Raw genomic sequence first — 72089 nt, forward strand, 5'->3', positions numbered from 1 at the left:
GAGCAATGTAATTCTGCGAGGGCCTGGAGTGTGTGCATGTGTGTTCGTGTATTTGAGAGAGAAAGAGACAGAGACAGAGACTCTTGGATAAATTGGAACTGCAGGAATTAGAAAAATCACAGATCAAGTTTTCTACAGGAATGAATGCATTATTTTTATTAACCAACAAAATAGAAGGAGTAAAAATATATTAATACAAGCCCAATCTTATGATAAGCACTTAGTCTAACCTTTGAGGGAATACATTATCCTGCAAACCAAATAGCCTCCCCCTTCTACTGGTGAATCAAAACTCTTCATTCTATTTGAAAATATATATATATATATATTTTAATATAATTGATAGTATAAAATTAAAATGTTGTATAGTGCCATATCAACTAAAATTCACAGTATATTGCAAAATTTTGCAATATTCAGTGGGAGATTTGAGGGGGAAATAGTGAGGTCTTGGATGATTTTGGGCAATAGGGACAGTAATCCTCACAAGGAATAATAGTGGCAGAAAGTGATGAGTTTTGATGATATTCTCTTACAGCCTCCAATACAATTGAGTTTTTTATTTTTAATTATCCCCCCTTACCAATATGATTTTATTCTTAAGATTTTCCAGGTGTAGTACAATTAATAGAAGACAAAGCAAAGTGAAAGATGCAAGAAAAGATAATCTTAATGTTCGTATTTCTTCCCTAAAATATTAAAAATCATTTTAAATGCAAATTGGACAGTCACATATTCTCAAAACAAAACCTGTGTGTGTGTTTGAAGGCCTGAGTCTGTTCTCATATGCCCTGAAACTTCACTTCCTTTTGCTTATAAGTGAAGTAATGGTGAGCCACCAGACTCATCTCTAATGGGTTGTTCTGTAGATTGTCAGACCCTTTGCCTGTGGGGGTTCTAACCTTTACCGCCTTGAAAAGGGAAAAAATGGATGATCCTCCCTCACAGCCTTTTCAACCTGTGAATTCCTCCTTTTCACGTAAATCCTCATTTCTGCAAAGCTTTACTTGGTCCCATTAGCCAGAAAATTGCCTCATTCATTTTTGCACTCTTAACCTTTTGTATATCTATTAGCACTTAGCATATTGTGAATGCTTGTTTATGTATATCTGTGTCTGTCCCTAGACAATAAACTGCTAGAGATTAGAATCTTATTGGAATTATTTACAGTCTCAGTTTATTTCATAAGTCCTGGATCACAGTTATTGTTCAGTAAGTGTCTTCAGAATATATTGCACAAATTCTTGTTTTGATGAAGATAATCATTTAGCATTTTTAAGCATCTATTACCCACCACTTATTGTGTTAGGAGCTGCTGTGACAATCACAAGTTAGACTCACTGCCCTCAGGTAGTGTAAACTCTAATAGAAAGGAATTTTTAAAAAAGATAAAAGACCTAAATTTCATATATACATAATTAATGGATTGATTTTATTATAGTATCATATACAAATAGCATACATACAAAAGAAAATTATTTCTCAATATTTGAAATTTTATTTGGTAAATAAATTATTCTTTGAGAACAAGTTCTAATTTTGTTAATAGAGTACCAACCTCTTTTTCATGCCTATGCAATGAAATATTAACCTTGTTGAAATGAAATAATTTTACAATAATATAGATTGAATATTATAAAAATAAAGCATTTTTTGAAATTAATTTTCTATTATTGCATGATATTGTCTAAAACTATTTTTAAAATACATTTTATAATGTATTATAATAATGACAGGTATTTATTGGGCATATAATGTTTGTTTTGAATTGGACAAAAGTTTATATATCCTTACAACACTCTCTATTGGTTTCTTTTCCTTTAGAATACATCACAATGAACCACAACACAAAACAAGCTGCATTTATTATCTCAAGGTATGTGGTTCTGGTGTCTGGGTACTACTTAGTAGATGATCTGTTTGGGATCAAGGCTGAGAGCAAGTGTTAGCTGTGCTATCACCTGGAGGCTTAAGTACAGGAAAGTTTGCTCACTGACATTTTCAAGCAGTTGAAGGACTGAAGATCTTGTCTTTGTGCTAGCTTTTAGGTAGAGGCTGCACTTAGCTCCTAGAGTCTGCCTTATGGGCCTCTTTTCTCAGCAAGGAAGAAAGTCCCTGGAGAGTTTCTACTAGCAAGATTGTGTCTATATATAATACACAATCATAAAGTGGCATTCCAAAACCTTCGCTATATTCTGTTGGTTAGAATTAAGTCACATATACTTTCCACACTCAAAGAGAGGTACTTACACAAAGCTGTAAACACTAGGAGGTAAGAACTAAAGAGAATCACTATGGATTCCTTTGATCCCATATAAAATAAACTGTCATGTTACGGTAATGATACTAAAATCGTGAGAGGTACATAACTTGCCCAATTGTCTTGTAATATACAGCTCCAGCATCTGCTGTGGAATGTACTTATTATTTGTAGAATGACTAGCACTCTTTGAGGACACAAGAATATGAATGCCTCATGTTACAGAGTCTTAAATTGAGGTAATAGAGTATGATATATTAAAAATACTATATTTGGACCTTAGAAGAATTTAGGTCCCCTGCTTGAAATCAAACTTTAAATTTATTGCCCTTAGTAGGGTTAGGAGCTAACATGACAAACTTATGCTAAGTATTCCTGTTTTGACTGCTTCAAATGAAATCAGATCAGCAAGAGGCAGGTGATCTGCTTATGTGCTCCTAAGCACAAAAAATCAAAAACAAAAAAATCATTCCTTGAATTGAATATTACTTGATAGTTATTTGAGAGTAAATCTATTGCTTTCCTTTTTATAAGTTTAGGAAAGTCCACCCTATGTGTGTCAGTAATACATTTTCTCAGAAGAAAAAAAACCAGAAAAATGGTGAATTTGGAATGAAGGTGACACCAGTTGATCATGAATGGATTATAATGATAAGAAAATAACAAAGGTTTATTAAACACATGGAGGTTTTCCTATTATATCTTATAATTTTAAAAACAAAACCCAAAACAAATGAGGAACAAGACAGAAATCTAAACTCCAATCTAGCAATTATTCTTAGTCAACTTAAAGAAAACCACTTTAATTCTCTTTGAATTATATTTTCTCATGAATAAAAATGTTATGATAATACTCAGGTGTTTTTTTTTTTTTTTTTTTTTTGAGTGGGTACTGGGGATTGCACTCAGGGGCACTAGACCACTGAGCCACATCCACAGCCCTTTTTTGTATGTTTTTATTTAGAGACAGGGTCTCACTGAGTTGCTTAGCGCCTCACTGTTACTGAGGCTGACTTTGAACTTGCGATTCTCAGTTTTTAACATCCATTTTTTCCCAGGGTTTGCTGTGGGTGTAAAAAATATATAATTAAAATGGAAAAACTTTTGTATACAGCACTTTAAAATAATTATTGATAGCAGATGATGCATATTTTTAACCAGTATTTTAGTCAATCATATATCAAATGCCAACAGTTTGCAGAATAAATTTATATTTTAAAATTGACCTTAATGTATATATTTAATATAGTCTAGATTTTTAATTATATACAGTGCATCAACCATGAATAAATGATTTTTTACATAGCAGGCTATTTTAAAAAGAAAATGTGGATCATATGGCTGAAGGCACCACAAGTCATTCTTAAAATGCACTTTTCCTCATTTAACTTAATGGGAAAGATTACAACTTTTTACTTTCCAGGTGTGATTTGATGGCTTCAGACATTGTCTCTCTGTTCACATTTCAATTAAATTAAATTACATTGTTCCTATGGATGCAATTAACTCATTTGGTTTGTAGCAAGGAAGATGTCATTATATAGACAGGCTCAGAATCCAGGTTCTTTACCCTTTTGTCTCCTTTCTTTCTACTTGCCAAATGTTAATCCCAGTGAGCATGCAAAGTAAGAGTTTGTTCAGCAAGGCTATCAAATGCACCTTGCAGAGCTTGAAGCAGAACATGAAAAATAAAATGGTTAAGGGTGTTAAGATCTACTTTTCCTTGTAATCAAGAGAAAATACAAAATGGGTGAGGAGAGGGAATAGAGGAATGACTGGGTAACCTTTTTATCAAGATAGGGACCTGTGGAAATACTTAAATGGAGGACTTAAGTGCTTTGCTCGGGGTCACACAACAAATCAGTAACAAGCAAGGGGAGGCCCAGGAGCTCTTAACCTTGGTCCCTGATCTCAGAATGAGACAATCTTCTTTTCTCCGTCTTATACATGCCATCACTCACACTAGTGTACAAAGCAAAGCTGGAAATTTTGTTGGCAAAGAATGAAGGCTAACTTGCCTTCTTGTTTTCACCCCATGAATTTACATATCACTATGTTTGTTGTTCATGGCTGCGCAGTGACTCACATCTCACAGGCACACAGAAGCTTTAGTGGAGTAGAGTTGCTATTCAGAATGGTAAACTTTTGTTTGCTGAAGGACTAATTTTATACAATGCTTCTGAGTGGACCTTAGAAGAAAAACTTTCACTACTCTGTTATTTATCTTTTTTTCCCCCTTAATTATTTACAAAAACCAGTATGATGAATTGAAATAAGGAAAATAGAATCAAAATGTTTTTTTGTGAATCTCATAGGTGAATAATATAATTGTTTTAGTTTGGTTAAGTTAAAGATTCTATGTCCAGCATCTTCTAATGTCAACTTAAAATACATGCTTTACTTACATTGCAAGGTTTGTGGTTGCTTTTCCTCCACTGTGACAGCGCATTTAATAGGTAAGAGCTGCTAACATTCTAAAGAAGGGGATGACATGATTTCTGATCAAGATGACTTGATTTAAAATTTCATATTTGAACTATTCTCCTGCTCCAGGAATACAACAATGGATAAGCCAGTTTTATAATACAAAAGCAACACCTTCAGTGATCACAAACAAACAATACTAACAATACTAAAGTGAATGAAATTCCTCACTTGCTTAGCACTGGTCTGAAGGCTTGCAGAAATGGCAGGTGTCCCATGTCCTAAGAACAAATAATAGAAGTATTCCAAGATCGGGCGACTGCAGGAGGAATGACTACTGGAAATAAAGATCTAAGACAGGGAGTAGAGGGGACACTCCCAGATTGCATGAGGAAAACATAACACTCCTATCACTACTCCTGTGACTAGAGTTTCTATGAGCAGAAAGTCTTCAAAGATGAGAGGACATGGGCATGATTTTGAGACCAGAAACTGAACTGCAAAAATCTTCTCATTAATTCTCAATACTACCTTTATTCTTAATGTTCTTTATGGAGAATGTTGATTTTTCCCTTAATTTTTACTATTCTTTAAATATTCATAATGCCAAACTTTATTTCTAGATCCTGTGATTTTTAAAAACCACTCGGATTTCTAGGTTTCTAGGAGGTTATCTATCTGGAGGCATCCAAGCTACTTCTAAGTTGATGTCTACAAAGTAGAACTTGAGAACAGATGATGACAAAATTCAAACTCTTGGACTCAGAGATCTTCTACATGAGGGATGAAGAGGCAGTGAAGCTGATGGTTGAGAAACACCTAGTGAAGACTCATAATACCATCCTGAAATATTATTTTTATACAAGAATTATAGATTTAGAGCTTAAATGTACACTTAGTTTAATTTTTAAAACTTCTAATTATAATTTTTGCTAGGTTTTGCTATGGAATTTCAGATGGTTTGCTATTTAATAACTAGCAATGGAGGTGGGTAGATTTGTATACTAATGGAAATAATACTTATTTGGCACTACAAGCAACTAATTTGGATGGGCTTAATTTAATTACTTTTATGTCGCATGAAAACATAATACCCAGGAAAAGCCACTAATTATTTAGAATTGTTTTTTTTTTTCTTCATGCTGCTATCCTCATGTCATGTTTCACAACTGACATCTGCTTAAATTTGATTGACTTCATAAAGTAACATACTTTTCAGATATGAAAATGTTGCTGCCATCGAGAAAATCCTTGAATATAAACGTTCCACCTTGAACTATTTGCTCTGTTTCTTTCATCATACATTACATAAGTCTTTTTCTTATTATTCTTTTCTTCTCTTCTGTATTTATGTCTGGTTTTCCTTTCTCAGTTCCAACCTTGTGTATTTGTACTCCCACTCCATTTTTATTTGTTTGTTTGTTTGTTTATCTACAAACAAGTTTAAGCACATTTTTATCAAGTCTAGCTTTGATGACTTTCAAGTCTTCTCAAATAATCTATCATTTGTCCAATTTCTCTTTTGCCTCCTCTAGGCACATAGCTTTACTAGAAGCTATTCCTAGCATTTCTCTGGTTCCCTCAATTTCTGGCTAATGATCCTTGTTAGCACATTTTGGCTGCTTAGGGGCTAATAGTTGCACTAACTTACAGGAATCTCTTGTGGGTTTTCAATATACAGATAAGTTTTCAGTTGTCTTTTTGGACACTAGGAAGAAGCAATAAAGAAGTAAGAGAGTTCTACCCACCTGATTTTCTTTTCCTCTGCATCTTGATTCCAAGGGAGACCCAACAAGTACAATCAAACTGTATTTGTCCTTCTTTCTAGAGAAAAGGAATCTCTGACATGCAAAGCTTCTAATCCCTACCCTAGGTCACTCCAATATGGTCCCTTAGACTCTTGTTCATCTAAAAGGAAGAAAAACCTTGCATCAAGTCAGAAGTTCAAGTTTCTACAAAGCTATGTTGTGACTCAGAACCTTCTCTGTCAGTCAGAAGCCACAGCAGTTACTTGATCTTGGAAGGGTTAATGAATAGGAGTATAAACTACCAAAAGAGGGAGAAGAGGAATTAAAAGTTCCAAGTTCAAGCATCCTCGCTAGTAAGTTAGAAAGTAATGTCTTTCCATTATGTAAGAGAACTCATCTGTAGGTCAAGAGAGAAAAAGAAAGAAGGAAAGGAAGAGAAAGAGAGAGAGAAAGAGAGAGAGAAAAGGAAGGAAGGAGAGAAGGAAAGAGAGAAAAGGAGAAAAAAAAGAGTAAGAGTTGGGAAGGGAAAGGATGAGAAAGAACATTCAATCACAGTCAATAATATTCTACTTTATGTATATCTCCCTAATTTAAAGTCAAATCTGTAAATAACCCAAATATTCATATTGACATAATTATACTATATTATTTTCTACAACGTTTTGACTTCTAACATAATACTTTGAAGTCAATTTTGAAACACAATGTTACCTTTCCTATGCAACTGTAGTCACATCAGATATATTGATAACCCTTTCTAGAAAGAATAATTATATCTGCAAAATGTTGACACCATTAAAAACAATCAACATCCATATCATCTAAAGTTAGTCCACATGTATTCATTTGCATAGGTTTTGAATCTGAAGAGGGAAAAGGATTCCTGAAGAGTTTCACTTGGATCATGAAAGAATAAACATGTATGTATACTTATCAATATATGTGTAAACTGATATGAAAGTGTTTTGATTCATTTGAATCATTCTTCACTTGATGAAATTTCTCCTATATTATATCTCATTCATCAGTACTTATCCATTTTCTATGGTTTTATTGGGTACCCTATACTTTATCAATTGGGAAGTTAAACATCAAATTGATATGTTAATGGTTTTTGGAAGTGGAATCTTCAAGGCATATTGGGTAATGAATATACCCAATATATATACTCTACTCTACTCTGAAGAAAAGTTCATTGTAAGGGGTTAATGGATTAATGGGTTATTGAAAGAATGGTTTCTTTATGAACGTGAGCTCTCTGGCATGCCTACTTTGTCTTGTGATATTGTCTTCCATGGTATGATGCAGCAAGAACACCCTCATTAGGTACCAGTGCCATGGTCTTGTACTTTCTAGCCTCTAAAGTGATGGGTAAAATCAACTTCTTTCTTCTGTAAGTTATCCACCCACTCTTGAGTATTACTACAGCAACAGAAAACAGATGATGGCACCACTAAAGCAATGAGAGTAGACAAGACAACCTTCGTTTGCCAGTTTTATTAGTAAGTCACTTTACCTCATTGTCATTAATACACATTCAGTGGGAAAATCCTGAGCATGCATAAGGGTCATAACCACAACATTAAACATACTAGAAGGAATTGAGAGTCAATATGTTAAGTTACAACACTGGAGAGTATACAGTGTAGAACTGAAAAATATTTTAATAATCATATCAATGCTTTTACTTGGTTTCAACTCAAAATTAATTCAACTATAAAATACTGGTATTGCCATAAAAGTTATTCAGGGATGACATCTAATCTCATGGTTCTGCATTACAATAGGCTTGAGAGTCATAAAGGTTGTGAGGGAAGTTGGGAGTGTAACTCAGTTGTAGAGCATAAGCTTAGTACACTCTAAGGACCTAGATTCAATCCCAAGCACCAATTAAATAAAAGAAAATAAAGTTGTTAGATACCTTTATTTTCATTTTTATAAATAAGCATAGAAGACATAGCAGTGGGTAAAAATGAAATATAAATATTAAAATGGATTTACTGTTAAGAAACTAAAGTGTAGTTAAGGAAAGATGGGATGTGGGGGAAATGTGGAAATACATACAGCTGTTTTCTACTTCGTAAGGCATTGGAGAGACTGAAAGTATTATTATCTGTAGTTGAAGTAGCAAAAAGAAAAAAATAGAGAACTATATATATATATATATATATTATTCGAAGGTACAGAAGCATAATTAACTAAGTTACTAACATAAGAATCATCACCTGTAGAAATTCAGAGGAAGAAAATGTTGCAGAGGTAAACCATGTTTTCATTGCTTATAAATATGAAAACTCTATGGGATAAGTTCAAAGTTGGAGTATGATCATATTTTCTATAATTTTGAAGGTGCCAGTAGGGAAAGCCAAACTATGAAGTGAGACGCTAAGGTAAGTACACATAGTTTTATACTATGACTTTCCTCACAAGTCCTTTATACTGTTTAATTAATTACCAAATACATATGCATATAGATAAAAAATACACAAGAAAATAAGGCTATAATGACATTGCAAAGCTACAGTAATCAAAACAGCATGGTACTGATTATGCAATATACATAGAGCAATGAAACAAAATATGGTACCCAGAAATTGTCTGAAGTATACAAAATCAACTGATTTTCATCAGGGGCACAACAAGAACCCACAATGGGGAAGAATAGTCTCTTCAATAAGCAGTGCTGATAAAACTGCATATCCACATGTTTACAGTATACCATAAGCATAAAAAAATCAAAATAAGTTAAAGAAGCAAATATAAGAGCTGAACCTATATTTCCAATAGAAATCAGAAAGAAAGCTTCAGAATATTGCGCTTGACAATTTTTTAGATATCACCTGAAGTTCAGACAACAAAACCAAAAGTGATCTAGTGGAGTTCATCAGACATTATTACCCCATGTACATAAATGACTGCATGACTGATGTGATCCTACAATATGTACAAATAGAAAAATGAGACATTACACTCCATTTATGTATGATCTATCAAAATGTATAAATGCATTCCACTCTCATGTACAAATTAGAACAAATAAAAAAATTTTTAAAGTGATCTAGTGGAACTATGTCAATTGAAATCTGCACAATAAAGGAAATATTCAACAAAAAGGGGAAGCTTGTGTATTAGAAGAAAATTCATCTGATAAGGGTTCAATATCCACAATATATGAAGAATTCACTTGACTCAATAACAAAAAATAAATCAATCTTGAAAAGTGGTCAAATGATCTGAATAGACATTTTTCCAAAGAAGACATAAGAATCTCCAACAGATAAACGAAAAGTTGCTTAACATTACTAATCAACAGGGAAATGCAAATTAAAGCCACGAGGACATATTACTTCACACCTGTTGAGATAACTGAAATCAAAATGATAGGAAACAACAAGCACTAGCCAAAGTACAGAGAAAAGGGAACACTAAACTCTCTTGGTGGGAATGTAAATCAGTATAATTACTATGGGAAATAGCATGGAGCTTCCTCCTCAAAAAAATTAAAAATAGAACTACCATAAGATCCAGTGATTCTTCTAGGAAACAATTCTTCATCTACTAGAGATAGCTGCACCAAAGAATTAATTGCAGCATTTTTCAAAATAGCCAAGATATGGAAGCACCCTAACTATTTGTGATATCTGAAAAAAGTAGAATACATAGAAAAAGACAGTAGAACAGTGGTTGCCAGGGGTTTGGGTGGGGGAAATTGTGGAAATATTGATCAAAGGGTAGAAGATAAAATTGATTAGGATGAATAAATCTAGAGATCTACTGAACAGCATAAGGAGTACAGATTATAATACTCACTTTCCTACTGGAAATCTGCTGGGATTGCATATGCACAAAAGTTACCATTTCGATATATGTGGTGATGGATCTCTTCATATTCTTGTCCGTATTAATTATTTTATTGGATTTCAAAGCATCATGTTATATACCTTTAATACAGACAACAATAAAAATAAATCTATTCATACCTACATGCATATATACATAATATGAAATTCTATTCCTCCTGAGTTAAATTTGAATACTTTTCCCTATTGACATGCTATAGATGAGCACAAACTTTAGAGCTACACTGCTTTTTTTCCTCTATAAAATTTATCATCATCATTAAAAACGTAAGACTGCCGAACAACTATAGTGTCTATTTTATTTACCTTTTAAACATTTCTGTTCAATAATGAGGAAAAGAATGTGAAATAGGTTTAATAAGAAGGTGGTCCATGAAAGGCTTTCTTTTTCTTTCTTATTTTCCTTTTTATAATTCGTTTGTCTTTTTCACATCTTTGAATAAAATTTTTGATCCTTTTGATACCAAGCTCTCTCTTAAGCATTATTGCTCTAATTCCTTTATGGAATTCATTGTGGTACTTAATGCTTTCTGTTCCTACAGTGCACATCACATGCTCTTCATGACTTCTTTGTTTATTCTGATTAAAGGAGAGAGGTGCAGGAACATCATGACTCATATCATGGATGTTACACAAATTGACATCCTCTCTACAGTTGGGATAATCCTGACCAGACAGCACTTGTTTATATTCTCTAGCTTTCTAGTTCATTTGGTTTCCAGTCTATAATGATTTTTCAAGTATTTAAAAATAAAACCACTATGAAGTATCACAAATTGCATTAATTCTATATTGAATTAGAAATGAATAGAGGAAATTACAATTAATCTTTAGTTAATTGGTTAAAATAATTATAAGTTGGTCCCCTATTTTCCTCCAGGAAAACTTTCATGTGAAAATAGAGGTGATGATTCATATCTGTTGATGAATATTCCACCTATTCATGGCTCCAAGAAAAATAAATTCATAAGGCTATGTCTACCTTTATCTGTTCTAGAATAGACTGATTTGAATTCACACAAATGTTAAAATAGTGGGCTGGTAGCTTTTAGATAAATATCTTGCAAAACTTTAATCAGAAACTATTTTTCTCTATGAATATATTTTTGTAACATTAGCAATTAGTAGTGTCTATTTCTTTTGTACAGTTATTTGAAATGTGTACAGATTATGTTCCATATTTCAGAGCTGATATTTACTTCCTGATACAAGGATTCATATTTATGTTCAGTAATGCATAAGCCTACTCATTTGTATATTGTGGCAGAAAATAGTGCCACAAGGACTTAACACATTTTCTGGAATGTTCCTATTTAAATGCATGTTGTAAATTCTAGAAAATAGGAATATATCCCAAAGTGCTATGACAGTAGGGAGACAGGAAGTAACCATTATTCATACAAGTATTTTATCAAGAAAAATGGGTTGTAAGACATGAGATGAATGTGATTTTATGTATTTCTCATGCACCTATAAATGCAACCCATACCAATAACTGTTATTGTATAAATATTTGTCAAAGACATGACTAAATTTATGCACAGAAAAATATAAGATACTAGCATATCAAACTCTAAGGATTTATCTGATACTAATACAATTGTCTTCAAAGCTGTTACAATCATTTTCTAAAGCTACTGTAGGAATCAGTACAAGCCTCCCCTATTTGGAACATACATTTACAGCAATGCATTTTGAGAAATAAGAGGTCTCTGTGTTCTAATTCTTTTTATGCAGAAAAGAGGTCAGTTGATCCAGGTTCAGTGATATGAACACCTTGATGTTCATATCACTATAGCAGAGATACAGACCATGTAAGACCATGTAAGAAGATAACACCCTCCATTTATATCTCTGAGTAGGCTAATGGTTGAGGAGAGAGGAACAGATTCCCAAGGACAATGGTGCTAGCTCAAGCATGGTTCCCTAGGAAAATTAGTGTGACCCAAGAAACAGGCTTAATTTTTTCTATTGTACCATTTAAAGATTTTGTACTCTAACAATAACTGGAACTTCTTGGTATTTTTCTTGTTTTATTTTTTACCCATCAATAGTGTAGATAAATGGAGAAAAATATTGATATCTGAAAGGATCACATGGGCAAGAATATATTCATCATTGCTAGATTTAAGGTAAATTGTAGTTGTTTTTCTTATTTTTATTCTCACTCTAATTTCACACAGTCATTTTCAAAAATATATTATTTTTTCATTATTTTTTTTCTTTGTCAAAGCTAAATTGAGTGGGTTTTTAATGGGTTAGGAAGGCCTGTTGTCCTGACTGCAGAGCCGCATCAGAATATCTGAGTAGGGATAAAGTATGTGTAATGTTACACCTGACCCAGTCCATTTCAGTAGTTTCTCCTTTTATACATTGTTGAAGGCCATGTTCCTCTCTGAGATTAGTTTTCATATAATCCTTTTTCAAGATGACTTCATGTCTAATGTCATTGGCCCCTCTTATGGGATCCATATCCCTCTTCATTCTCTAAATCACAGCATGAGATATGTACTAGATTGGAAATTCCTGAGAAGCAGTCCTTGTCTCATCTGGCCCAATACAGAGCGGTCACTCAGTAAACCTTTCAAAATCCCATAGTCAAACTGGACTGGACTGGAGTGTCCCTGGTTACACTGCTTCCCATAATAATGCATATTGTAATCCAAGAACGATTGTTCTTCAATCATTTGATTTAAGTTACTCTTTTGGTAAGATTAGATTTAAATGCCCTCAGAGTCTGTTCTAACAAATTAGTTTTTATCAGTTTCAGATTAATCAATACAAGAAGCTAAGGCAGTGCTAAAAGTCATATCCATTCGTAAGAGTTTTAAGCTGGTAAGTTTCAAAATGAAGAGTATTTTTATGTATCACTGGAAAGGCATGGAATGCAATTATGTAAAATAAAACTCTTGATCAAAAGCATTTACAACTGTCATAAATTTTACACATGTATTCATGACATTTAGTCTCCTTTACAATTTAGTCTCCTCCCATTGTCTGCTGTGTGAAATATCCGTTGTAGCTACAATGATTCAAATGAGCTAGGATGTTCTACTTCTGTGTCTTTGCTTCCTCTGTGTATGTTTTTCCTGATCCCACTTTCTTTCTAAATGCTATTCAGTTTTGCCTTCCTATCTTCAGCAATCTGAAGTCTTCTTGGTCAGTCTATACCACAGGAATCTCTTTTTCTAGTGTCATCAAAACAATATTATTATGAGGATGACTCGTTTGACATTTATACAATTGTTTCTTTTGAAAATTCTTTAAAAGAGTGACAAAGTTATTTTTTCAATATAAATTGTTTCCTCTCCAATAATACCTAAATTACTTTACAACAAAGATAACATGTCTTTCCATCCCCAAATGGTTAACAATTATGTACAGAGTAAGCATTCAATAAATGATTGTTGACTAACCTGGTGGTATATTTGATAGCACCTTAAGTAATTGAAAACTGCACACATGTGTTGTATAATGAACGTTCAACCATCATGGTCAATAGTCTTTTCTTTTCTCTGTAAATTCCAGTGTGTATATTATATTTATTTAAGTGGTAAATATCTTTATCATCATTATATTATGTAGATGTGACCTATTCATGGTAAAATCTGCATCTATGTATTGAAGATGACAATTTATGAGAATAACACATTTCAGTTTTTAAACAACATCTTACTGACATTTCTTATTAAGTTTCAATCTTTGTATTTTGCACATGGGAATGCAACCTTCCTACTATGATTCTGCCTAATTAGAACTAAGCATACCAATTAAAAAGAGAATTGATCACTTTGAAATATATGATAGACTGTCACTGGTGTGATAAAGGACAGGAACAGAAGGAGAGAAAATCTATACACAAAGAATTGCATATAATTTCACATAAAAATGAAAATCAGTGTAACTTTCTATAAATAAAGCCATTACCTCTATAAAATTGATCCTAGAGTCACCATATATTAAAGTTTTTATGAAGTTGGAACTCTCTGGCTGCATTAAAATTTTTGAAAAAGATCTTCTTGAATCTAAGGATTATTTGTTTGAGATGCTCATATTGGTACAATTTTTTATTGGTGCACAAGGAATCCAATTTCCAGGTTCATTACCCAAAACAACATAGAAATTTGAAACAAGAAAATATCTTAGTGCTTGAACTATAGATCAAACTATAATTCATACACCCCATTCCCTCATGGATTATTACGATAAGAAGAAAGAAGAAGAAAAAAGGCAATTTTTCTGCCCACTTGATCGATGTTCCATTTGACCTCTGTAATGCCCTCTTGCCATAACCTTTTAAATACCATCTGCTCTTTTTGTGAAGAGTGTGATGGGAAGGAGTCACTTCCAGACAGCAATTGATTATAAGAACATTAATCAAGGGCATGGATTATCTGTAGCATGACACTATGTGCTGTAGTTAAGCAATCTGGCCTTCAATATGATTGGAAAGGCTAATCCTTATGTGGAAGCCTAAAACGGACTTACTACCACATGTTTAAGGAGAGTAGAGCAAATAATGCCTGCACATTTATTGGAATCTATGATAAATTTCAGCAATTTTAGGGCTAATTTGTTTACCCAGTCTAATGGGATTGAATTCATTATAATATGTGCTCCTAAAATGCTATACATAGCTCATGTTTGTTCTAATCACAGAGCACAGACAGAGCTGTGGAGTCTTTGCTTAGGACTTGAAAAATCATGACAGTTTCTAGTACAGTATAATTTGAATAATATAGATGAATTTTCCACTTATATTTTTCAGTAATTAACATATTCTAAAATAGATTTTAGCTCCTACGAAAAATAATTCTACAAATATGTATAAGAAGAAGAAAGTCTTTTTAGTTTAGTTATAAATATTAGGAAATTAGAATTTTTAATTTTTATATACCTTTCTAGGTGTATAATTTTTTTTTTGCTAATATTCTAAACTACTGTTCAATATTATACAAAATGTCTATATCAAATAACAGAGAAATGGATTGTAAATAAATGCTTCACGTGAATGTGTGTGCATGTATATGCATGTGTGTGTATGTGTGTGTGTGTGTGTGTGTGTGTGTGTGTGTAGCAGGAGAAAGGAAGGAAAGAATAAAAATGAAAGGAGGGGAGAGGGAGAAATTGGTTATTTAAGCCTAAGTTTTCTAAGCATTATTTAATGCCTTACCAATTCTGTCCAGAGTAGAGAAGGTTATTATTTATACAAAGATCTTCTAGAAAAATATCACCTTACCATTGAAAAGTGGGAGGCAATTTATCTGAAGAGATGAAACAAACAAACAAAAGATAGAAAAGAGTGTTTTCTTTTAAAGAAAGAATTTAAATCCTGAGCAAAAATAAAAACAAAAATAAACTAAAGAATATTTTATAGAATCATGAAAATATTTTTATTTATTAAGCAATTAGAAAAAGATGCAGTTTTTTCAATAATTATACAATTTTAAACCTTAGCCTAAATGCATACATACTTGAAAATAACTATCCCTGATTAACCTATACCTTCTCAGTAAACTTAACAGTAGACAAATTGTTTTCTATTTTTACAAAAAAGAAGCCTCACAGAATTAACTAAAAAAGTAATTTTTCTTCTGGATTATTTTCGTTAATGTTTTCCTTTAACATTATATGTACATAGTTAAAAGGCAAATAGTATTAAAAGGATAGTAAATTGTTTGATTGATTGATCTCAGTGGCAAGAAAGAAAAACCAATATGGCTAACATAAGCAGAACACAATTTATGTGAAGGTCCTAGGAACATCAGGGCATGGTTGCAAAGGTTGGTGAGCCAGATTAGAGGATATGTGGCCGTCAAGAGAGGACAAAAGCAGGAACTACAAATGAGCTCAAGAGCACAAAACGTCATTTTAAATTATCATTCTCTTCTACCACCCAAGGCATTGTCCCTGGTCACGAGACTGCTGCTACTGATGGCAGCTGCTTCCAGGTGTGAACATGAACCCACCTTCAGTTTAACTCCATTGAGTACACTCTAGAAGTAAACAGGCAGGAAAAGGAGTATCTACTCCCTCCATCCCAGTTTTCCACCTACCTTGGGCTGTATTTGGAATTTTGGGATGATATCAATATTTTTTATGTGTTTTTTTTTTTTAATTAACCTTGTTTTTATTTGCCGTATTTTGGGGAAATTTTCTTTGCCCTTCTTTTTGTTAACTTTTTGGTCTCTGTGACCAGAATATTTAGAGAAGGGAAAGTTTATCTGGGAATCATAATTTCAGAGATCCCAAACTTCATTGCACTGGGCCTAAGATGAGGCAGCACACTTTAGGCAAAGGACCCAGAGGAAACTTCTCAGATTATGGCAGGGTCAGGAAGCAGAATGAGAGAGAGGGAGTGGGGAAGGAGCCAGGGAAGAATTACTCTTCCAGGGCATGCCCGAAAAACCCACCTCCTTCCGGTCACACCCCATCTGACTAGTTACAACCCAATCAGTCCAAGTCAGTCCATTCAAACTGTGATGAACTGCTCACATGAGGGTTCTGATAAGCTAATAATTTTATGTCTGCATATTCCTGCATTAACAGGATTGTTGCCAGGGGGAGCACCTCATATACAAACCATAACAGCCTTTACTATGATGAGTTCAAAAATGTTTATATACTTTGGAATGTAATTTATTCTAAAGGAGTTAGTCTTTATTTTTCTGTAGCTTTCATGTCTACTCCAACCTCTAACGTGACCAATGGAAGTTCTGTACGCTAGGATGGCGCTTACCACCTAGTTGACTCTCCACAAGTGACTGCATCATGAGGATATCATGTTGTTAGAGACCCCTTGAAACGCCTGTAGATACAGGTTTTTTGCAAGAGTTTATTTCTTTTCCAATATGGATTCTCCAATCTCAGACACTGGGGATTACAGCCACATTCACTGGAGTCCTGGGAGCAGGTAAAGACTGTTATGGTGAGTAAACTTCTGTTTCCTGAGAGGACAGACTTTCAGTCCTCATTTGCTGCTCTTTACTTTCAAAGTCTTGCCAATTCATCTTCTCTAGAGAAAAACAAAACAAAACAAAACAAAACCTTCCATTGTACTTTCTGAAGTACAGTTAATACTTTTTGCCAAATTTCCTCAATTTCCCTGTTTTCAAACCCTTCTCTTCTGCAATTCCTGGTGCCTATTTCCCCTGAATTTTTGAGGAATTCTTCGAGAGTCCTTGGCATGTTTCACATGGTTGCCTCATTTTGCAAATCCTTTAGGTTTTGCTTACTACTAATCCAGTTAAGCAAATCTACATATGTTCACATTCTTCTAAAAAATTTTATAATCTCTTTTTCATTGAAATTCTATCTGTAATGTGATTTTTTTTGTGTGATTACCCTTACACATTTAAAATGTATTTTGGGGGTGTGGTGGGTGGTGAGGTAATTAGGGATTGAACCCAGGGGCACTTAACAACTGACTACATTCCTGGTCTTTTTTATTTATTTATTTATTTTGAGACAGGTCTTACTAGCTACTCAAGGTCTTTTTAAATTGCTGAGGCTGGCTTTCAACTTGCAATCCTCTTTCCTCAGCCTCCAGAGCCACTGGGATTAAAGGAATGTGCCAACACACCTTTCTGGATCAAATGGTTATTTATAAAAATTATATTCATACATTTGTAGGCAACATTAAAATATACATGAGTAGCAGCATCTCAGGGATTGCAATAGATGGGAGACAGTACAGCTTTAGAAGTGTTAGATAGAATGATGGGTTTTGAAATGGGTCCACATCCTAATCCCCAGAACACTTTACTTTAAATTGAAAATTGAACTTTGCAAATATGACTAATTGAAAGACCTTAAACTAGAGAAATTATCCTGTATTATCCAGGTGGCCCAAGCTAATCACATAGGTCCTTAACAAAGAAACTTTCCTGGGTACAGTCAGGGAAAGGTGACTATGGAAGAATGTTAATAGAAATGAAACACTGCATGTTTTGTAGGTGGAGGAAAGGGTCTCTGAACTTCTAGAAGCTGAAAAAGACAAAAAAAAAAAAAAAAAAAAAAAAAAAAAAAAAGAGAGAGAGAGAGAGAGAATGACTTTTCTCAGAGAACCTTCAGAAAAGAGTGCATCCCTGTCAACACCTGGATTTTAACCTAGTGAGGTGAGGTGAGTGTAAGACTTGGGATCTTGTTGTAAGTTTGTATCATTTAAAGATGAAAAAAGAGAAACTGTTAGAATCCAGACAAACTATCTGTGTCTCTAGTTGAGAACTTCCCATCTTAAGTTGTAGACTTCAGCGAACTTGCTAACTCAGAGTGATATACAAAGGAGGAAAGAGATTAGAGAAACAATATAACCAGCCTCAATCTTCCCAACTCCAATTTCTTTAAGTGCCTCCACTAGCCATCAAAAAAAATGGAGAAAAAATAACAATAGGCAAATTATAAAGTATAGAAAAAAATGAAGTGTAGAGATGAATGGGCAAATAGAAAAGCTGCCATATATTTTGCATTTTGACTCTTTTTGTAATGGGGTCTTATAAAGCAGAGCAGATAAATACCAGTACTGGTAATGCATTTAGTATCACAAAGAGTTCTTATATTTTTAAAATTGGCATTCAATTGCATTAATTTAAAGTATCTTGTATTACAATGTCTATTGCTTACTGAACACTTATGCTTGCCAGACATACATAGAAGGAAGCATTTTCCATCTATTAATTCACTTAATGGTCAACACAGACCTTAAAGGGACTTACTGTTCTTTTATTTCTTTTTGTTGTTGTTGTTTTTGTTTTGTTTTGTTTCAGAAAAATAAACTCAAATAAATTAAGGTCACTTTTTAAAAAGTGGCAAAATTAGGATTTAAATTCTGTTTAAAGAGTGATTACATGGTACAGAGTATCTTAGGCATCTGCACCAATATTCTGTACTCAACGAATAGAGAATATTAAACAAATACTACATCAATGAAAGCATTCAGTGTTTCAAAATTTAAAAATTAAACATATCGTCAAAGCATAAGAATTAGAGAAAAAATTTCTTAGCCTTTATTCTTTGCCTTGACTGTTTACGTTTTTTTTGTTCTTTGTCTTTTAGCTTTTCCTCTGTGTGGGTGTGTTTGTAATTACTGAAAGGTAATTATTTTACCTAAAGCTCTTAAGCAGAGAGAGTCAGTTGGGAATTCTTATTGACTTCCCCTGGGTGCAAAGCACTGTACCAGAAACCGTGAGATTATTGAAAGGGAAAAGTTCTCACAGAGGAGAAAACAAACAATTACAAAGTAAGATGATAAGTATAATGAGCACAGGGAGTTATAGAAAGGAAGCAAAAGGATGCTTTAGTCACATCAGATTATCAGTAAATCAAGGTAGACTTGCAAAAGATGGTGACCATAGGGTAAGGGTTTTAATGAACACCCAGGATAATTTGGTATAGGCAAAGGAAGAGAGAAACCATGCCCAAAGAAAACAGGATTAAGGAGACCACCATGTCAACAGAGACTTTTAGTAGTTCATTTCATTGAATCATAGGTTGGAACATTAATATGCCACTTACTGCTTTTTGTAATCAAAGTCTGAACAAACAGGCTGGTATTTCCAATAATTCCAAAAACACTTAGATCCAATCTGTGGACACATTATGGTGAACTTCTTATATATTCTGTCTCTACCTCTGTTCCATTGCCTTAACTAAGTCTTTGTAAATTGGTATTTCCTTTCCCCCTCATCACACTAACTAGTATTTGACGGTCTATCAAAGAGAAAGAGGTAGCAGGTAACAGTTGTTCTTTTCTGAAAGAACTTTTATTATTCTAGAATTAAGCTGTGTGAGTTTACATATACTATTTATTTCCATTTCTTCTCTTCTCTTAAGACTTGTGGCTATTAATCTTTCTCTCTGTGCAATTTTAACATTAATCAATACATCATGCAATTTAATAAATTATACATAATTCAGCATACCTTCAGTAATTTATTCTTGTTAATACTTTGAGATTCAGTTTCCAGATACTTATATAATCACATTTGCCTTGTTTTCAAGAATTTCAATAGCCAGTGCTGTCTTGAAGCCCTTGCTTGCATTACCTTAAAATCTTAGGGGCTTCCTTCATTACTAAGATGGTTACATTAATGCTTGACTTTCAGACAATTCAGTGTGATAATTCCTCTGTCACTGTTTTGCTGTCAAGTGGCTCACATTTTTTGATCTGACCATGAAGTCACTTGCCCAGAATAACAAGGACATACTTGTTAGTATTCATTATGCTAGCCAGCAGAGATTCCCAGAAGTAAATAAACTTTCCTACATCCCTTGGCTAATGTTGAGGTACATATCAATGGATTCCTTAAGCAAAATCACTGTGCCGGTGTGTCTGGGTCCAAAAGGTTTCCTCTCACATATTTCCTCAATTCTAGAGTTAGCATGGGTTACCAACACAGGAAATCTCAAGGAACAAAGTACAATACACTTTTTTTGTGTGTTGTTTGTTTTTGTACAGGAGATTGAAGTCAGAGGTACTTTATCACTGAGCTACGTTAGGTCCTTTTATTTTTTATTTTGAGAGTAAGATACTCTTGCTGAATTGCCCATGTTGACCTCAAATTTACTATCCTGCTGCCTCAGGCATAAGCCATCATGCCCAGTTTACAATCCACATTGAAAGTGGCTTGATTCTTCTACCACAGTTAGGAGTAAAGAACCAGCTCCCTTTGTCTACATCTGTGTTAGTCATCCTCATAACTTTCTAGGTTATTTTGTCAAACGGCTCTATCAGCATTGGGTGATAATTCTTTGCTGTGCCTGTGCCTTATACGTTGTAGGGTGCTTAGCACCATTCATGGCCTCTACACACAATGATGTCTTGTTACAAGATAAATCACTCTGATACTTCTTATTTTTAAAAAAATGTATTGGATACTTGTTACAAAAATACCAAGAGACTTTATTCAAGGATATTGCAGGAGTCTTATTGCAACAGGGGAGAGATTAAACTCAACTCTGAACACCCCAAAGAGACCCCAGGTATCTCTGAACTGATTTATCTCCAAGAAACTCAAAGACAGCCAGAGTTGAGAGTGAGGAGGCAGAAAATTTCTAAGGGGAACTTGATTAGACATACAAGCAGTGTCATTTTTATCAGTGTGACTTAGTATGATTCTTCCTAAAAGCAAACCAGATTTAGATATGGAAGATGGAGAATAAGGAATTTGTTCAAATATCAAGGGCAAGGGTGGTATGTTCACTAAACTGACTTACAGGATTCTTCGCTAAATTTAGAATAATAGGCAAGGGACACAGAAGGACAATACAAAGCCTAGTTAAAAATAAGGTTCAGAAAGCCTGGTTAAAATTTGTTCAAGAAGGGAATCTTTGTCATTTTACCCATCCCCAAATGGTGACAGAAACAATATTTGTAAATATTACCAAATGTCCCTTATAGGGGACAAAATCACCTTGAAAACAATTGTACAATCACCATTGAAAACAACTGTTCAAAGGAACGGTGTTGGATTCTTTTGTGCCTGTTAATTTTACCACTGTAGATTAGGCTGTATTTATTAGGTTAATCATAAGCACAGATTCTCAAAATTATTAAGTAAGAAACAAGAGGAAATGGATGCCAGCTATTAAAAATCCTTATTTCATAGAAGAACTTTTGAAATAATGGGCTTTTTTGTTGTTGTTTCAGGTAATTTTGCACTAGAAGTAATATAACTAGGTATTTCATCATTCATTATTTTAATGAGTTTTATTTTCTTATATTCCAATAGTAGCCAAAACTTAAAATAACTTTAAAGGAGGAAAGTAAAAATCATTTTATATTTTATTGTTAAACACTACTCACATTCCTAAAAGACATTATATTTATATATTTTTATTTCTCTGGAGAGTCTGTTAAAGGAGGCTCAGAAGGTAAAAATGAGTGAAAATATTTGATGTAACTATTAAAATTTACACATTTCAATTGTTTATGCAAGCTATTTGCTTAAGTGGTCTACATAAATGTGACTGTGTTCTAATATATTGTACTTTTTCCCTCTATTCAGGTAATATTAAGATTTGCCAATTCTAATAGGATAAACACTGACTGCTTGCTATAACTCCTACAATTGCTGTTTCTAGAAGAGATATGTTTAACTCTAATTAGACCTTGAATATACTATAAAATATATATATCACATGAACAGATTTATAACAGGATAATGAGAGAGTTAACTAAAACAAGCCTTGAGCAGTCATAAAATACTATAAACTCATTAATCTGTTTTTTTCAGTCTTCATTTAACATCTCATATCAAAAAAATTGCTCTGAAGCTTCTTAGATATAAATGGCTGTGTTAGCTTTTATATTGTCACTAGCATAAACTTAAGGCAAATTAATTTGGAAAACATGGTTTACTTTGGTTTATGTCATATATCGCAATTTGGGTTCTATCTAATAGCTACTTATACTGCATAAATTTTCAAACCAGTTAATTATCACATATTTAAGTGTAGAATGCAAAATCACGATGTCTGTCTCACTCCACCATTTTTCATACCTCTTTCCTCTCATTTCCTTCTACGTAATCCAAAGTTCTCCCATTCTTCTCTCACTCCCCACCTCCCCACCCCCATTATATATCATTCTCCACTTACCAGGGAAAACATTCGGCCTTTGGTTTTTGGGACTTGACTTATTTCACTTAGCATGATATTCTCCAATTCCATCCATTTTTTTGCAAATGCCATAATATTATTCTTCTTTATGGCTGACTAGTATTCCATTGTGTATATATACCAGAGTTACTTTATCCATTCATCTGTTGAAGGGCATCTAGATTGGTTCCACAATCTAGCTATTGTGAACTGAGCTGCTATAAACATTGATGTTGCTGTGTTACTGTAGTTTACTGATTTTAAGTCCTTTGGGTATAAACCGAGTACAACCATAGAAATGAAATGATGTACCCCATTTGTGTACAATGAATCAAAATGCAGTCTGTAAAAAATTAAAAGATAAATTAAAAAATTCCTGGATGTTGAGACATCTGAACATGAAACTGGGTGACAGGGTCACTCTGTGTTCTTTGAAAGGAGAAACAATTTATAAAGGAAGTGAAGACAGCCCAAGGTACAATTCTGTAAAGATGATACCTCTAGATTAAATACACAGTTAGCTGGTTAGGGATGTTTTCTTCTATTTTTGTTGTTAAAAAAAAAAAAAAAGAAAAGAAAAGAAGATAAATACCACAAAACCAAAATGATGATCTGACTTTAGAGATATCTTTTAATTTATTTCTATTGCAGATATGTGGCAAAAGTGAATTCCAAAAGAAATGATGTTTTTGAAATCAAATGGAAAATGGGTTTTGAAATAGTCTATTATTTATGAGCAAAAAGTGTAACTTATTAAATGAATCAAAGATTTTATTAAATACCACAGATTCTAATTTTATGATATCATATCATCATGGATCCACTTTAGTAATATTTATTTGATTTTCATTTAGTTTTTTTTTTTCTACACTTCAATTTCCTATGTGGAGGTAATAACTAGGATTCAAGATAATTATAATATTGTATATTCCAAAAAATAAACACCATACTGCCTACCACAATGTCTGAAGTGTAACAAAATCACTAGTTATTTCATGTTAGAGTTGTCTACATAAAATCCTTTAGGTATATATTCTGAACTCCAAAATTTAAAAAAAAAAAAATTGGTCTTAGATGTAATATTTAATGAAGCAGCAATTTGGTTCTTCTGTGCTCTTACCCAAATATATAGAAATGGACATGAAGAATGTTAGCACTGTTAGCTAAAATATGTGTTATCTTAGGAGGGAAAGTTACTATGCATGCTAGGAAGAATGACAGGTATTAATTTTGCTTTCCTTGAAAGTCTTGAAAATGTTTCTACAGTGATTTCACAAGTGGGTAAGTTACAGAACTCTTTCTTTCTGTGATGAACTTTGTGTAATTTGTATGTATCTACAAGCAACCTACCTTTAAAATATATTCAGTAATTTTCTTTGTTATAAAATATGGAATTCAGTCAAATTTTATCAACATAATAGTTTTTGAAGGGCATAGGCTATCTAAGAAATCCTAATATTGCAATGATGACAGAGATTGAATAGGTCTGATTTATAAACAAATATGATGTCAACAGGTTCTTAAAATATTTACACATTGCAAGATTATTGATGATAACAGTAACTGTGGTTTTGTCATTGATTTTTTTAATTCGGTAGGATTATCACATGTTGTACTTTCAGCTAACGCAAAACTAGTAACATTACATAGTCATATTTCACACTCATCTAGCTGGGTAGGATAACAGACCATCATTTGGGGTTCTTTGTTGATCAATATAAGTCAGTACTATCAAAAATTGTGTTATGGATGTAATGTTTTCCTAAGTTCACTGCACAAAAGTTTCTCAGGAAAGATTTATTTTTTTGAGCCTTAGGAATATTTGTTCACCTATTATATGTATTTTTAACTGAATTATTCAGTGTTTTAGTCTGCCACGTGTTGTTATGGCATAATACCTGGGACTTATAAACAAATGAAGTTCATTTATCTTATAATTCTGGAGGTCCCGAAGCATGGCACAAGTACTGCCGATACATGGCAAAAGTGATTAACAAGAAAAAAAGTCAGGCACAGAGGTTCATGTCTGTAAGCCCAGCAACTTTAGAGGATGATGATGGAGGATGACAAGTTTGAGACCAGTCTCAGCAACTTAGCAATAACCTGTCTCAAAATTAATAAAATAAAAGGTACTGGGAATGTGACTCAATGTTTAAGTGACTCTGTCTTCAATCCCAGTGTCAAAAAAACAAAAAAAACAAAAAAAACAAAAAAAAACAAAAAACTTTTTAAGATCAAATGAAAAATGGATTTCTAAATGCCTTTTATTTATGAGTAAGTACTATAATGTATTAAATGAATCTAAGATTTAAACACCAAACATTCTAATTTTAAGGTATCAAATGATCAGGGATCCATTTTACCAGTATATATTTGATTTTTCATTAGGTTTTTGTCTACACTTGTATTTCCTATTTGGGAGTAATTCAGGATAATTGTAACATTATTACAGGATTATTATTTGTAATTGTAACATTATTATAGCATTAATTGTAACATTATTACAGAATTCAGGATTCAGGATAATTGTAAACATTCTATATTCCAAAAGATTAATACCATTCTTTCACCAACAGAGGCTTGTAACAGAATCACTAGATATTTCATGTTAAAGCTGTCTAAATATAATCCTTTAGTTACTTGTCCTTGCCTCCAAAATGAAAAACAAAATTGTTTTTAAGTGTAAAATTTAGTGAAGTACTAGTGTGGTATTTCTGTGTGAAAAATATTGATGTTCCCATGCCACTGTAAAGACCAAAGAGTGGGATAACTGTATCATATGGTGAGTCATTCCTAGTGTTTTGAAGACTCTCCACACTTCTTCCTAAAGTGGTTGAACTAATTTGCAGTCTCACCAGCATTATAATTATTTGTATCCTTGATGATTACTAACCTGACTGAAGTAGATGAAATCTCATGTGGTTTGATTTGAATTTCCCCTGAGTTGACCATTTTTTTCATGTATTTGATGGTTATTTTTGTTTCTTCTTTTGAGAATGTCTCTTTAGTTCTTTGCCCATTTATTGAGTCATTATTATTTTTGGTATTCAGTTTTTGAGATCTGATATTCTAGATATCTGTCCATTGTCAAAGGAGTAGTGGGTGAAAAATTAATTTTGTAAGCTCTCTCTTCACACTTTCTTTTGTTTCCTTTGTTGTGCAGAGGTATAATTTGATAGCATTCCACTTATTGATTCTTAGTTTTATTTCTTAAACTTTAGGAGTCTTGTTGAGGAACGTGATGCCTAAGCCAACATGTTGGCATATGACCTTATAATTTCTTCTAGCAGTTGCAAAGTTTCTGGTCTAATTCCTAAGTCTTTCACTCACTGGTTTGACTTTTGTATAATTTGAAAAAACAGAGATCTAATTTCATTCTTCAGTCAGTGGATTTCCAATTTTTCCAGCACCATTTGTTAAAACAGTTATCTTTTCTCCAACATGATTTTTGTCACCTTACCAAGTATCACATAACTGTAACTATGCAGGTTTGATTCTGTGTCTTCTATTTTATTTCATTGGCCTTCTTGTCAATTTTTATGCCAACACCATGTTGTCTTTGTTACTATAGGTCTGTAATATAATTTGGACTTTCTGCATTCTTTGACCTTCAGCTTGTGGATGTCTTTACTTGTGAGGTGAGTCTCATGATAGCACGTATGGTTTGGTCTAGATTGTTTGTTTGTTTGTTTTCACTCTGCCAGTCTATTATTTTGATTTGAAAGTATGGACCATTTGCATTCATTTTTATTATAGAGGTTATTTTTATATTCCGTTGTTTTGATGTATTCACAGTGATTTAGTCAGACTGGATTCTCCTTTAATTGACTATTCCATGTGAAATCCATCCATACACTGGCTCCAATATTTATTTCCATTTCTTCTGTGTGGAATACTCCATTGCCTGTGTTGTGTAGGGCAGGCTTATGGTTATGAATCTTTCATTGTCTGCTTATCATGGAAATATTTTATTTCACTTTCAATTCTGAAGGATCTCTACTAACATAGCAATCTTTGTTGGTACCCATTATATTTGAGGCATTAGTATATACTGTTCCAAACATTTGTGACTTTAGGATCTACGACAATAAATCAGTAGAAAATCTAATTGACTTACATCTAAATGTGGCCTGCTTTTAATTTTTTTCTCTTTCTCTTGTGGCTGTTAAAATTCTATATTTTTGTGTGTATTAGGCATTTTGATTATAGTGTCTTGGAGAGAATTATTGTTTTAATATTGCCTATTTGAAGTTCTAAATGCCTCTTGTATTTGGATTTTTATTGATTCTGAAGGTTTGAAAATTTTTCTAATAGTATTTCATTGGAAAGATTGTACATTTCTTTAGTTTGTACTTCATTGCCTTCTTCTGTGCCAATGATTATTAGATTTGGTCCCTTTATGTTATCCCAGGTTTCTTGAATATTCTGGTCATGGATTTCAATAAAGAAATAAAAAAAAATTTGATACCATGTATTGAACCCAGGAACCCTTAACCACTGAGCCACGTCCCCAGTCCTTTTTGTATTTTATTTAGAGACAGGGTCTCACTGAGTTGCTCAGGACCTTACTAAATTTCTGAGGCTGGCTTTGAAGTCAAAATCCTCCTGCCTCAGTGTCCAGAGCTGAATAAACATGTTTTCTTTATCATCAACTTTATTTTCAAGATTATATTCCTTCATCATGAGGGCTAAAACTAGTCTTCTCTGTGGTTTAATCTACCTAGATTGGTGAGGTTTTCAAATAAATTTTTAATTTTATATATTGAATATTTTATTTCTAGGATTTTTGTTTCTTTTTCAGAATCTCTAACTCTTATTGAAATGATCGTTCACTTTCTGTATTTCCTCTCTTAGTTCATTCCTTACTTCTTTAGTTCATTGAATATCATAATTATAAAATTCTAAGTTATTTATCCAACATTTCCTCCAGTGTGTGGGTCGTTGTTGAAGTGATGTCGCTGTGTTGGTATGGCTTGTTTCCCTGCTTTTGCATATTGTTTGTATGTCTACCCTACTGCTGGAAGGATGACCTTTTCTACCTTTATGTAAGGGGCTATTTAGTTAGCTTTGTTCTCTTAGCACCCCAAGCCTGGGGAAATATCCAAGTATTGATTCTCCTATTCAACATGTATCTTCTCTGTCCAGTATCCAGCAAAACTTTGAGAGAAGATACTAAACTCTATTAACTGAAACATCTCAGAGCAACTATATCCTGATAAACCTTAGGAAAAATACTTTTAGAAAATGTCCTCCACAATTCTTCTAATCCAACTATAAAATTGTATAATGTTCTTATGCACATTGAGAAACTAGTTTTTTAAAGAGAGTAAAATTATCACACTGTATAGGGGTTTGAAAAGGGAAGAAGAGGGGAAAATGGCAGAGGAAGAAATGATCCATGAATCTAAATTAGAATTGAGTTAACTGGCAGCTCTGGGGCTCACAGTGGTGAACCCCTTCTAGTGTTGAAGCACTGGAGCCACCTCCCTGGTTACTATGGTTTTCTCACCATCCAGGGGCTATTAGTCAGCCCAGAGGCCAAGTCTGCATGCTTACAGAATGATGGATATGCTGACTATTTATGCTGGTGTGGGGGGTACAGGGTTCAGGGATCACAAGTGTCATTGACAGTCATGGAACACTGAACACACCTCCCCTTTGCAGGGACTTTATTACACTGGTATTGAGCTTGTTAGTTATCTATAACTATGGGGTTTGTCAGTGCAGATTTTCTGTAGGTGGTCTGTGACACAGAAGCCTCCACTCTGGCTGCTACAAATCTCTGGGGTCTCACTTATTGCTGTGATGGAGGTAGGGTGTCAGTTGGCCCATTTTCTACTGAGGTCCCATAGAGGCTGCAGAGGGTGCTGGGTTGTGGTTAGCACTCCCCAGATAGTTCAGTTCTACTCTGTCCCCTTGTTTACAGTGAGGGGGAGAAGATTTTATTAACCTTCAGTTCACAGAGATCCCTCTACAAGTTCCTTCTAGATGGATTACTGATGGATTAATGATGGAAACCATTTCAGAAGCACTCCCTGTGGTTTTATTTGTTACTATCTGTAGGTGGGGAGAAGTCATATTGATTTAATTTCTCCTAGGGAGCCTAGATAGCTAAGGACTCTACAAAATGGCTTCCCTGTCAAGTACAGCTTTTGACTGAATTGTGTTATCTTTTTCACTGTCTTTGCTGCTCCTGTCCTGGTTAATGTGGTACACTTTTCTTTCCAGCTGTTGTTAAGGAAGTAGACTCTTTCTCTATTTGTTATTCCTCACCCATGACCCCATCCTGGTTAAGGTTCAGAGTCAAGAATTCTTTATTTTCTGTTCCAGTAGCCAAATTCCAAGTCTCAAGCTCTCCAATATTGAGTGTTAGAGTGTTTACTCTGTCATCACCTCTCGGTAAGGTGTCTATCGCTGCCTCATTTCTGGGCTATAGAGGAGATAAGAGTTACTGCTTACCTTACTCCACCATCTTCTGAGTCTCAGCCCTGTCTTCTAATACCATCATGTTGAGGGATTTAAACATAAAAATTTGGAGCAGACCCACACATTTAGACCACATAAGATTGTTTTAAAACTTACAGAACTTATTTGCCCAACTGAATTTTGATCTTTCTTTGGTCCTTCCCTTTTTATCTATGCCCCATTTCTCCCATTTGGAATGGAAATGTTTACTCTGAACTTTATATATTGGATACCTGTAGATTGCTTTTGATTTTTAGAGGAGCTCACACTGACATTTTGGCTGGAGACTCGAATGAGAACAGTTTAAGACTAGAGGCACTCTTGAGAATGGACTAAATGTATTTTCTATTATGAGACAAGCAAGAACTTTGGGGTTGACGAGGCAGAATGTTATGGTTTAGTTGTAAGGTTCCCTGAAAGCTCATGTGTGAGAAATGCAAGAGGGCTTAGAGGTAAAATGATTGGATTATAAGAGTATTAACCTGATCAGTGCATCAATCCACTAATAAGAATTAAGTGAGTGGTTAACTGTAGGCAGGTATGGTGTAGATGGAGAATGTGCATCATCAGGGGCATGACTTTAGGGTATATATTTTGTCCATTGTGAGAGGAAAATTCTCTCTCTGCTTTCTGGTGCCATGTCTTAACCTGCTTTCCTCCATCATACCTTTCTACCATGATGCCTGAGGCATCATGGGCCCTGAGGAATAGAGTTGGCCATCTATGGACAGAGACCTGTGAAACCATGTTCCTCCCAAATACCTTTTCTCCTCTAATAGTGTCTGTGTTCAAGTATTTTGGTCACAGCAGTGAAAAAGCTGACTAAAACACAATACAAAGGGTTTGCCCTTTTAAATTTCTGCTTCTCTTACAATTGTCCTCTCTCTGTCTCTTACCTCTACCTCCTCATACCTAGATTTCATTCCTTGTATATTTTCTTTGCTTTGTATTTTAATAATCTCAAAGTGTTATTTTTACTTTCATGTTTTCTTTTATGTTGCCTAAAATTAATTTTGAAAGCAGGTTTGGTGTCAGTAAGTTTTGGTGAGAAATATGTAACAGTACTTTCAACTATAACAGTATACTTCACATATCTCTTAACCTGATAAAATTAACAATTTATTATGCATTTCGTCTCAAACCAACCACTGTTTCTTAATGATTTTCAAAAATTATTTTTTACATATTTTATTGGTGCATTATTTAATTATACATAACAGTGGAGCTCATTGTTCCATACTTAAACATGTACACAGTATGAAAACATAATTTGGTTAATTTTGTTCCCTAGTATTTCTCCTTTCTCTTTCCTCATCCCTTCCCTTTGTCTCCTTCCCCTAATCTGTTTGTCTTTTCTATTTTAATGGAATTCCCCTCTACCCCTTTCTCCTTTTTTTTTTCTCTTTAGCTTCCATATAAGAAAGAAAACATGACCCTTTATGAGCTTGGGTTATTTTGCTTAACATAATGCTCTCAAGTTTTATCCATTTTCCTACAAATGACATAATTTTATTCCTTATGGCTTAAGGAAACTTCATTGTGTATATATACCACATCCTCTTTAACCATTCATCCACTGATGAACCCCTAGACTGGTTCCATATTTGAATTTTGTGAATTGTGTTTCTATATTCATGATATGCATGGGTTGTTATAATGTACTGTCTTTAATTCCTCAAAATAAATATGGAAGAGTGGTGTGGCTGGGTCATATTTTCTGCCAAAAATTATATGCAATGCTTCTTCCTTGTCTTAGTCATGGCTCTCAAAACAAAAAGACCAATATAATATAGAGAAGTACGAAAGAGATGATTTATTTTTGGAAAAGACCCATAAGATGAGGGGGGTTATCAGCACCATGATTTGGCCTCTGCATGCTGGTTAACTAGAAATTTAGCTTGTAGTGTCACTCAGTGTGATTCGAAGGCCTGAAAAACAGGGTTGCCAACAGTGGTGTGGTTCTCAGCCATAGACAGAAATCCTTCACACCTGGAGAACAATGACCTAAGTTCAGGAGTTTAAAAACTCGTGACCTAGGAGGTGCAAAGTCCAGGAATAGAAAAAGATGGATGTTTCCCAACAAGGAGTCACAATATTTACCCTTCCTCTGATACTCTGTTCTATTCAGTCCTCTACTGATTAAGTGTTATTCACCCACATTGGGGGATAAAAATCCTCTTTACTACTTCTACTGATGTAAGACCATCTCTTCTAGAAACACCCTTCCAAACAAATCCATAAATAATGTCTTAACAGCTATCTGGGTATTCTTTAATCCAGTCAAGCAGACACATCAAATTAACCATCACATCCACTTGACTATTAGAAAAAATGCATTCCTTGACAATAAATGTGCTAATATAAAGATGTACAGTAGATTAGAAGTGAAGGAATTAAGACTCCTGCTTAATACAATAGGCATAAAACTCCCACAGTTGTCTTCCCAAAACTATGCTGTCATAAGTAGATTGAAAGTATTTCTTCAGCACCTGAGCATGCTGGAATGATTTACCAAATATCATCTCAGAAGCACTGGAGCTTATTCTTTAATATAAAATAACCAAGTAAAATTTACATAGAGAAAGAAAAAGCAAATAAAGTATTATCCAGACATCATCTTCTATCAAGGCATATAATTTTATGGGTGAAAATAAGATATGGTTACTAAACTGCTAATTTGTGTTTGGATCATTCCAATTTACCTGGATGGAAGGTTTTATTCTTTGCACTGAAATTTTATAATGTCAATTACATTGAATTTGTGTAAACAGAACAGTTGGAGTAATGGTATGATGTAGAATAAAAATAACTAATTTTTAATGTTTATACGGTTTTATGTAGGAAGAAGAACATAAATATTTAAGAGCATATCTAAAAGATTTGATGGGTCTGAGGGTATTTGTATTATGATTTAATCTTCAACTGAAGGAGATACTTTTGGAATCCAAACTTTTATGACCCTGAATTTCTTAGAGCAGTTGTCACAAACAGATATGCTGAAAATCTAGTTTTAGTGGGTTTTTCCTCAGTTAAAGTTAGGCCCATTGGAAAGTTGAATTAGCTCTTTCAGGCCATTAGAGACCATTTAGAAAATCACTTCTTTGCAATAATGGCAAAGTGCAAATGAAATAAGTCCATTAAGTCCTCACAGTGCCTGATGGAACTGGAAAGAGAAGCGGAGGGATGAACAAAAGGATGTTAGCCCTCCTGAGAAATCAAGGCAAAACACACTAATGAATCAGATTAGATTGTCAGTAGTCAGTTTGGGTTAGATTAATGATTTTTTCTTGCAAACCAAAACTAAGTTACTATTCTCTACTAGAAGGTAATTTAAAAAAAAACTAATTATAGAAAATAAACAGAAAGCATTAAGCCTAAGTATTCATTAGTTGTTAACTGTTTATAAAACTATTGATACATAGCAAGTGTCTACACAGTAGAAGAAAGTGAGCCACAGAAGGGAAAGAAGAAGCATTTTAAACTTTCAGACTAGAATGTTTTTCTATGGGTATGATTAAGTCTTTACATCAGCATATTACAAAATTTTACACCTATGTGTTATTTGCAATGGTAGAAAAGCTTTGAAATATCCTGAAGTAGTCAAATGTAGTTTTGAATTATTTTTTCAATCATCATATTACCTTTATTTTCAGAATAATATTTTTATTTTAATCTAGTGAAAATTTAGACTCATCAGAACTCAGTTTTTAAAATTAATTGATTGATTTTTTTATCCAACATCTTGACAAGGTTTCAGTAGCTGCTGCTGCTCTCCAGGCTTCACTATGCTGAACAACAAGAAGAAAGATGCTGGAAAGTCAGCCAAGAAAGACAAGGACCCAGTGAACAAATCTGGGAGTAAAGCCAAAAAGAAGTGATCCAAAGGCAAAGTTCAGGACAAGCTCAACAACCTAGTCTTGTTTAACAAAGCTACTTATGACAAACTCTTCAAGGAAGTTCCCAACTATAAGCTTATAACCCCAGCTATAGTCTCTGAGAGAATGAAGATTCTAGGTTCCCTGGCCAGGGTAGCCCTTCAGGAGCTCCTCAGTAAAGGACTTATCAAACTTGTTTCAAAGTGCAGAGCTCAAGTAATTTATACTAGAAATACCAAGGGTGGAGATGCCATAGCTGTTGGTGAAGATGTGTGTGTGGGCAGGCTGTTTCTGAGTGCCATATCTGAATTAGGTCTTCCTACAATAATGTACCATTTCAACCTTGACTTTGTTGTTGGAACTCATTGTAATTTGTAATCATATATGTCCTCAGTAATTTCTTATATGTATGAAAACATGAAACAAGTGAATTATCTAAAGAGTATTCAACAACAGATTAAAAGTATTGTGTTTGACAGTGGAAATTCTCATTCCAGAATTTATTACATATCCATCAAGCAAAGCTTTCTTGAAAGGAAGATGGTGACTTGTAGATTGTAAGATGTCATAATTTTTATACACATGCTACTTTGTGTTTATAAAAGTTATTAAATCACATGATAATGAATATTTTTCATTATTGTAACTGATAAATGAATAATTTATTTTATTCCTTTAGTTTGGAATGTATTGGACAAATTTAATCACTCCATAATAACTTATTTCATGATTGGTACGTGTTGTTAATATTCTTAGGGGCTGCCCATTACAAACACTTTGTTTAAAAAATGTAGAGAGAAAAGACACCAGCATGGAGTAGGCTGATGTTATGCTCCAATTTCTTTGACAGTTAACTAAAATTTTCAGTTGGAATTGAATATGCCCCTTCACAATGCCTTTTCTTTTTTGAGAAGACATCACATTTTGTTCGAACGATTAAGTGTTATTAAGTAAAGAATGAGTTAGCAAGGAGATTACACCATTAGTGAAATTTAACTTCCTAACCTCACATTATAAACAGTGGTAAGCTTTCTACCATGGCATTTCAATTGAACATTTATTAAAGATACTTATTTTTAGTTAAACCAGATTTTTAGTATGCTCTTTCCTTACTGCCTCCAATAGTGCTTGAATTTTAACTATGATTCTATAAAAATTGAAGAATATTTAGACAAATATTACAATACAAGTCCCAGAATATGTTTTAATGGATTGTTTCTCATGAACAAGTAATGCATCTAGTAAGTAATTTTTCACAAAACATAAAAGAAAATAGCATATATGTTTGTTTGTTGGTTGGTTGGTTGGTTGGTACTAAGGATTGGACACAGGGACTCTTAACCACTTAGCCACCTCCCCAGTCCTTTTTCTATTTTATTTTGTGTTCTCACTGAGTTACTTGCCAAGTCTTTGAGGCTGGCTTTGAACTTGCAATCCTCCTGCTTCAGCTTCCCAAACCACTGAGATTTGCCACCTGCATATGTGTTTTAAAATGTGTTATCTTTTGGGTCTCACACAATTTTGTTGTTACTCAAAGATATACTCACCTAATCCATTTAATTGAGCTCTGACTTTTTAAATGTTTGCATTAAACTAAGCATTATATTTACTTCAAGTTATCTTCCCTCTTTATATACAAGTCTCAGAGTCAGGAATGAGGATTTCTTTATGTTGAGGATGAATAATATCCAGCATGTTTTAATATGCATTGATATTAAATAATGACAAATCCTCTCATGTAAGGCTCAAAGATATACTATCAATACTTTTTAATCAGTGGAAGATCTTATTTGTGGTAGCAAGACTTTGAGTGGCCTGTTCTCTACCCATCTGATAACACCTTACTGCCTTGTCCATTTCAATCACCCTCGATTTTCCATCAACAAAAGATGCTTGCGTCTGCTTTCTTTACCTCTCTTACTCTAATCTGATTTTCCATCTTTCTCTCTCACCCTTTCAAAAATACTACTAGAAATTGATCCTGTCATCAAATTATTTTACATATTAAAATATTTTTAAAATATTCCATGCCCAACTGACACTTATCTGTCTCTTGAAAGTACTTTCTTCTATATAGCCCTTTCAGGTAACAGGTATGCACACAAATGTACAGGTACACACACACACAGACACACACACTCCTCACAAAGCTCTGGTACTCAGGGTGACAGAAGCACTCATGCTTCCACATTATTAGGTGAAAGCAAAGTTTCTCACTTTCTCTCTGAAGAATCAAATCCAGGTCATTTCAGATAAATCCTGTCTAGCTCTCTCACTGGTGATTCAGATTTTGGCCCTCACCCTCTCTTTCTCTTCTGAAAACACCCTGGTCTTCTTAAAACTAATGTTTGTGTACTTCCAGGTTGCAACTGAGGAACAGAGTTTGACTATAGAAAATATATGTGCTGAACAGATTTTTCTCAAATGTTAGGACCACAAACCTCAAAAGATGCTCCAAACTGTTAGAAGATATTTTTATATTCCTTCAGTGATATAACTTTCTGAAATAAGTTGAACCCTTCTCTTCTCTCCATCATTCCCTACAAACATTTCATTCCTAGGTGATGACTTAATCACATATTTTACATGTAGAATAACTGCTACTAGGGGAGAGAAAATATGGCAATTACCAATAGTACTATCCTACCTTCATCTCGACCTGAAATCCTGAAACAATGGTGCTATTTTAATTGACAACTCAAGATTGGGTCCCTACCAACTTTGCCTTTTGAAGGATGTAGCTGTTGTAGTATTATCTTATTTTTCTACCTCTTCATTTCTTGCCTTTTACTGTGTTATTCCTATTAGAATATAAAGAGGCTTGTTATATGTAATCTTTCTAAAACATCTTCCTTTACATTGTTCCACTGGCTATTACATTACTCTTCTACACCATTTGTAGCAATATTGTCAAAATATTCTTGTTTTGCATCCATGTCACCATTATCACATCAAACCCTCCAAGACTTTTATTCAATTACAGCAAAGTGTTCCTATCTATGACTATTTTGTCCTTCTCTTATGAAATTCGCAATATTTGACCTTCTTTTCCCCTTGAAACACATTCTTCTTTAGCCTCCCATGGCACCATAGTCTTTATCCTATATCACTGGCTCCCTCCTCTCAGTCTCCTTTGTCAGTTTCTCTTACATTATCTGCCCTGTAAATATGACAGTGTTCCATTAACACTGTTCCCTCACTAGATGCCATCAGTCAATTGCAAGATTCAAAATATATTTATATGTGAATGAACCTTAATATATATCTAGGTAATATATTCACATTTATATTTTCAAATAAATATAAACATATCATGTATATATGTATGTGTGTATAATTATATATACATATATTTTTACCCAGATATTTTCTCTGAAATCCAAAGCTGACTTTTTGATAAGCCCACTCTAACTTGAAGTAGACATACTCAATTCAACATTCAAAAAATGGAGCACTTGAAATGGGCTTCTAACCCTCTCAGTCTTTTCTTAAACATTACACAGCAACAGTTCATATTTCTTAACAACCCTTTTCCACACCCAACAGCCATTATGTCACAACTCTTCTACTTTCTCAACACAGGTCTCACTAATCTACCTATATCTCACCATCTCTATCACTAGTCTAAGTCATCTCATCTAACCCTTAGACACTGAAAATGCCATCTCAAGTTATCAATTTGCATGTGATGTTTCCATCAGTTTGTCCTCTCCAAAGCAGGCAGAGAGAACTTTCAAAGATGAAATATAATCTTGTAACTCTCTTCATTGAAGCTTTCTAACCACTTCCCATTATACTCAAAATCAGAAAGCCAAAGTGTCTTATGTGACCTGGCCAATACTCCTGCTCTTCTCTTCTCTTCTCTTCTCTTCTCTTCTCTTCTCTTCTCTTCTCTTCTCTTCTCTTCTCTTCTCTTCTCTCCTGAGGTTTAATCATGTTTCTTTATTCTCATTTCAGGGCAATAACACTTGCTGATTCTCCCACTTGATCTGCCCTCCACCCACATTTCTGCATGGCCATTTCCTTCCCTTCATACAGAAATTACTCCAGTATATCATCTACAGAATGATTTTCTGTAAATCAGTCTAACTAATGTAACTCCTGCATGGCCCCATCCAGTCACCTTCTTACCCACAACCACCTTCAGTCTCTACAATGTTGTACAGTCTTCATAGCATATTTAAGTTGTCTTAAATATTTTTTATGCATTTAGTGTCTGTGTTTCCTTTAGAAGACATGATTTTTGTTGGTCCCTGATTTTCATAATGACTGCTAATTATCATGATACTGAGATCAGTGACTGTTATGTGGTAGGTACACATTAAGTATTTCTGTAATGGGTGACTGAGCCTTTTAATGTGACCACAAATAATTCATTTTTCCTGACTGTGCCATCATTATCCTTGCTGTTATCATTACTATTATTATAATTTTTAATTAAACTTAATTTTCTGTAGGAAAATCATATATTCGTATATTGATTTGCCAAGTATTGGAAACTAGGATTACAAATATAAAAAAAAATCACTATCTTCATGTAATTTAAAGTCTGGTAGATGACACAGGTAAGCAAGAAGGAAATTACAGTGGAGTATAATATTTTTATTTTATAAATTTATTCACATACCAGATATTCATTGATCCAGGTACTCAGGACATAGTTCAATAAAGTAATTCCTACTATGTAATTAAATTCTAATGGGGATAATAAGCAATATGTAATATAATATAATCTTGAATCATGTATTCTATATTCTCATTTATATACCAGTTTCCAGCAAGTTGTGATACTATGAGTCACTTCATAGTGATTTTATTCCTCTCTGGATAAAGTAATGATGTTAATTTTATGACTAATAAAACTGAGGACAGCGTCGTATGTGATATCTACAGAAAATTGCTGGGACCTGTTCTAGATTCTAGCTAGTTTCTTTCACATTCTATCTAACTGCTGCAAATATTTTTCTGGAGTCATAAAATTTTAAAACTAAGAGCTTTTTATAATGAATTATTATTCAACATGAGTACTTTGTGAATTCTGTGGTATAACTGTATATCCAGTAGACCACTGAAGAAACATACAGGTTTAAGTTACATTTTTCATGAGCAAAGTGATAGTATTGACTGCTTTCTTTGTGCTCAACATATAATAATGAAGGGTCTGAGCAAGTTCTTGGTCACAGGAATCCAGTGGTAATCTCGTAGTGAGGACTCAGACTTGATGAAGCAAAGTCAAGAGCAGCCTGTACAAGGACCTCAGAAAACATGCAGAATAGCTCAGAAGTAAACATCTATCTTGCATATATTCATTGCTATACTATTTGTAGTATTAGTGATTAAACCCATAGCCTCAGTCATACTGGGCAAGTGCTCTGTTATTGAGCTTCATCTCCAGCCTGCATTTTATTTTGAGACAGGGTCTTGCTAAGTTGCTGAGGTTGGTCTCGAACTTGCCATAAATTACTGAGGCTGGAAGCCAAATTGCCACCCCTCTTCCTCAGTTTTCTTTGTATCTTGGATTATAGGTATGCACCTGTTCACTCTATGTATTTTTAAGATTAATATCTTCAATAAAAAGGAAGGTAGGAAGAACGAAAAGGGAAGAGGCAGGAGGTTTTTGAAGAAAAGAATCTTCAAAAAAATCATTAATTCAGTTTTGAAATTGACTGATTTTTCTTTGTTATTTCTTAATAATATCTAGAAACAATTAGCATAGGTATTTGAAATTTTAAGTGACAATTTTCATGCTGAAGTTATTGTGGCAAAATAAAAATAACTGTCAAAAATCAGTATGTGTTAACATTGAGATCAAAAAAATACTTGCAGGCCACTAAAACATAAAACATATGAATAATATCACTAAATCACTATCCTAATTTTTGCTGACTTTGTGTTCCCTGAACTATACTACAGAAAGCCATTTATCAATATATTCTACTCTATGAATTACAATAATGCAAGGTAAGTATTATGGAGTAGTACCAACAAGGGAACAGCGTTGGCACTCAACTGCAATCGCTTGTTTTCAGAAGGGGTTTAAAGGACTCTTGCAACAAAAGCTCTTTTTGCATTTCTAACCAACTTTCTGATTATGAAATGCCATGCAAAAGAATTAGCAAATTTCTAATCAACTTACAATTAGACTCAAACGAAAAATGATTTTTGCATTTTGATTTAGTTTATCAAAAAACAAAATATGAGAATAAGAGGATGAGAGTTTTCTCCTCACATTTTAACAATTAGAGTACCAAAAACAATAATTAATGATTGTGCTGGTTCAAAATGAATCTCCCATTTAAAACTGAAATCTCTCATTCACTTAGAAGAACACTGAATAAGAAAAGAGGTTAGCAAAAAGTACAAAATCTAAAGCTGTATTTAGAGAATTTTATTATAAATGTATTAAGGAGTGTTGGGATTTAATATTATTTTTAATTATAATTTCAAATATAGCAGTGATTTTAAATACTGAACCCACATTAAAATCAGTGGGTATATATTTTAAAAAATAATTTTAATTGACAGATACTATTTCCATGCATGTATATACTGTAGAATGATCAATTCAAGATAATTACCATACCTATCTCCCCTTATTATTTATTTCTGATTAGCATATTCAAAACCCTTTTTTGCAGCTATTTTGAAATAAGTAGTACATTATTATTATTAACTTTGGTCATTTTACTGTACAATGGGGCATCATAACTTATTTTTACAAACTTTAACTTTGTACTCATTTACCAATATTTCGCTCTTTCCCCACCTCCAGCCCTCTGCCCTTTAATCAATGTCTCTGTTAACTGCCACTGTACTCTCTACTGCTATGAGTTTGCCTTTTTTAGCTTCCACATACAGGTGAAAGTGTATAGTATTTCTCGGTCTGCAACTGACTAACAAGCATGGTCTTGCCCCAGGAAAATTCAATCAATTTATTTATGGACATGTGAATCTTAAGCCTCATTCTTTTAAGATCCACTCAACTCCATGATTATAAAGTTTGCTTAGTGCTGATAATTATGGAAATAAAATATAATAAAAATTATTTAAACTACACACAGAGCAATAAAAATTCCATTTCAATTGCTTTCAGTTTTACTAATTTTTATTTCAAGTATCATTAAACAGTTTAGTTCAGTCCAAAATTACATTCAATATTCTCCCAACATACATTGAAAGAATGTTTTACTGTTGGTAAAACATGTGTTACAGTTAGTATATAATACATAGAAAATGAGTTTAGAGAGGTATCTTGAAACCCTCCTCCTTAAACTTATGAGGTATAAATGGAGAAATCCAGAAAAAAAATATATTAGCTCTATATTTAGCATACATTTAGCAGCATTTATTTAGTAACGTTTATTAGGGGCCAAATAGAACAATGAAGAGAGAAAAAAGCCCCATCCATTTAACATATGTACATCCTCAAAAATGAAAAAGAGCCAAGTTGAGCAGCAATGTTAACATATGTGCATCTAATACTGCTAAGTACTCTAAGATCAGATATTGTCCAAACAGTTATAGATGAGATTTAGAGTTTTCTTTTTTTAATATTAAAAGCATGATTCTGCTTGTATTCTAATACTTAGCAAAGGTTATAAAATAAAAGGACTCTAAACAATGCCAGTTTCCGTGTTCATGATTAGCACTGCTCTCCATTGGGAGTAGAAAATATAATGCAGTCACACTTCAGGGCCCAGATGCTTTGCTGATACTAGGCATCCCAGACCACCTGTTTTCACATACTCATATGCACTTTAGTCTGTCATTCACGGATGCCCTGTGCACAAATTTGGGTTTGCTTGCCCACTGTTTTGGCAGTTTTCCAATGACAAGTAAGTACATTGAGTTTTACAATTTCTATGTGCAATGGTTTCCAAATTCACTTAAGTCACTCACCATCTCCACAAGCATTACAGAGGCATTATAAACATGGCAAACTGCCCAGGCCAAAATAATTCCACCTAAAAACTATTAACCCAAGGACTTTAAGTGGACTTATATATTATTTCTACAAATATCTTATATCAACTTCATCACCACAAAACACACAAAAAATTAGATGACTCATTGATGTAGTGGGTTTTTTTTCCCCCTCAATTCTGGAATCACAATGTATAGGAAATATAGATTTAATTTTGTATAGGCTTTCAATTGTTGGTTAGATCTCCCAAAATCATTTAGGAATATATCACAAAGAAAAGTTAACAAATAGCAACCTTTAAATTAATTTGACTTTTCACTTCAAGAGCTGTTACTAAATATACCCAAGGACCGTAAACAAAAGCTGGTATTTCTTTTCAAATGTATATATCTTAGAAATATGCTACTTTTCTATTGAGAAAAACCCATCTCATATTCAATACATAGGATCCCTTTTAAAATAGAATGCCTGTTGTAACTAATTTGTTTTTCAGGAAAACCTATCATTCTGCTATATAATGGCATTTTAATTATTAACAAATAAACCAATGCAACAAATAAACCAAGAAGCATTGCAGTTAGAGTAAGTAATTGGATAAAATAGACAAAGTTAAATAAGACATAAATCCTGAAACCATTTAATAAAACCACAAAGCACGCACTCTATCTTTTCCCAGGTGGTTTAGGGAGAAGACTATTAAGAGAATGCTTCACATACTAATCATTTCATAATTCCAGCATGCAAAGCATGGACCAGGGAACTAGAGAACACAAAGACCAGTAAGAATAAGACATTATCCCCAGAAGTTAAGTGATCTCATTCAAGTGATGAGATTGTGTGTGTGCTCATGCAGGCACATGTATGACAGACACACACACACACACACACACATGCATACTGCATGCATGATGAGAACATGAAAAAGTTGTATAATAAAACATACTATCATAATTGTAGGAGAGAGTGGTAGGTACATGACTTACATTAGAGGTGGCTATTTCTTTAATTTTGGAAATCACTTTAATGGACCTTTTTACCCCAATAAAGTGGGCTCCACTTTGTCCATCTGTTTACTGTGAATAGGACAAGAGTGTTATCCACATACAGCCACATTGCATATGAAAATCATAAATAAATGACCTTTCACTTTTCCCATAATTGTTATGAGACACAAGCATTTAAGGGTGATCTGAAGTGAGCAGAGAATTAGGGTTGGGGAAGCAAGATCTGGGGAAAGTAAAACAGATGCTTAGTTTCTTGCCAGTTCATTATACTTAAGGAGGTATATGACAAAGGGGAAATAACTGAAGAAAATTTAAGATGACCATGTCTCAAATTTTCTTTTAAACTCTTGCATGTGTTTTCCTGGGCTACCTCTCAAATTTTGAAGGAGAAGATATTGAATATTACAATCCTGGCCCTGTGATATCTTCAAAATACAGGGGAAAGCACCAGGTGTCTGCTGAAGTGGTGAGGAAAGAAGGATACTCCCAGTCTATAAAAATGAAAGATAAGACTCAGGCAACAGTGGAGAAGAAAGCTGCCATAGACTTGGACTCAGGAGCAGACCTGGGATGCTCCCTACAAATGCTGTAGGAATTGACACCAGAATGAAGTCTATTAGAGATCTGGCACCAAAGTGAGCTAATCCATGCTGAGAACTTAATCAAGCCCCATTCCAGATAAGGCACCAAGCTTCTCATAACATGAGGAATGAGGGCTTAAATTATCTTAATTGAAAGGATTATTGACATCTGGGAGATGAAAATACATGTTCCCCTCTAAGGACCGTAATGAAAGTGCACATTTCATGAAGGCAATGGGTAAAATACAGATGTTTTGAATGCAACTGGGTCAGCATTGGTATCCTACAGTCATTTACAAGCCATGTGGTAGCAGGAAAGTGAATGATCTTCTCTGGAATATGTTCCATGCATATTAAATAAGATTAATAATTCTGACTTCAATGGCTAGATGTATACAACAAATGTGTTTAAGGCACCTGGCATAGCATGAGCACTGAATAAATCTTAGTCCCTTTCCTAATTGTCCTATCCATCCTACTATTCAATGAGGACTCTAGAAGACAGAGCCATTGATTTCAATTAGAAGTCAAAAAGTTTGTGTGAAAAAATACTGACTTTGAGTTAGGCCTTGAAAAATAAGTATGTGAAAATACATTGCCATAGCTTTACTGGGGAATGTGATATAATTTCAGAGGAATTTAACATTATATATGAGGATGTCCTAAAATGTACAAAGTTTTCATAGAAGACACAGTAGGGAAGTGCTTCTATAATAAAGATTTATGATGTGCAATAAAAGGATTTTGCCCCCATTATCTTTCCCTGTAGGTGTTACACCTGTGCATAATTTGCCTTATAGGAAGAGGAAGGTACTGAGTTGCTCAGAGAGAAGCAATATGAAGATGACTTTATCCATGGTTGCTGACTTTGAAGATGAAGAAAGAGACAAAGAAGTGCACAGACTGTATGAGCTGGAAACATCCCTCAGCTTGAAGCTAGTGAGAAGATGGGAACCTCAGTCCTATGACCACAAGAAACAAACTTAGCTCCAGAATTCTCAAAAATGAGTGCAACCTGTGAATAACTTAATCTGTTCAGACAGCATAGAATTAGTGTGCACATAATAGCAGACTCATTCTTTTAAGCAATTAAGTTTGCATGGGGATAAAAAGAGTGGCAGAGGACTGTGATGTGAATTGCCTCTCAGTGCTAGTGGAGGTGAATCTTTATGTTGTATTGCAGTGCTGTTTTTTTTTTTTTCCTACTCCTCATAAATATTTATTTAAAAATGCTCAGGTAATATTTTATGAGAACAGCTAGAGGGTAATAAAACAAATTACCGTGACAGTTTCTGGGTTAAGTAGTTTGGTTGGGGTCATAATATAATCATTAAATATTATAAGAGTAAATACAACACAAGTTCCCAGGGATAACATAAAAAGCTAAAAATCAAAGGTCACAAGGCAGATATGGTACAGAAATACTAAGAACCTACTGCAATTCATTAAGAAAATTTACTAAATGACCTGTTTACATTTGCTTTTCTTCTTCATTAGAAACTGGCTTTTCTGTTTTGATAATAAAGAAGGAAATGATTCCTAACTAAAAATCCCATGGAACTTTCACTATCTGTTGCCATGGTGTTGTGGGTGATATAGATGTTTTCAACAGAGTAAAGAGAGCTATTTGAATTTTAAAACCAAGTATATCTAATTATTATAAAAAATGTGGAACTTGAAAATGATAACTACATCTTTAACAAACATTTGGTGATTCTCTAGAAACAAGTTGTCTAGTCAGATCCCTGGTACTTTTTTGATATCAATGTGCTTCTACCTATTCTAGGGTAATATGAGGATGGTTACAAGATTTGATCTGAAAAGTCATAAATGACTAATGAATAATTCTATCAATAGTCATCCTGAGGTATGCAATTAATTTCTACCCCTTTAGTGTATAAATAAATTTATGACACAAAGCCATTGGATGTGGTCCATTTTGGATTGGTGAATCCAAGATGGGCAAAGTGTCAAATGCATGTATCTTCTCCAATATACATCTTCTTTTGGATTATTTGGAACATTTTCTGTTTTTTCTTGTTTTACTTTTTAATGTTAGGCAACTAAATTTCTCTGTATCTCCCATAGGATTCGCCAGGTTCTAGCACTGGAGTGATCACAGGAATAGAAAGAGTGCAATTTGTAGCCAAAATCCAGGGAGTGTATATGAAATGAGCTTAAAATTTTTCATCCTTTACTTACCTTCTGCAGGTATGGAAGAGATTGCTTTCCTATCTGAGTTCTCTAACATCTTTCTGTTTTTTTCTTGTCTTCCTTTGTCTCCTTTGTCTAAATGTATGATTCTAAACTCCCAGAGAAGGAATGTGTGTTCTTTGTTCCTTCTACTGCCATTCAGGTTCAGTCCTTTTCCTCCTGTTAAGACTTTTTGGATAATCATTCTGCTCCTGCACTGAAAAAACAATTTCATCTTTCAGCTTTGTTTCAATCACATGATTCCAGATTCTATTCTGTTGCTAATATCATCTTTCTAAAATCCAAATCTATGACATTATTATTTTAAAAATCTCATTTTATTTCAAATCGATCCCCAACTCCTTAGCATAGTATGCAAGGTTATTTGCAAACTGAGTCTTTTCCTTCTTTGAGCTCATCTCCAAGAAACACCAAAACCCATGACCCATGACATATAGTCAAATTGACTATTTAAACTTGTCCAAAGTACACAGGAGTTTCCTGCCCCACCTCTTGTATTTGTAGAGATAATTTTTTTTTTCTGCCTGAAAAATCACTTTTCCATTATCTTAATTTACTTAAATCCCTTTCTTTATTCTATTTATTTATTTATTTATTTATTTTTTGGAAAAAAAAATAACCACAGTGGCTGAAATGTTACCATCTAGTAATAGCCATGTCTAATGTCTTCTCTGTGCACTCAGGATCCCTTTAGATTTTATTACTTCAGATTTCATTAAAATAGAATAATATTTCTCATTTTATTTTCCTGAGAACAGAGATTGTTCATTTTTTCAATTTTGAATATAGGTTCTTAAAAACTGGTAATTGATGTTTGATTCATTATTTTTTTTTCCTTTTTTTTTTTGATTACACAAATGGTATGCCTTGACTCCATGTACAAATAGAGAAACAACATGTATCCCATTTGTATACAATAATAATAAAAAAATAATTAAAAAAACCTGGTAATTGAGTAAATGAATTACTCAATGAATTTAAAAAAATTAATTAAAGTTGTAATTTGATCCTATGTCAAAGGCTGATAATAGACATGACTTTATATGGAATATGGTACCCATCTAAAATGCTTGTAAATTTTGAACAATTTCTGTCACATTAAAAGCAATTTCATATTAGCTTTACCTAGAAGAAAAACATTAGTGTATGAAATGCAATGATCCTTTATATATGAAAGAACAAAGAGAGGAAAGAAGTATACAACTCACAATATTCTTTCTCTAGTATTATGTCAGCAAATTTAGTACTGATATTTCTGATATTTTGTTTTTCTCCAGTCATGGACTGCTTTTTTTGGTCCAGATCTCCAGTCATAGTGGATGAAAAATGATAAATTAGCAAAAAAAGAAAAAAAAAGAAAAAAAAAAACAGTGTGGGGGGGGAAATATTGACCTGCAATGTTTACATGAATATCACTCACTCCTTATTGTCATGCAATTTAACATATCCCAAATCTATTTTAAAAATACTCACTTTTGGGGTATGGATCTCATGCTTAGCTTGTGTAAGGCCATCAGTTCAATGACAAAGAAGAAAATAGTACAAAATATTATGGTCTGGAAATGAGATGACCCACAAAGTTCTTGTGTTAATAATACTGCAATGTTTGGAGGTACAATGATTGGACTGTGAGAGCTATAACTTAATCAGTTCAAATTAATTTGAAGGAACTGACTGAGTAGGAACATCCTGGAAGTTTCATTCTCCCTGTGGCCGTTTCCACCCTTCTCTCCCTCTCCCTCTCTTCCTCTCCCTCTCTCTCTCTCTCTCTCTCTCTCTCTCTCTCTCTCTCTCTCTCTCTCTCTTTCTTTCTCCTCTCTCTCTCTCTCTTTGCTGGTTTCTGTGAGGTAAACAGCTAACCTCAACTGTGCCCTTGGTTCATGATGTTCTGCCTTATCTTGGGCCCAGAGCAATTGAGTCGGCTATCGATAGACTGAGACCTCAAAAAACGTGAGCTCCTCCAAATAAAATTTTGCTTCTCTGTTGTTCTGGGAAGGTATTTTGGTAACAGTGACAAAAATCTGACTAACACAAAAGTGAATAATAAATAAACAAACAAAAATAAAAACAATCGCTTTTGCATGTTGTTGTCTCAAAGAGTTAATGGAAAAATTTTATATTCTCCAGAATAACATCTGAAATATTCATTGCCAAATAATTTTAATATCATTTAGCAGTATAAAAAGGCTGTAATTCAATGATAGTTTAGTATTATTCAGAGCAAATATAACACTGTTCATTTGAAAGCACCTTATAATTAAAATCTTTTATACATGACCACATTAAAAAAGAATATTTACTGTGTTAAGCATTAAAGCTATGTGTGCATATGTATCCACATGGAAACATTTAAAACACAAAGCATTAAAAATTCAGGAAATAAAATTTTCAAATACACAAAAAGAAGTATTCAAAAAGACCAAGAATATTAACTAATACACTCTATACATGATGGTTGATAAAATCAACCTTAAAATATATGTAAATATTTCATAATATAGTATTAAAACACAGTTAAAATACAAGTTTTAAGTAAAATATTATTAATTTTAAATATTTTTTACTAACTAATGTATGTAAAAAGTTCAAGTAGGCAGTTACAAAATATTTTATTTGTTATTTCATTTAACTTATCTGTATTCAAAATAGGAATTTATAAATACATTAATAATTGTTACATTGTTTAATAAGTTTAAATATAGGTCCATTTCAATAATGCAGCTTCAAGGTTTGTTAGTAAATTTAAGTTGATTCATTTTATAAGACACTTAAAAATGAAACACATTTTGGAAAATTACTAGATATAATTTTAACACTTCTGAAATATTAATATGAAACTAGATTTTTGAAGTGTGGTTGGAATAAGGCTGAGACTCAAAGAGAATGAACATTTCTATCATTCTCAAAGTGAATAACAGATTTAATCAAAATGGGTATTATCAAAGAGAATGATGGATTGAAGGGGAAAGATTTCAAAGTGAATGTTGAAACAAAGGCAAGTCCATAGCAGACTAAATTCTATAGTCAACAGAAGATTAAATTACCATTTCCCTCATATAACTTTTCCAATATCTACATCCATATTTCTTTACATGTCATCAAATTTACTGTTGATGTTCATGGGTTGAAATTAAACTTTCTTTATCTTTTTTGTTGTTTTATTCAGATTATATGATTTTCTATGTTATTAGAATTTTATATTCACTTTATATTTCAATTCAACTAAGACTTTTGCTTTAGTTCATACAGGAGAGGCAGGGACCTGAGTCACCCTCCTCTAGTTATCAGCCACAAAACTTGATAAATTACAAAAAACAAATGTTTTCGGACACAGGACACCAGTCAGAGAAAATCCATGATTTCTGAAGGGAGGGAAACATGCAAGGTAAGATTATAAATACCCAGGGTTTTTTTTTCTGGAGTATTCCAAATTCCAGTGAAAATGTCAGGTTCCTTTTGAATTGAAGATAAAAAAGATCAGAGTTTGTGATGGCTTACTAACTGGAAATTTCAGGACAGATAGAAGATATCTAAACAGAAAGAAATATAAGAAATCTGTATTGGCATCAACTTTAGTCTTTTCAGAAGTTATCAATATACTCAAAATGTACAAGAATTGGAAGAAAAATGGTATACTTTCATACCAGATTTCTAATTTTGTTGACTTCTATCTAGTGGAATGTAATTCTTTGTACCGGAGAACACTTTCTTTATAAATGCAGTTCTTCAAAACATATTGAAATACTTTTAAGACCCAGCAGTTAGTCTTTTTGGGTTAATACTACAGGAGTACCTAAGAGAACTTGTGCTTTGGGAATGTAGTAGGGAGTACGTGGTACTTGTACTTGTAAATCTCGTCAGTTTGATGGTAGTGTTCCTTAAGACTTCTATCTATTTACCTTTCTATTCGGTTTTTCCATATATTAGCAGCTTTGGAATCTCTGAGCAAAATTATGGATTTCTGTTTCTCCTTTTAGACTGCCAAATTTTTGTTGGAATTCTCTTGTGGGATAAATACACAAATAGATTACATGAAGAAGAGCAAGTTTAAAGCAAAGTATGTAAAATGAAAGAAATAATGAAGACAAAATACATAAATTACTCAAGCAGCAAAGAGAAGAGAAATATATAACAATAAAGCAAAATATTGATAATTTGAAAATAATTAATCTAATCAATCAAAAAAGAGAAGATATAAATTATTAATATCAGAAATAAAACCAAAATACAACAAAATCTAATAAATAATAAGTGAAATATTCCTCTTTTTGATTGCAGACTGGGTCAGTTAATATAAGGGCTATCACACTATCATTTCATAAAGTGAAACTCCAAAGAGACACTTCTACGTGGCTCCAGAAAAAGAACAAACCTTTGTTTCCTTGGCCTTTTATAATATTGAAGCATCACAGCTTACAAATACATTTTGTGATCTGAAGTGCAAAATGCTTTAATATAAGTAGACTAAAATTTATGCTTCATATTATTTTCTAAATGACAAAGATTTATTCTTTTTCTAATTAAAACCACAACCTCATTGCAAATTTTTTGATAAATTCATAAATATGAAAAGGTAAACTGGAATTAAAATCAAGCATCATAATTTACTATCATAGAACAAGCTCTTAAATATGTGTTCTTTTTCTGAAATGTATCCCACTGTGGTATATTTGGGCTTCTTTAGGGCCTACGACATGTCAAATTTCATTAAGATTACCCACTCTTGCTTTGATGTTGCACTGCAGTTCTCTTGCTTCTCTTTGCTACTTCATAATCATGCATGCATACTGTTGGGAGAAACCTACACATGAGTTTCTCACATCTGCTGAGAAAAGGTCTTTTGAAACATATTTGCATAGAAAATATTCTTGAGAGATAGAAATCATGATTCTGTCTGGATGAAGGGTTAATTTACTTGCTGTCTAGACAATATAGATAGTTTCCTGGGAAAATGTTGACTAGGTTTACTGGTGGCTCCCTTAGAAACATCGCAGTTCCTCAACTTGGGATCCTCTCAAGGAAATGTAGCCAACTGTGTATTCAGGCATCATGAGGCTCTCTGTTAACCTATGGATGTGGTTTGATTGTGTCCTCCAAAGATATGTGGTCTGTAAGCTTGGTCTCAGTGTGGTGAAGCTGATGTGGTGGGATCTTTAAGAGGCAGGTACTTGTTCTAGGTCCTGGGTTCAGGAAGACATTGCCCCCCAAGAGATTAATTCTATATTTGAAGAGTAAATTTATTACTATTAAGAGTGGGTTGTTATAAAACAAGGCTACCCATTGTATTTGGTTCCTTCTACATACAGTTTTTACCTTATTCATCTAGCCACCATATTGTATCCCAGCCATGGGGGCCTTACTAGAGGCCAAACAGATGAATCCATCGTTTCTTGAATTTTCTGTCTCTAAAATAGTGAGTTAAATGAATCTCTTTTCTATATAAAGCACCCAGTCTCAGATATTTGTCATAGAAACAGACTAATTCACTAGTATAATGACATACTGTGGGAGTTCAAGCTCTGGCAAACTGAAGAATTGTTACTCTGTCTACTACTGATGCTATGATAAACTCATTTTGTCTTTGACATAAAATTTTTGCTTTTCTACCAGTATATATGATTCCGTTGCAGGCTAACTTGTTAATTTGTGATTACTTTTAGACCTTTTGCAATTCTTGGTAATTTTGATCTCAAACGTGGAATAGTGACAGAGACATGAATTTCTATAAAAGAAATGCAAAGACCTTGCTGCAGACTGAGTAATGGGATTGGAAGGAAGTTCAGGAATAGGTAATGGAATTATTGACTGAACTGCATGGTCAATCAGGCAAAAAATATTTATCCTTTATCTTGCTTGTTAATGACGAGATTCTGAGTACTGGTACTGGGAAACTGAGTACTGGGGAATAGGTACAGCCACCTGAAAGTACCCTGGTTGTTGCTGACTCTTCTCCATGTTCAGCTGGGTAGGAGAGGAGGAGACAGACAGGAAACAAACCAAAATATTGACATATCAGCTAGTTATAAGTTTTATACCAAAATAAAATATTGTGATAGTAAAAGCAGTAATGGATGCAATAGTAATTTATATTTATTTATATATATTTATTTATATATATATTTATTTATATATATATTTATAGATATAAAGATATTTGCATGGATTTCCAAGGATTTTAGACTTCCTGATATTTACATCATGCAGAGCAGTAAAATGCCCAGATTTTAAAATATAATTCGGCAACTGTGGGAAAAAATTAAAAGTAGGATTTTAGAATCTTACTGTTATTAAAAATATTAGAATAAATAAGGGTGAATCAGATAAATAAAATAAAATATCTGATCCCAATAAAAATTGTGTGGAAAGTAACAAAATATTCTAAAATGAGTAAGAGTGAGCAATAGTTTCAATTGTTCTCTGTCATTCATGATATAAGGTATGAAAAAGTATAATTAAAGACACTATTTCATGTGCTGATATTCCATAAACTAGAATGATAGAAAGAATGTAGAAATATATTTGAATGTTATCCCATATGTTGGAGTTTCATAAAAGAAGAAATTCAATATAACCATTGTTTTTCAGGATCACCCATTTTATAAACTAAAGTAATGAATTACTAATTAAATTTGATTGGCATTCTCCAAAATTAATGATATCTTTTAATGCCATGGCTTTTTCTTTCTTCCTTCCTTTTTATCTTGCTTTTCTATTCTTCTTTCTTTTTTGGATTGTTTTTGCAGTACTGGGGATTAAATCTAGGGCCTCACATATGGTAGGCAAGCACAGTATCACTGAGCTACATCTCCAGTCCCAATATGGAATAATTAATACATTTAATTTGGGGTATTTGGGGGCAGGTACGTCAAGATACTCAGAATTAAATTCGGGTCTCAACTGTGTTATGTATCTGCTACATGTACTTTTTCTGTCCTTTCATTCTCTTCTGATTCACATTTTTCCAGTGTTAAGTTTATATTTTTCTTTGGAATTTTGTATTTTGTTGGACACAGTTCTGCATGGTTCTGACATTGTTTCTGTTGTACAAAATCTCACAACAAATTTAGCCAATGGATGGGAATGTATAAACAGGAAAATTGTTCTTTATCTGTAAAAAAAAAGTGGGGGGGCATAGTATTCCTTTTGAGAACATGTTTTAGAGAAGGATGATTTGATGAAGGAGAGCAGACATGAAAAATAACAGAGAGGGATCTATGGAACTTGCAAGAAGGGGACACAAAGAGTAATGGGGCTTCCAGAGAGAAAATAAACTGTGTTAACGGACACAGATACCTTTCAAAATGTTGTCAGAAACTGTCAGCTTCATGTTTTTGATATAAAAATGTCACATGATGAATCTTTCTCATATCTCATTTCTACAGCAAAAATCTCCACAAGCCTAGGTTCTCACAGGGAGCAAACTACAGTCTGATTGAGGACTATCTGGGTTTAAAGTGAATGCATATAAAATTTGGAAGGAGAAAGAAGGGTATTTAATAAATGTATTAGGTGCTGCACAAGATAATGTATGTAAACCACAGAAATTACCTCCCATGGCAATTCTGTACAATTTATATTATGAGGTTTCTGTTACATTTCAGAAAACAGAGCTTCAGGAATTAGAAATGTTTCTATGCCACAATTTAATAATTTTTGGAGTCAAGAATCAATCCAGACCTTTTCTTCCTCTTCATCTCCATGGAAAGACACTGTAAAGGAGGCGATTCAGATTATATTTAAAAGACAACTCAAGCTGCAAATAAAAGACATATTTTCATGCCACTGGAATATCTTTGAATGCTGAGGGTAGGGATAGAGCCAGTTCTTGAGAAGAAACAAGAAATTGGACAGGGAATGCTGAGAAAGAACCAGGCAGTATTCTCGTCTTTGTTTTCTGTTTGCTTATCTTGTTGTTACTGCTGTTTCTAACAGTGTGTCTATGATATCTGCTTCTGCTTTTCCCTGTGAAGTCCAGCCTACTCTGCTGCTCAGTCCTCAGAGCAGAATCTTACATTACAGCTGCTCAGAACACATCTCTCTCCTTCCAGTGTGGTGGAGACTTTCAAAATCCTTTCTTCTAGATTTTTGAAATGTATGGTAGATTATTATCTATAGTAATCCTACTGTACAATAGCACATCTGAACTCCTTCCTCTATCTAACTGTAACTTATAGCCCCATTAGTCAGCAGTTAAGAGAAAGACCATGCACTGGGTCAAAACCCTATAGCCATTTTCTCTATTGCTTTTGTTGTATTTGTTCTCTTTTGTTTGTTTAAGAAGAGTTGTGGGGGAGGAAGTTGAAAGGCAGAAAACAAAAGGGAAAAAATAGAAATTATATCTCTTCCTAACACTGCAAACAATTCTTCAAAAAGAGTGGGCTAATAGAAATTATTCATGCCTATATAGGGTATTGTAGTTTCTTTAGGGAAGAATTCCTGTGAGAATTCACATAGATGACAGAAAACTTGGGAACAATCACAATAATAAGTGTACTAATTCTCTAATCAATCAGTTTTGTGCTGCAAGATGGTTTCTCAGAATCGCCTTACCATTTTCTAGCCAAGAGGAAATGCATAGTTAGAAAAATTTGGAGATTAACACAAATCCATTCTATTCTTTGAGTTTCATAAAATAATTCATATAAAAATAATTAATACCATAGGGGACAAGAAAAGTCAGATTCAAAAATGAAAGAAATTATAAGCTGTATTGCAAAATATAAACAATATAATTTTTAGGGAAGTAATGCTATTGAAGGGAGCACCAACATGTTTTGAAAATTTTGTTACTTGAAATAATAAGGATACCTGGAAGTAAATATATAGGCTAAGTATATTCAAAAAAAGACAAAATTATGAGGATGTGACATATTTTATTGCTAAAGTCACATTTTGAGTTGGAGCATTGCAGGACAATTATTTTTGTGGATATTGCAGATTTCAGAAATGAAGAGATTTCCTGCTGTTAAGGCTGCAAAACCCCACTGATGCAGGTTATTTCTTTATTTTTGATCAGAAATATCTCTAGCAGCTGATCCCGGTTGGGTTCCAGGGTTGTGAATTGGTATTGTCATTTCTTTTCTAACCACTTCACACTATGCCACGGGAGAGTGGGCAATATAGGAAAAAGGTCAGTGCTTATTTAGAGAGAAATTCACTGAGTGTAAAGGTATATTTTAAGTCAGAAATATTAGATATCCCAGGCTCCCATTCACAAAGCAACCAATGTCCCCTCTTGTTAATAGTCGCATCACTTAGTAAAAATTCTGAGTTTGTTCAAACATAATTATGTTTTATTGATTTCATATTAATAAGCGGTATGTTTCTTAAAGTTCATTATTTTTTAAGCATTATGGTCAAATAATTCCTGTATGCATATAAATTGAGATTGGTTACATTTTTGTGAAAATATATAACATTTGCTAAAAGCAATCCTTTGTAGAGTTTATGGGAAGGTGTTTCAAGATGACTTTACAGTGTCAATTAGATATGAATGCATATTAATATTGGATGAAATGATTATTTAGTATTCAGAATATAATGATGATATACATTTATTTATAATATTTGAGCACATATTTTCAGAAACTGTCTTTAAAATTTTGAATTGTATATTTTCATACTTAAATTTTCAGTTGGCTTCTAAGATTTGTTTTTCAAAGGTAAAATCTATAAATCAAGGTATTCAAATAATGAATATAAGACTTTTATTTTCCTCCCTCGGAAGTAGTTATTACTAGTGAAACTGCTTAAATTGATGATTTTCTGTATTCCTCTCTCCTGATGTTATTGATTAGACTCCCAAGATGGACTTGGAGAGTCCATGTTTTTATGACTAACAATCTTGATTCGGAAATTGGTATACTGTCTTGCTAGGTCTTTCCAATTACTCCTCATGTAGAAAAACCTCAGAGATTTCCAACGGAATATTATTTTCCTATTATCACTCCTGTTCCATCCTGAAGTTTGGGGATAATAATCCTTTAGCCACTCAGGTTCTCATAGGGAGCCCGTCCCCCCACCTCAAGGAAGCACAATCAACCAGCAAAATTAAAATAGTTTCACAATAATAGTTAATTATGGTACGTTTCCTTTCAGCTACATGGTTTAGAAAGTAGTTCTTTCACATTTGTTTTCCTTAAGCTACCAAGAAGATTACCCTGTAATGAATATATTTTCTAGGAAACTTGGACTTTGTCTCAGATGCTTTTTCTCCCTGTGGATGCCATCAGTAACAGCAGATATCACTATAAAAATCATTATGAATCTAACACAATTCTCACATTCTAAATGGTCTGAATATTAGAATATGCTTTTGTAATTGAGCCAATCACTATATTTGTAAACATAAGTGTATTTCACACTAGTCAAAATACATTTCCTGAGTATGAGTCATTTTAAAAAACCCAATTTTCACATGTCTAATTATTACCTTAAACTGATTTTATCTATTGGCCTTTATCTGGCCTCAATTATCAGTGCTTTCCCTTCATCCTACAAGAAAAATTTAAAATCTGAGAACTTACAGCAGAAATACTCTTTATCACAATTGGCAAAGGATAAGAAATTTATATTTTATTTGCATGTGACTTATTTATTCATTCATTCTTTGTACAAATATTTATTAAACACTGCCTCTGTTTTTAGTAATTATAAGGAGTTTTTAAAAAATAAAAACAATTGAAAATTTGAAAGTAACTTCACTTACTATTTCAGGCAGCATAGCAGTTTTAAAAAATGTGATATTGTCTCTACACTGTCATTCAGGTAGAAAATATATGAAATGTGATTGAGTCCAACTATAATCTGGATATTGTCAATCATTACCTGTCCTACAGGATTATTTCACATATTAAATACAAAGAAAGCTCTATTTCCTTTCTCTGCCATGATTTTGTCATTTATTTTGTTATTTATTTCCTTAAATTGAGTTTTCTTTACAAGATATTAAAAAGGGCAAATATTTGTTCTGAAAGAATAAAATTTTCAGAAACAGGATGATTGTGTTATGGACAAGAATATGATGAAGGTAATTCACAGAATAGAGAGGTTTGATTGATAATCAAGAGAGATGTTAAGTCCAGGTAAATTTGTGTAGCAAATTAAGAATTTTAGGATAAGGAAAATATATGAGATAATTTAGCAAAAAATTTAATTCTTCTGGATTACAGAATTCTTTAGTTTAAAGTTCTAAAAAATTGTCACAACAGTATCGTGGAATCTCAACAGAAGAAAATATTAATAAAGCTTTCTAGTAGTGAAATTTGAAATAAAAAATAAAGTTTATTCTTTTAACTATAGGAATTTTGCAAAACTGCTTTTTTAACTAGTTATTCATCTTAAAACCAAACATAGCATATGCATAAGATGAACCCATTGTGTAATCAATACTACTGGGAAAATATTAGAAGAGGAAAACACATTGGTTTTATACACACACACACACACAAACACACACACACATATATATATATATATATCAATGATTTAGTTTTTGTACTATTTTTCATATTTTCTAGAAATGAGATTTTTAGGTCAGATGGAGAAATACTAACAAAAAAGAATCAAGTTATCACTAATTCATTGGCATATAAAATGAATATTTTCTTTTCTTTATTTTTTGTGTCTTGCAACATTTATACCCCCTTCCACAAAGGGAAAGTAGTGTGGATTACATTCAGAACATAGTCAGGATGAACAATTCTTATAAAAAGTACTTTTTCCATTATAATTTGTGAACACAAAAATAGCATACCATTATGGAATTTATTTATTTCCTTATATTGAGTTTTCTTTACAAGATACTAAAAAGGGTAAAAATAAAATATTAAGGTTTGCATTTGGCTCTTTAAGAATAAACAGAGCCAGATCTCATGTAGTGGTGATGTAGTTAGAAAGTTCTCCAAGAAAAGCATGTGAGAGGGGAACGCAACAGGAAAGTGAAGAAAATAAAAGAATCCTAGACATTGTGATACCAGCTTCTTAGGAAACTCTACAGTGTAAGAAACTGACTTGAGTTTAGAAACCTGATGTTTTGTACTTCCATACCAATCAGTCATTGGCCACAGGCCACTGTGGGGCTGATTGGAGAGAATATAAAACAGATACTGCTGTTGGATCCAGCATCCATAAGCAACCAGGAAGGTCACAGTGTAGATTTTTAGTACCAAAACAAGCAGCAGGTGGGGCAGGATGGGTACACGAACATGATAAAAGGAAGCCAAAGAGAGATGGGTGGAGCTCAGTCATGTCCTATGTGTTTCAACACTTGCTCCGATTCTCTGAATAAACATTATACTTATGCAACACTAAAACAGCTTCTTCAAGTTTATAGTTAGTGACAGCAACAGACAAACAGGAAGATTATTTGAGTGATTCCCTACTTCTGCTACTGTTCTTAAGGTTATTTTTTAGACTATAGTAGTTTTCCTCTGACCTATATTAGATAACTCATTCTTGGCTAAGCCACCTTGTAGTCTAAATGGATTTCCTATTGTGGCGAATAAAAATTTCTTCCGTAAGGAATCTGAGCCTCTGTAGTCTGAGCTATATAGTTGGTCATGGGAGTACCACATGATGTGACAGTGAGTCTAGACATTCTGCTTTGGAGAGAGGATCGTTTCTCATATCCATATACAGAATTATAGGCTCACTAAATTTAAACATTTAGATACCATCCAGTTCCTCATAATAGTAGACCAGTAAGAAAAGAATGTTATAACACTATCAGAATAATTGAGCTGATTATCACAAGAAGGTAGAATTGCTGGATCATAATGGGATAGAAAAGGAAATATGATAGACATTCACATGACTCACTGTCACATCATGTGGTACTTCCATGACCAACTATATAGCTCAGACTACAGAGGCAATCCAAAATTTACAGGAATGGAAATCAAAATTATTCAGGTGAGTCATTGAGAGTGAACTCTGAAAAGTCAAGGGAATAGATAATTGCAATCAGCCATCATCACATCCCTTTTAAGGCAAAACTATTGAAAGAATTATCTAAATTCCCTGCCTCCAGTTCTTTATTCATCAATACATTCTAATTAACCATATATCCCTAGTAGTCCTCAGATTGACAGACATAAATATCTTCTTTAATTCAAAGGCCATTGCTCGATCTCAATTTATTCAAATTTCTACAGGATTTAATATACTTCCTTACATCCTCCTTTTCAAAAGCATCTTTTAAATTTTCCTTCTAGGACCACAACATACACTGGTTTTTCCTTCTGCCTGTCTTGATGCTACACTTCCTTGATGTTACTAACAAATCTCAAAGTGATGGGAAACCAAAAGTTCTAGACACCTATTTTTGTTTTCTTCAGCTTCAATTTTTTTCCCTCGATAACATCTTGCAGTTTCATGCTTTACAACATCTTCTATAATGGTATATTGGTATAATTACTAACGTTAATTAATTGATTAATACCATATTAGTGTCCCCAGCACTGATGTTCTTGTGAAATCCAGTTTTTTTCCCCAAAGTTTCTACCCATCACTTCTTCTTTGATTCTCACTTGGTATTTCACACTTACAACCAAAATCCAACCAATAGCAGATTCCTCCATCTTTAAGCAATTGGCATCCTAATTTATCCAGACTAAGTCACTGTCAGTCCATTCCTGGGCTTTCTAGGAATCTAATAGAGCTCTTTGACTTTTACTCTTAAAATCTATTCTATACACTCTACCTAGAGTGGCCTTTTAAACCATAGTACATGCCTTCATTTTTTCACCAACATATCTTCCTCTCACATTTAGAATAAAATGCAAACTCCTTATCATGATAAATCCAGACACAATTGATCCTGCCTACCTCTACGATTGCATCTACCTCTTTGTTCAGTCCTTACTGCCCTTTTACAAACTATGAACTTCTTTGCAGCCTAAGGGCTATTATACTTTGATTTTCTTCACTGTAACCTTTTCCTGAAAGAGCTCCACAGTGACCTTTCCTTCATTTATCATGTCTCTACTGAAAGGTAATCTCCACAGAGAACTTCCCACGTTTGTGCTACTGAACGTAGCACCATTTCAACACTGTTCACTAAAAGTGCTACATGATCTGTGATAGTACTAAGCAAAATTTTGATTTATAATACAATTTGTATCTTATATGAACCCTTGGCATTTCTTAATTATGTATATTTATAGGCATTTTGTCTGTCTTATTGATATGAATGTGAGCTCTCTATCACTGCAGGACCATATTTGTCTTATTCCCTGGCAATGAATCTGTGCCTAAAATAGTGCCCAGCTCTTGACAAAAATAGAATGAATAAACACATAATTGAATTAGCAAGTCTGAAAACCTAAAAATCTTCAAATCTTTAGTAGTTGGAATTCTTCATAATATGTAATTTATATACATAAATATGTTTTGTAAAGGGCACAAGACAAACATACAACAAAAACCAGAAGAAAGCAAAACAAACAAGTTAATAAAAAAAAAAGTGCAGAGATTGAGCAAGTTTAATAGTTGATGATTTTCAGCAAAACTGCCCTGATGTGATCTGAAAATGAACAGAATAATCCACTCATCCTGACGAGTATCAGCTTCAAGGTATTTTAGGGGAAGTATCTCAATTTGCTAAAGGTGCAATTCTCATGTATTTTGGTAATAATATTTCCCTTATAAGTACTAACTGACCACTTCTTCTGCAAAACTCACAAAATGCTAATGCTAGAGAAAATCCTGGCTATTTAAAGTTAATGAGAGAGAATATTAGACTTACCATATTTGGCAACTTTGTCAGTGTCTTATTCATGATATGTTTTTAAAACATTCAGCGAAAGTATTTGTCATTTACTAGAAGTATTTACAGAGTGCAAACTACTTGTAGAGAACATCAGGTGCCAAGAATAGAGTAATAATGAAACAAGTCCCTTTCCTCAGGAAGATTACATTCCAAGGGGAGGGGATTGATACTTAATGAATAAGGTATGGTATGTCAAGGGGTAAAAATTTTTGCAGAAGATTAATCATGTTAAGAAGAATAGGCAGTTGATGCAGTTATTCTTTTCTAAGGTTGATAAGTATAGGTCAAGTCAGAGAACCTTGGCACTCTTTAGAAATGTCTTTATATATGACTTAATGTTATATATGTAGAAAAATAACCATTTTAGGTCATTTCCAAAGGCAATGTCCATATAATAGAGTGGTTTCTAAATAATCCATTATGATTTTATTATTGTTGTTATTGTGATTATTAATAAGTTTGGAAGTACACAACAATGCTATTGTAATCAACTTTATCAGGGCATAATTTACATTTCATAACCAACATCAGTTTAAATATACCAATCTGTTGGAAGCCATGTATGATCTATGGGCTTTATTTGAGCCATTAAGGCAGGAAAGCTGCTTTTATGGGAATTCCTGGTTGAAATCCCCCAGTTGGAGAAAGCCCAGATCATGCTGATGACCTGCCTTCAGGAACCCCCCACCCCTCCATCTTAAATTTAACTTCTGTCTTTGTCTTTTATTCCTTACTAATTATTTTCAGACTTTTTATTTTCCCAGGCGGTTCACACCTCCAAGAAGGAATCTGCTCTACCAGGATGCTGGTAACCCCACTACCAATCAATGAATTTTCAAAGATATATGTACCTCTGAACACATGATTGCAGTGAAGGTACAAATATTTCCATCAACCCAGAAAAATTCCTTACAACCAGTTCTTTGGTCAATTGCAGTAACTAGAATCACCACGGGTTTTCTGAAAAGCTTTTCTTTTCGTTCTCATATGGTTTGTGTGATTGTGTGTATGTCATAGACCATATATATATGTGTGTATGTGTATATATATATTCTCGTATTGATGTTCTAACAATATGGAAAAGAATGAAATCTTAAACTTTGTTTTGTGCCTCATTTTTCTGGGTTCTATTCAGTCACCATTATATAACAGCTTTTTTGGTGCATGCATAATTTTCTTTATGAAGATACAGGCAAATGCAAATGTATATTCTTACTTTTCATCATTTTATATAATATTAACACATCTTATGTATGCTTTTATATGCCTTCCTTTTTTTTCATTTTTCAATATAAATGGTCATTTTCCCCCCAACAATTGGCTAAAATCTTCCTCTTCTTTCTTTAGAGCCATCTGATATTATTTAATATTGATGTACATGTTGGAATATATTTAATCAGCATTCTGCTGATAGACATTTGGATTATTTCCAACTCTTTGCTGTTACAAACAATGCCACAGTGACTGACCTTGAACGTTTGTCTTCTGTATGTGTGCCAAGAGTGTCTGAAGGGTAAATTCCCAGAAGTGGAATTGCTGGTCATAGGATATTTGAATCTGTTATATCAATAGATATTGCCAAATATTTTTCCAAGGGGACAGCAAATGTATAGTCCCACCAGAAATACATAAATATACTTCTTTCCTTCTAAACCTGATGATAGAAATTGGTAAATACAGTATAATATCCCAGTGTAATTTTACTAACATTTCTCTTTTATGAATGGGATTAAGGGCTAGAATTAAGAACTTAGAAAATTAGAAAACTAACCTTTCTTTATTGGATGAGTTCAAAATGAGTGTCCAGTTGTACCTGACCAAGACAGTCCACGATCAATTAAATATGTTGTTATTAAACCTCAATTGATGTTTTTATTTTTAATAAACTTTATTATTTTAAATTGAAGAATATTTTCATGTTAAAAACTTAAAAAAATCAAAAAAATTTAAATTTAGAAACTGCAGCTAATAGGGTACCATCTGGTAAAATGGAAATAAACAAATAATATAGGGAGAAATACTTAAAGGGAGTGGAGTTTAAAAATGGGAAAAGATATAGAAATAGGAAGAAGAATAAGAAATAGGAATAAGAATAAACTATTCAAAATTGCCAGAAATAACATAAATGAATATTTTTTTCTTTTCATTCTGATCAAATGCAAAAATATTAAGAGGGGAAAATAAAATAAAACTTAGGAAAAGGGTGCATCTCTAGCAATATTTGAGGTGAAGTTTTGATGTGATTAAAAATTCTTACCAGGCCACACAAATACAAATTTGAAATGCATGAATCACACAATAAATAATTAAAGTGCCTGTCCATAATTTCTTCTTGCCAGATCAATTTTTGGCCTTATAAACCTAGTCAATTGAATTTAAGAGGCTTTTCTCCCAATTTACATTTGTAGTAACTCTCTCAACTTACAATGCTATTTATCCTGTCCTGCAATATATATAAGTATGCAAATGTCATTTAGAACATAGGCTTTCTGATGTTATTTGCCTGTGTTACATAATTAGTTAGGCTGAAATTCTTTTGCAGAATGATTAAAATTTCATATCCTGGGAGAAGAGAAAAGCCTAGAATACAGACTAAATCCTAGTAGGAGGATGCTTTTGAGCCTGTACTACAGCAAAGAGAACAGATGGGAAAACATCAGTCTGCTCAACCACATGGGCACAAGCTGGCAGCTATGCCTTGTCCAGGAACAGAGGTGAACACAGAAATCAACCTTCAAAAGGAAGCAGTCGCTTCAGTTTGTCTTCAAGGAAATCTGGAAGTTGTATTGCACACCTTACAGGTATCAAGCTTCTCTTACAGTCTCCTGTGTAATATTATTTTGCCTAGAAAACACTGGAGGCAGTTTATTAGTCAGTTTGATCCTAATGCCAACCTTGAAGGGCTATTTTTTTTTCTTTTTACATTATTTTGCCTTTATTAAACTCACAAAACATCTCACAAATTGACTTTTTAAATATACTGGTACCAAATACATATGATTCTTATATAATACTATGCTTACATTTTATGCAGATGTAGAAGGCATTCTATAAATACTTGCTTAACTACTTCTTAATACACAGTTTAAAATATGTTATAAATGAAATTCTGTACAGAGAGTAATATAATTACTCTGAATCCTCAAATCACACTATGTGCCATACAGAAAAAGAAATTTCTATCAGAATGAGAATCAACTGAGCTCATGAGTAGTGACAGCTTCGGGTGCCACACTGTGCCAACCCAAACTGTCATGACTAGTTTCATGTTTATTGGAGAGAAGAACTAAGGGGGCAAACTCTCCAATCTGGCTAATTAACTAGGTATAACATTAGTGCAAAGACCCTTCTTTTCTCTCATAAAAAGCTGCTAACACTGGTGGCTGCAACAGGGAAAATGAGATCCAGATTGGCAGAGACCAAAAGGTGAAACTTCAGAGGCAACTCAGGGTCAGAGGAGCAAAAGCAGTTGCAATAAAGAGTTCCAGGTGGCTGAATAAAGAGCAATCCCAGAAGGTCACAGGAGAAAATTCTAAGTGGCTCTCAAGGAAAATAAGCCTGCCATCCACAGCATTCCTAGGAAAGTGGTGGGCAGTTATTGGACTTGAATGTCAACTAACACTCAGTATGACTCAGGGCCAGAACCTATTTCCTTCTCCATTATAATTGCTCCTTATCTTTGTCTCTGCACTCCGCTCTGCCCTGAGGAAAGAATAACTGTACTGGGATAAAATAATCCATCCAGGATTCGATAACATCCAAACTTAACCAAAGATAATTAACAAAATTTTGAAGAATTTAGAACTCAGGCTTAGCTTTCTTTGGGAGGCCAATTGAATTTTTCTCTTCTAAAATGCATAATGCCAAATATTGTTAATAAAGTTCCAGTAATGATTGATTAGGAATAATTCTAGAGAAGCACAAGTGATCATTTACTCTTCTCCCCTCCTGAATTCCTTCCTGAGCCTTTGTTTCCCTACCTTCTTAAACTTTTTGATGCCCCACAATGAACCCATCTACCACAGTCTCCATAATCACAAATTGCAAGCAAAGTGTCAGTAAAATGGAGTGATGGGGATTGTGGCAAATTGCAAATGGATATGTAAACTATTTAAGTGCAGAGCCCCTTCTCAGGCCAAAGCAGTTTTTCCTATACCACCTCTGGTACTGGGGACCATTCTTAATTTTCCCCCTTCTGGCAGCAACTCATGCCTAATTTTCCACTGGGAGTTCTTTTTCTCCAACCTCTGCCCAGAAAGTGAAGAGGTCCTTTTATAACATATTTCTTCCTTGGTGCTACTGACGATGAACACACAGGGCATTTCAATGTAAGGTTGTTATCGCCCATAATTACGTCAAACATGATTGGATATTTAAAAATAAGTTACAAAAATGGGACAGTAACACAATTTACAAATACTTAAGAGTCATGAGTTCTGTTTGGCACTTTCTGAATTTCTTATCAGGTGGTAAATGGATGGCATCATCGTATTGTTACACAACACTTGAGCTTCCAAATCAACAATTCCCTTTTTACCCCCTACCTTTAGGTTTATGCTTGTTATTAAGACAGAATGGAAGGGGCAGAGCTTTCCTTGGGATCAAACTGGCTAGCAGTTTTTACCTCAAAAAGCTTCAGATTTCATCACAGACAAATTTTCAGCTATTTTCCAAGTTCCATGATATTGTATGCATATACATCTACACAAACACAAACACACACACACACACCCTTCCATTTGCATGCACTCCCCCATAAACATACAGGGATTTTTCTTTTATCATTTCTATGTAGTAATCAAGTGCAGCTCAGTTTAATGTAAATGTTCCTTTCACCGATGGAATGAAATGCTACAACCAGCTAAGTAAGCATAAGGAAAAACTATTCATTACTGGTCTTTCCAAATTGACCGTTTATGTCACTTGCACTCTGAAGACAGAGTTTGGAAAACTTACAGCTATTTTGTGTATTTCTTATCATGATACATTTTTAATATTGATAGATATCCTTCCATTAAAATTATCAACCAATGAGTAAGGCTGCATTTCCTAAGCATTCTACATTACTTTTCCCTTACAGAACCATATCAGAAATTTAGACAGTTACGCATTTGCAACAATAATAAATAGATCCCATTTTAAATGTGCTGATCTTAACTTGACATTCAGGATTAATTTTCTTTTCCAATTTAGGCATGATTGACTGACAGATTGTAAGATTACTGAACAGCTGTTTGCTTGAAACAGGATCAAAACATATACTAAGGTTAAAGTAGTATTCTGTTAAGTTTGGTTTGATTGCCTTAATATAATAAATGAACTCAAATATGATCCAATTAAAGATGATTATCAAATATAATATATTTATTCCTTAAATAACTGTTAAATGAAAATAATTGAAAAACAAAATTCTCATAGTTCAGGAGCTTACCATGAGGGAAACTGATAATAAATACCAAGTAAGTTACATGGTGTGTCTTGTGAAGATAAATGCTATTGAAAAGGCACAAATTTAGGATAAGAGGGTTGAAGTGCTAGCAGTGGGGGTTGGGTGCCAGGTTGCAGTAATCCCTATGTTGGTCATGGTTAGTCTAGTTGAAAAGGTCAGAATTGACATAGACTTAAAGGAGGTAAAAGAGTTGGCAGAACAAATAATGGTTATGCTTTCAACATATAAATAGAAGAAATCAACAGATAACAGAGAAATCTGTCCACTTATTTCACAAGTTATATTTCGTATAAAAGATAACAGATATAAGAAATTAGGTGTGTATGCTGATCTAAAAAAATCAAAATGCACTTTAAGAAAACATACTGAATTAGTAGAAAAACAGACTCTATTATCTGTTATTTCTCCTGTTCCACTCTCCCCCCAAATTATAATGTGATGGAAAATGTAATCAAATTATTCTCTTTAATTTCATGGTTGCCTAATTACTTTGAGCAGAAGCTAAGCAACAGTTTACAGTGCATGAATATATTTAAATTAGTTCCTATTTAGGAAGTAAATAATGTCTGTGCCTTCTATTATTAATTGGCATATTTACATTTCTAATTATAATTTGTTAGAAAATATGTTTGGTGTATTGCTTTACTAATTTATTATAGTATTATGCAATGTACATATATGACCATATAAATTGTGTCTTATCTAGAAAAGTACATTGGTTTTTGATATGATCATATACCATTTTTTCAATCAAATGTACTGTTTAATATAAGCCTAAATTAGCAATAGAAAATTAGAGTATCTTCATTTCTTAATTTAGCATATACCTTTAATTTAAAGTTGTAAAAACTCACATAATTGCAGTATGAGATTATTTGGAAAATTTAATGCAACTTAATAATATGTTTTACCTTTGTTCAATTGAATTTATTTTTGCTTAATAAGGATGGGACAACCAAAAAGGCATCAAAAATCTACTATGTGTCATTGGACAAATGTTATCTAATTCACAAAACAGTTTAATGAAATAGAATTTCTGGACTTTTATATTATAGATGAAGACTAGCAACTAATTAATGTAGAGTAAAATAAGGATGAAAAACTTGGATCGAAAGTGAGAACACGGACATCATTGGTACTTGTGACAATTTTTGATTATCTTGGGTTGTTTTTTAGTTTAATAATCTTAATGTTGAAAACAAACCTTATTTTTTCCTCAGTTGCTTAACATGCTTTATGGTTTAGATATGAGGTGCCCCCACAAGTTCATGTGTAAGACAATGCTAGGAAGTTGAGTGGTGAAATGATTGAGTAATGAGGGTCTTAAACAAATTGGTGTGTTAATCCACCGAAAGGGATTAACTGCGTGGTCCCTGTAGGCAGATAGGAAAATGACAGGAGAAGGTGTTTCACTGAGGGCATGCCTATGGTTTTTATGCTTTACCCAGGCAAGTGGGATTTTCTCTCTGTTTCCTGGTTCCATGTCCTAAGCTGCTTTTCTCCTCCAGACCTTTCCACCATGATATTCTGCCACACCTCAGGCCCAAAGCAACAGAGTCTGCTGTCTATAGACTGAGACCTCTGAAACTGTGAGGCCCACATAAACTTTTCCCCCTCTAAAATTGTCCTTATCAGATCTTTTGGTCACAGTGGCTAAGCAGCTGACTAAAACAACATGCTTACAAATTATAAATAAATTATTGAAGTTATATTTTATTTCTAATTTTCTCAAGAGAATGAGACATTTAATTCTATCATTGACTCAAACCTTTTTAAAATTCCAAATGTTTTGTATTTAAATTTTTTCCGTTTGTTAGTGTAAGACAACAATGGCAGCAGTAATAGCAGTAGTAAACTATTGGTTTTTCCAAGAAGTTCCTAGTTTTTTTTTTTTTTTTTTTAATGTGAGGAACACTCTTCACACTACATTCTTCACAGATCACACCTGACTCTTTGTATAAAACTTCGAGAGGCAGAGATATAAAGAGGTTCTCTCTTAAAATGAGGGAATCTGTGTATGGATACATGTAATTTAAGAAAACAACAGAAAAAAAAAGCCTGCTTACTTAAGGAAATAATAGAACTGACCACTTTTTATTTTTTATTTTTCTGACCCAAGAGTTTATATCCATGGCACATTTCCCATTTTGGTGAGTGAATTCCTCAAAGACATTGTTTTATTGCATTTTATTTTTATACAGCGTTCACAGCTTCACCCAAATGTGGCTTCTACTCCCCTCATACTTTATGTTTAAACTCTCACAGGAGGCTCTAAATGAGCCACCAAATCACAATCCAAAACATACTCTTCCTAAATTGGTTATCTTCCTTACCAGAATCTGGGGAGTTCATGGGGTGTGGGGGAAGAGACAGGTGAATGGGTGGTGATAAGCTACAGCTGCATAGGAGAAGTTATAGTGTGCTATTGCACAGTGGGGTGACCCCTGGTAGCAATAATGAACTGTACATTTCCAAAAGCCAGGAAACAGGATTTTGAATGTTTTCACCATAAAGAAATTATAAATGTTGGAGAAAATAGATATGTTTCCCTTGCTTTAAACATTTTGCAACATATACATGAACCAAAACATCACATGGTACCCCATAATATACATAGAAACGTGGGATTGTGAATATTCTGGGTATTTTTATGAGTAAGAAAGCTCTTGTCCAAGGAGTTCACTGAATGTTCAATGATTCATCTCAGAGCACACTGGAGTCACATTCCCTGATTCTGGAAATTTTCCAAACTATAGAAATATATTTCCATGTCCTACCTAGAAATTGCCAATGTAATTGAGAGGTAGCAAATTGTCAAATTATTTATTGACTTACGTATTCATTAATTATACTAAGGAGATATGTGGTAAATCTGATCTCATGACACAGAGTATTTGGGGTTTTTTGAGAAAGAAAATTGGTGAAAGGAAATTCTACCCATAAGTGACAGTGCAAGTGTCTTTGCAGTTAGGCTAAGAAGTTCCATTTGGCTCCAGTGTAAATGTTATGAAATGACAAGCATTATATGAGATTTTTCATGGAAATTCTACATAAAATGACAAGCTATGATTGTTTACTCAATGGGAGAATATTTCTTTTGTGTAAAATGAGACGCTTAGAAGGGTAGCTTCCTAAAATCCATTCTCTATGTGGGTCTTATTCAGTCATTTCAAATCATCCTTGAATGAAGGTTTCTTTCTCTGTCCAGATCCAATTTCTAAACAGAATAGAGCATCATAAGTTATTCTGCAGGGACTCAACCTTTCAGAAGGGTCTTCAATGAGGGTCTTCCATTCTTACAGGCAGCAAGTTGCAAATATCAGTTTTGCCTCTGTGTCCCTTGATCCTTCACTCTTCAGAAGATTCTTATTCACAGACACCTTGAAAATCCTGGCTTTTTGCTGGGTCAAAAATGAAATTCTTTTATTCATCCTTTCTATTTTATTTCAAAAATAACGTGACTTCTTGGATTGGTCAAACATTTGGTATTAAAGTCAACCAGGAGTGGAAGGCAAAGTCCTACACTGAAAATATGTGTGACCTAGGATGAGCAGTTAAACATCTATGGACAATGTCTATGACAGAGTAATTAAATGCATGAGGGGATGAATAAGAATCAGAACTGATGCATACAAAAGACAAAACAAAAATTGTACTTCCTTTATTTTTATCATTACATGATCTTGAAAGTTCTTCATGAAATCACAGTCTTGTACCCTGATGCTCACACAAATTCCATATCACCCAGTTTTTAGAATGTTTTGCAGACCCCAGAATATCTATAGGTAAAAAATTTGCAATATTTTATAATTACTATCAGCAGTTTTCTATATGTTTCTTTCTAAAATTCCACTGGTTATGAAATAGTGTTCAGAAGAAGTCACAATTTGGTGAGAGAACTTTGGAGAAGCAAAGAACATTCAGATACAATCTTGGATATTAAAAGACCCTGGGGGTACATTCACATATTTAATTTAGAGCTGGGGATGTGGCTCACTGGTACAGCACTCGCCTCACGTGTGCAATACCCTGGGTTAATCCCACAGCAGCAAAAAGTGAAAACAAAACAATACATCAGAAACAAATATTAAATTTATAAAATACTAAAGGTAAAAGGTACCTATTTTGTAATCCTGCCAGACTCCACAATCTACCAATTTCAGTGTGTTTATGTTGTACATAAATATTAAAATTAGAAAACAAACTGTAAAAGGTGAAGTAGGTTTGGATCATCGTGGTGGAGACTCTATTTGGTCAGCTTTCACAGGAAAGCTCTTCCTTTAGGGCATCAACTCTCTTCCTCTTTGCTCTTTCTTAGAAAAAATTAGCACAGCTCCTCATAGTACTGAAGAAAATTTCCCAGAGCACAGCATTCATGTTTAGAACTTAGCATGTGAGTTTAGTTACTAGGTGTGGAGGTAATGTCCTGCCATTAGGGGGAGGTGAGATGATTGGATGCACTATGTTCAAAAAACAAACAAACAAACAATAAAAGAGGTAAGATTTTAAGCCAAACAAACAATAAGAAAAAAAGAAAGAAATGACTCACTGGCAAATTGGTGACACCTTTCCTAAAAGGAAGTCAAATACTTGTAAGCATATACTCAGAATATTTCATTTTTTATTAAAAATTCAAAATATCAAATTGAAGGAAGAAACCAGGTATTTTTCCTAAGTTTAAGACTTCACGAAGTGGTTGAGTTGTTCTAAGGGGAAAACAGGTTGCACTCTGTAATGTTAGTTTTTAATCTTAGTTATTATTGTTATCTTTTAAGCTGAAAATATTGTAGAGAAATAATACAGTGAGATTTATGAATTCATTACATTAAGTAGTTTGCCCCGTCAATGGGATTTTTAATTTTCAGCAGACTTTACCAAAGAGCCTTATGATTTTGAATATTTTTTATCAGTAGATTAAAGTAGCCATTTCCAAAAATCTGACCATAGTTACTTCGGTTCAGAATTGCCTGTTTAGAGGCTTACTATTCATTTCTACTGAGCTCTTGGAAATCTACACAACTAAAAAGAAAAGTATGTTTTCCTGCAGTAATGACATTAAATTTTTTAATTCATAAATTTATAACTAAAAATACTGTATGTAAGCTGGTTTGGGTATTGGCATTGTCAGCATGCAAATGCTCTTTCAATATTAGTTTGCTTTCTTTATATTTTACACTACAGAAAAATCTTTTGTTGGTATTTGTTAGTAAGTCAATCTTTCTTTCAAACATCAAGAGATGACCTTTCATGACCCAAAGATTTATCAAAGTCAGCAAATCTATTCCCTGGGGCCAGAATCTTCAGCCTCTTCCTCTGCCAGTCACGTCTGTTGAAGGACTTTGCTAACCCCATGAGAAAATGGACTAATCTACTTGTTTTCAAGAACAAGAATGACATCTTTACTGGCTGTACTTTGTCTATAGCGGAAAGGAGCTAATAAAGGATGAAATACTTTATCCAATTGTGAGGGCCAATGCCATGTTTTATAATAAAGGAAACAGTAGCAGTTACAAGCAGTTATGCTGCGCTGATAAGACTTCATTAATGAGAACAGAAAGGAGAAACTTATTACAATGACTCAATGAGACAAACATATTTTAAAAGCACATTCCCTTTTGTAAGTTCATTTTCTTCTTGATACATTTGTGACTATGACAATCTGTAATAATTGTGCCACAAATTGCCTTCTGGCCTCTTGTTTTGATATTATAAAGGTCTGAGTGCACCTGCAATTAAGTCCCAATTATTTGTGACTTGTGAGGTTGTCTCTTTAAATGACGGCTGGTGAAAACATTACAGGGGCTTCTTGTCAAAGACTCCTTGAAAAACTAAGCAGTGGAAAGACTAGGCAATTATCATCAGTGCTAGTTTTAGATGGGAAAAGGACAGCTACAGCCACAGCAATTGCATTCACAATGAGTTCCTGAGTTAGGAAGACTAAAAGTAATCCGCTGGGTTAACCAGATTTACAAAGGATGTTGCCAGGTTACCTAAAGAGAGACAGCTTGGAATGGCACTTTTGCCATGGAACTTAGGTAAACCACTTATTTATTATTTTGTATTGTTGAGTTAGTAAAATAAACAGAATTCTGGATTGTTGCATGTCTGTTTTATTCCTTTTCTTATATTTTTTAATTATAGTGTTTGGTACTGTTAAGGTTTGCATTATCTAGGGAATTTATATTTTATGGTATGGTTCAGAGATAAAAATCAAAATATCTTCACTGGTTTGATTGTTATTCTTTCCTTTCTAATTTCGTCTGAGACCTTTTTGAGTTTTATACATACATACTTAAAAATACACAGGCAAAAGAGAAAGCTAAGCTTTCTAAACTGTGCTCAGTGACAATTAAATGTTCCCAACCAGTAGTCACATCATTGCACCTGATAAGGTATCAATGTATAACTAAAATTTGCAACACTTAATAAACAACTATTATGTGGTTGGCATTTAGCTAGATTATTTTCCTGTATGTCAATTCATTTTAGAATAAATAATGAAATATTACTATAAAATTTTATCTTCTGTAACATTTTGAGTAAACTACAATTTAGGCAAAATACAGAGCTCTGCTTTGTATACAAGGATTTCTCTAAGTCAAAGCTTATTTATTAGTAAACAATATCTTTACAAGTCAATTTACAATATAATATTGATACTCTCTTAGGAAGGATATGACTCCCCTTGAATAAGAATACTAAACTTAACATAAAACTGTTCTGAATGCAGAGTAATTAAAACCCTATGTAAGGCATAAATTCTGCTTATTTCCTACCTCAGATGCCAGTTATAATACATATTTTAGTTCGACCATCTGACTGGAACATCTGTTACCTGTTTTCTTCTGGATTCTGAAAGCTTTTTTTATTAGTGTGACTGATCCCCACTATGTGTTTTATGATGTGCAAGTGGCATAA

General features: G+C 33.5%; 1 pseudogene; it reads left to right on the forward strand.

Moving 5' to 3' along the window:
* Positions 1 to 33139: 33139 nt before the first annotated feature.
* On the forward strand, positions 33140 to 43725 carry LOC124993724 (40S ribosomal protein S25-like; annotated as a pseudogene).
* The last annotated feature ends 28364 nt before the right edge of the window (positions 43726 to 72089 follow it).

Source organism: Sciurus carolinensis, chromosome 9 (assembly GCF_902686445.1).
Source record: "Sciurus carolinensis chromosome 9, mSciCar1.2, whole genome shotgun sequence".
Lineage (NCBI taxonomy): Eukaryota > Metazoa > Chordata > Mammalia > Rodentia > Sciuridae > Sciurus > Sciurus carolinensis.